Here is a 72,089-nt window from a genome sequence, read left to right on the forward strand (position 1 = left end):
TCTGACAATGCATTGAATAAGATTGCCTCTAATAAGAAGATACCTATGCTTTAGGGGAAAAAAAAAAGAAGGGATAATTTGGTATGAATAATAAGTATGAGGGGCAAAATGAATTAAAATTTTACAATTAGAACCAAACTTAACCACCGTGCATTGAAAATCCTAGACTTATCACTATCTGAATTAATATATACCGTTTATTCTTGTTTTTATTTATTGCCATCGGCGACGGCTACCAACTCGCTTTTGGGATCTCACTGTTATTGTCATATTCCCTTATCTTCCATCATATTTTAATTTTGATTGATTTATTTTATATTCTACTGATGATTCCATATGATGAATTTAATGGGAAATTTTCTTGTTTTCTTAGTTCTCATAAAATATAAAAGAACTTATTTTAAGTGTTCCCAAATCTAGCCTGAAAGAAGATAAATGTGCTTATTAAAGAAACATAAAGAATAGCATTGAAGTTAAATATATCATTCGTCTACAAAAGAAAGTTAAAGATAATTCCATATTTATGGATTTAATTACAGTTAGCATATGTATATATATACACTACCTCCAGTCTTTAATATAAGATCTTATTTGACTTTTATTTTGGTCCTAAATATAAGACTCTAATCCACTTTATCTCTCATATTTATACTTTTTTTTTTCTAAAGTAGTCATTCTAATAATAGTAGTTCTAGCCAATACACTTGATTAGTAAGAATATTTTAGGAAAGACAAAACCTATTCAGGATAAATAACTAACTCAACTTATTTTCTTAATTTTCTTAAATTAGTCAACTAGCTCTTATAATTTGGACCGGAAGTAGTATATAGTAAATGTCAAGGGTTAGCGTTTGTTGAAATTAACTTGTTCTCTTGAGCAATGTGAGGCGTTGAGCACACTGGAGGAAGTCTCTGCACATAACCACACGTTTTAACACTAATTAGTTTGGTGCCTAAAAAGCACTAATTAGTTTATTTCTTTCAATTAAAACATGAAAAGTATTATACACACATGCGCACACACACACACACACATATAAGAGGAGCTACGGCATTCCGTGACAAACTCATTTCGGATTACGTGCAAAATATGCACAATGGAATGTATTTTTAATTTTAAAATTAAATAAAATCAAGAACCAAAATCAAAATTTCAAATAAAGTATACTTTTACAACTAAAGTTATTTCATTTGATTGCTGCAAAAATTTAGTTCATCACTAGCTAATATTAAAGTGTGTGTGTGTAGGACCATTAAAAGTTAAAACCATCCATATAGAAGCCAAATCCCTCTAATACATACATGCCTAATTAATTGCTTTTCCTTTTCATATTCATAGATAACTGAATTTGTGTTTCCGTGTTTAGTAAATGAGGTGGTTCCTGTGAGAATAATATACTCAAACCAATCTGTAAAGCTAAGTAAACAATGAGATTAAAAGCACTTACTTCCATGGCAGATCCTCGGCGAGCAACCAGTCACCTTCTTTGTCCTGATAAGCTAACTCATAGCACTCTGAATTTTGATGACCTGTTTTTGCATCAGTCAATTCCCAATCAGTAATCAAATCTCTATATATCTCATCTCCTGCAAATTTCATTAATCACACAAAAACACAGCAGGCACCTACATTTTCCAAACATGGCCATCAAGGTTTCCTTCAGCTTCTGAAAAGAATGATGCAGGCTAAGATCAACCTTTCGTCCAATTCCTTCTCCCTCCATCTTCACTTTAACGTATTGACGAATTTCCGCCATGCCATCTTCTTCAACCCGAACCTTCTTCCTCTGCGACATCAATGGCGGCCACCCGACTGCTGCAGAAGATTCTCCACCATCATCCCCATCATGTCTGCAGATTAATTCACAAACACGCGCACACTTTCTTAATATATACACACACGTCTCTTTACGTATATAATAACAACCAGTATAACTTAAACCAGTCGCAGAAGAGAAGGTAGGTACTTGGTGACGATGGAGCAGCTGTTACGGAGGTCTTCGTCGTCAAGGTCAGCTTCGTGGGAAGGTGTTAAGGGAAGGAGAGGCAGAGTGGGAAGCAAGACGTCGCCGTCGCCGTCTCTGTCTCTGAGACAGTCATGGTGAAGGAGATCACTGAAACTGCGTTTCTTATGAGACACTGAGAATGAAGTGAAAAGATCATGATCGGAATCAAAGGGGGTGGAGAGAGAGAGGCCTAGTTGAAGGTCCATGCAAGAAGAAGAAAGAAAGAAAGAAGGAATGAAGATGGCTGAATTAAGAGAGTACCAAAAGAAGAAACAAGTGTGAGGAATTTAAGAGACGAAGGCTTTTAAATTTAACAGAGAAGAAGAGAGAGGGGAGAGAGGGAGGGTTCGGAGAAACAGAAGGTTGAAGTGTCATTGTCGATGTAGGGCTTTTAGCCGACCGAAGTGCCTGCATGAAGCTTCATTGTTTACTGAACAAAAGATCAACAAAAATATTAAATATGAATGAAAGATATTGATTGTTACAAATCCTGTGATCCAACCCCCCCATCACAAGCAATTGCTGGTACTCTCTTGTTTTCCCTGTAGGCAATTAATTGTTTCACAAGTAGTGGACACCTTCATATATCAGTGAGTAATTTGTTTCCTTTATAAACTTTATGTAGTAAGTACCTTTCCCATCTTACTGATCATAGAATAAAGCTAAGAATGGGTTACTTTGTAATATTACCCTCGGTTGAAATTAATAATTACAATAAAAAATATTCTCTCTTGGTCCCTGAGACCTAATTAACTGGAAAAAACATTAACTACCATATTCTTGCCATATACTGAGAATTAAGTAGGTTTTAAAACTCTATCTTATAATTAGGAGGGGAGGGAGTAATTTGAGATTAACGTAATTTTTAAAATAAAAGGTTATCAAAAAGAAAGAGCGGTGTGGAAACATTTTTTTTGTCTAAAATAAACAGTTTTATTCATCCAACAGTGAAAATAATGAGAACAAAATTGTCTTCATTAGTGCAACAAAGCATATAAAGCCATTGCTCAAATAGCAAGTTAAGTAGAAAGCCATCGTTTTGTCTCAATTGTCATTTCAAACATATAATATTAGAACGAGTCTCGTGATGAGTTCGTATAAGATTTAAGATAGGTCTTTGCATACACGCATGAATTTTTGAAATATATATTTAAAATCTATTATATATTGATCGATATTGATTTGTGACTGCCTAATAAGAAACTTTTAAAAAAATCCGCAAAACTCATTAAATATATTCGTTACAACAACTTTGCAAGCTACAAAATCCAGCTTTAGATATTTGTGGATATAAGGTCAACTTATATAAGCCCTTTAGATTAGATTCTTGGAGGAAACCCTGAGCACTAAGATCAAACTATAATGTGTGGGGGATTCTGCGAGAACTTTGATGCTAGATTATATAAGCCCTTGATAGATTATTTATATATATCTATCTGACCAACAATAGGTAATTAATAATAATGGAATAGAATAATGAGGATCTTGTATACGTGTTTGTGTCAAAATCAGACACAAAGACAGAGCAGGAACCAAAGGCGGACAAGAGAAACCGACAAAGGCAGATTCATTATCCAAACTTTGCCCCCAGAAATTAAAGTGACCATAAGAAAACGTCCAACACATTCAATAAAGTAACACAGCATATGTTCCCTATGTGATTTTTCTTGTTTTCTGGGTTCTGTTTGTTTGAATTTTATTTATGTGTTGCAAGGTCAAAAAAGAATCTTGTTTATGTGTTGCACACTTCAACTTCCACAGTTTTTAATCTAATAATTGATTGATTGATATTTTCTTTGAATTTTAGGAAACTATAGTAGCATACTGTATCTCATTTTTTACTGCAAGAAAAAAAACACGCTAAAGGATATGATCTGGGATCTTACGGATGCATTAATTAAAGTCCTTTAATGCTAAAAATACTTGCAATTTTGTAACCATACGAGAGTCTTCTTAAAGTTAGAGGTGTAGAGGTGTGGACATCTATTTGGACACTATGAAATTGTTTTTCATAATTAGTGACTGTAATTGTCCAAGTTAGTTGTTTGAACAATCTCCTTTACATGAAGTTTTTGAAACTTATTATGCTGATATTTCTTGAATTGTTATAGTTCAACTATATCCCACGGTTGATGATCCCTCTGATGGAGAACCTTTTGGCTATTTAGCAAATCTTTCTTTTGGAATTCAGCATCTTAGAAAAAGATGTATTGTCCATTTATTAAGGTGTGTTCAGTAATGATTTTTTGAGTTTTCTAGTTCTAGTATTCAAAGATAAAAAATATAATAAAATTTATGCTGCTCACTTATCATTAAAATTTTTTAATAATTATATTTTTGTAGATTTTGCAGTAATTTTTTCCCTTAAAAAAATAGATGAAGGGTGAGGAAAGAAGAAGGTAGTCATTCGGTGCTTATCACGACAATAAGCATCATATGTTTATCAATTTAACTCAATCTAGATAATCTAAAATCTAAATTTTTAATAGCAATTTTTAACAAGAAATTTATTTTTTTTAAAAAAAGGGGTCAGTTATGCGGTTATTTTTACTTTGAATTCTATATCTTTCATAATAAAAAATATTAATTAAAATATATAAAATATTTAATTGATGATTGAAAATTGATCTTATTAGTTTAAATTAAGATGAGTACTCAATACTTATCACCGTGATCAGCATGCAATGTGCTGCACAAGGCAGGGCGCGGGGCGCCACAAAGCAAGAATTGAGAAAGAGGTTGGTGTGAGAGTGTAAGGAAAGGAAAGGACGGGAGTAAAGGCACACGGATTCCACGTGACGCCAACCCCAACCCAACCCTACAAGCTCGCCACCCACCTGCAACGCCGACTTCATCATCTTCTTCGTCAAGCAGAGAGTCGCAGTTAACACAGACTTGGGCGGAAGCCCACGTGTCCCGATGGTCCAACCCCACAGAGGCAGGACCACTCTGTCTTTGAAACCCTAATAACTGTGATTTTTGGGCGGTCGGCAATGGAGGGCGAGTCGCCATCAAAGTTTGTGTGTGTGTGGTTTGGGGTTGTGTTGGCTGCCTGTGTTGAAGTTTAGGTCAAAGGAGGGCCGAATCATGGACGCTTAACAACCCACTCTATTCGTTTTGCCCCGTTTTGGATGGCATTATTTATTGATGATTGCTTGGTGGGTCCCCTCTGATTCCCAATTCCTTCCTTAACCATCTTTCATTGTTGCAGATGCAAAGTGACTTCCCTATATGTTCTTCTTTTTCTAAGTCTGGTTCTCAGTTTTCCCCCCAACACCCCCCTTTCTTTTTAAATTTTTTTCCCATAAGTGTTCAACTAACTCCATAAATTAAATAAGCTTGATCCTATCAAGTATGCTGGGTTAAAATTTTTTTTTCCCTTTCTAATTTTATACAATCAAACATATGCATGCAGACATGTTTGAGATTTCATCCAAACATAACACGCACTGCCATTTAGATGCTAAGACAAGATCAAATGCCATCTGGTTCTAGGATTTAATGCCAACATTAAAATTTAAGGATAACTTTTGTTTTGTTATAAAAAATTAAAAAAATTATAACTTTCGTCAACAACAAATCAATCAAATTTATTTTTAAAAATAGAATTGAATAGGTAACCTGGGATCACCAATATCACTCAGAAATGACTCGGAATAGGAATAATATCGTTACAGCAGCCCAGAGAGAAAATGTAGGCCAACAAAAAGGGCAAAAGAACAAAGCGGATATTTTAAAGGATATTGATGCTTAGTGAAAGATTAAGACCATTCTCCCTTAAGGCCGTGCATAAGCTTGGTCGGCTCACAAAGGAAAATGATTGGATGAAGTCAAGTATTTTCATTAATTTGATGTTACATCCGACCAAAATGCACATACAAAAACTGAAGTTTTTTTTAATTAAAAAAAAGATGTCTGATGGGAAGCGAAAGTGAAGGCGGGTTGGAACTTGGAAGCAAAGCATGGATCCAAGGCCCAAAACGAGGTCCATTCTTCATAGCCTCCATCTTCTTCATGATTGCCGCTATCCATCCCAAAGCATATTTCACAACGAGTTTTTTGCAGACATATACATGGAAAATTTGGAAAAAGCCTTTGCTAAAAATTTTATTAAGAGCCACTTGAAATGACTTATAAATAATTTTTTAATCATGATTTTATGAAATAGGAGGTAAGTATGTGAGAAGAGTTTTGTCTCGACTTATATAAAACGTGTTTATGAATGCTTTTGAATGTGATTTCAAACAGACCGAAATGTGGGCAAAATTTACAATGTATTGCAATTTATTAGGTCCTTCTCAGGAATAAAATTTTTAAATACTTCGAAATCTATGGCTCTTCAAAATTATGATAGTACTCCTCCGGTTCTAATTATAAGACCCAATTGACTTATTTGAGGAGATTAAGGAAGTAAGTTAAGTTGGTTATTTATAATAAATAAGTGTTGTCATTCTTAAAATATCCTTACTAATTATGTATATTGGCTAAAACTATCATTATTAGAAGGATTATCTTGGAAAAAAATGCATAAATATAAGAAACAAAATGGATTGGGTCTTATAATTAGGACCAAATAAAAAGTCAAATTGGGTCTTATAATAAGGACCGGAGGAGTAATACATATCAAAGAGACAGAAGAGACTCATTATGCTTTAACATTTGAAGTTTCACAGATAAGCTTCCTAAATTTTAAATTTATATAACTTGTATGGTTATATCAATGACATCTTAAATTTTAAATCATTTCGAACCAACTTCTTAAACTCGTGTCATATATTCATACACATGACGGGTGATTTACTCAAATTTAAAAAAATTCAATGTCAAATTTTTAATTTTTTTTTAAAAAATCCACACGTCCTTTGGAGTTCAATATCCCCAGACCAACTCAATTCAATAATAGACTTCTTTTTGGCTTTCTGTAACAAGCTGGGCATCTAACATTCCAATAGTAAAAACAAAGAATGAAGAACCAAAAAAAAATTGTTAAGACTGAAACATACTGATTCAAAGTGGGGTGCAAGAAGCCAAGGAGAAGGACATACAAAACCACTTTTTATGCAGAGGGTGGGGGCTCCATTGTGGAATGATTGAGGGGAGAAGGGACTACTTTCACTTTACAGAGTAAAGTTTCATGTAATTTGCGGGGGAAATAACAAAAGATGGAATATTATAACGCCCTAGATTTTTATGTGCAAATCAATTGTGAACAAATATTCAGTAATTCTGCTCAAAGGTGTGCAATTGAAAGTGAGAAAAGCGAATGGGGGAATCTCAATCTTATTAGGTCCCCCACCAAACATGCATGCATGCATGCCAGCTTAAAAGTGACTGGAAAAGTACTCTTTAAAAGCCAGCGTTCATCACAGTGCAGTACTTAGAAAAATGATCTTGCAAATCTAAACCAGTTCAAGTCATCCAAATTCTGTCTTTCCCTTTCAGATTTAGAACAGAGGACCCAGAAACCTTATATCAGCTACAGATGCCAACAGAAAAAAGGACAACGCAATACATATGCTGAATAATAATGAGGAACGAAGGGATTTGTCAGTTTCGTCCCCTCAACTATACGGAGGGAGACATAAGGTGGTGGATCAATCTTTGCCTTGAAACAGTGACTGGGCAGGCCAATATCAATAGATTACGGAGAATAACAATGGACGTGCAGTAAAATAAGGAAACGGATCACAGTTTCAACTACCAGTGAAGAATAATTCAAAATGTTTGATCTGACGTGGCAATTTTCCAGAGAGGGAAAACTTGAAGGGTAGTTGAACGGTAGCTAGCCTAGAGCATTTTGGCTGCCGTAGTGAGTTAAGAAGAAACACCTTTTGATTAGGAACTTGATACAATATGTCTAGAAAATGATTTTATGGAATGAATTGAGCACTAAAAACCCCAAAAAAAAGAAAAGCATGTTCTTATTGCATATCAAAGCAAACCACTTTTTAAGTCCATCAGAACCGGGTACACTCAAAAAAGACTAGTTTTCAAGCTCAAAATCCATCGTTTAACTATCAACACCCAGATAATGATTATGATTGCAGTATTGGACGATATCACATAAGTTTTCGTCCCCTTCAACTTGAGTGTACATTTCTGCTTCACACTAGTTCCTTGCGTTAAACAATGAGAATTTTCCAGAAGCATGATAATACAAAAGAAGCTCTTACTGATTTGCCGGCCTTCACTTTGCGCTGTAAATAGGAATTGGTTTTCTTACACAAAGGAGTTGCAAAGACCGAGAACCAGAAAGGCAAAAAGGTAGAAATTATTGGTTCATCAGATAAAGACTACGATTTGAAGAGGCCTGGGGAGCGAGTGCGACACTGTCAATTCATAACAAGAATAGAGTCATGTTATTACCACACTCATCCAAGTACTACTGGAAACGATGGAACTATATATTATCATAAGGCAAAGAAATCACCAAAATTGCCAGCCAACTCACAGCTGATCCCACAGTTCCAATGATATAAACTCAATCACGTTCACCTCAATCTCAGTGAATTGCTGATTGCCCCACTCACCAATTTCCACTCATAAAGAGAAACAAGATGATGGACTGACGTGTGATACCAGTAACATGCCAAAGATTTAATAATTGAAGGGTTGGTTCAGTATGCGTTGAGACAGCATTAGTTCTCTATTTATGCCATCGTAAGTAGCCAATTAGACAGCCAAAATAACATATTTATAACCAAAGTTATATGCTGTTTCCATTGTCACATGGGTTTTGCACGATCAGAAAAAACAAAAGGATATCATAAGGCATAGGCCATGTACTTGGGGTATGATCAGATTGGATCTCTTCAAATTATGTGATTTCAATATTATTTTTAAATTTTTTACTTACACTTAATTCTGAACTGATCTTATTGCATTTTTCTTTTGTAATCAAGGTAAAAGGGTCATAAAGTCGGAAACTTGAGCCGCTGCTGAATCAATCAAAATGTACCTAAATCATTATGCTTAGTCTTAAATCATGCAAAAGCAAAGGGTGCATAATTCCACTGTGCCCCTGCCTTATAGTGGCAGACATTCCCAGGTCACAAAAATAGAATTTCTGATCACTGTCACTTTCTCATTCCTGGCCCCAGAAGGATATTGGGCGCTCTGTACGGTTCTACAGTTATATGGAGAGGGGAAGAAAAAAAAGCTTGGTTTCACATGCACTTCAAATTCACCATTACTGGGATTTTCTTTCTTTTTCTGCGAGTATTTTGAATAAATATACTTTACATAAATATGATGATTATAGAAAAGCTAAAGTTGATAGAAAATCTGGGACCCTCATTGTGTTAACTTTTTCGCTTCATGATTCATGCACGGCGGTATATATGCACATTATTATGAGCTTCATTCCTATATAACTCCCGCTCAGAATCTCACTTGCTTTCTCACAGCTTCGGAAAATTAGTCACATAATGGAAAGCAAAGGACTGGCACTGAAGCCACAGCCCAAGAAGAATCTATGGAAGCCAGAGGAAGACTTGGTTCTGAAAACCTACATTGAAGCTCACGGTGAAGGAAACTGGGAAGCCGTTTCCAAAAAATCAGGCAAGTCCACCTTCGCCTCTGACGATCAGTCCCAATCTATGCTCACTCATGTGTTAGTTACTTCAAATATTGTTAGGTTCTTCAAACAAATCTTTACCAACACAACCATCTACCTATTCGCACCATCTGTTGTTAACAGACGAAGGGTCTTTCTCATATATCACCCCGAAACTGCAGGTCTGAAGAGAGGAGGGAAGAGTTGCAGGCTAAGATGGAAGAACTATTTGAGACCTGACATTAAACGCGGAGGAATGTCTGAAGAAGAAGAAGACCTTATCATCAGATTGCATAAGCTTCTTGGCAACCGGTGCGTCTACTTACTCGAAAACCATGTTTACTTAACAAGTATTTGTCACACAATCTTACTGTTTCATACATTTTTTAAGAGTTATACAGCATCTGCAACGTTCCTATTTACCTAACTAGTATTCAATAAAGTGACACCATTTTGACTGAATTGTCAGTGTCATGCAATCCAATAATATGAGAATATTTATATATAATAAATTGACTTGTACTCTGTAATTCCTATCTGACGCAGATGGTCACTGATAGCTGGAAGAATTCCTGGCAGAACCGATAATGAAGTGAAGAACTACTGGAATACCCGTTTGGACAAGAGATGCCCTCGAGGCAAAAGAAAAGCCATCGGTTCAAGCAAGGATCAGCAAGAAACCAGCAAGAAATCACGAATCAGCAACTCCGACATTCCGATTCCCGCAAGCAACGCAGAGACAGGGTTGCTGGATGCGAGGAAAGATGAGAACAATAACATCACACACTCGTGGGTCGACGAAACGCAGAGCTTCTACTGTGACCTAGATTTTCCGATTGTGCCTGGGAACAGTGCGGTATTTGGTTTCGACGATGAGCATTTCATGACCAATTTGGATTCCATTCTCATGCTTGAAACTGAAGCTGTAGACTATGGATGGTGGGAGTCCAGTTCACGCACGGAATGCTTCATGCCATAGTGCGAATAGCCTAACGTTACTTCAGGTGAAGAGGAAACATAAACGAAGACGACGAAAGTGCTTCCCGCTGAAGAAGTAACTTCATGGCAAGAGATGATCTATGTATGATAAGAAGAACAATGTGTTTAGCACTGAAAGTGAAAACGAGATATATGAATTATGATTGTAATTGAAAAAATTTATTAAAAAACATTTAGCATGATTACTTGTTACATGGATTATGTAAACCTATAAAGGTCGGGTTGGGAAATACTATCTCCTTCCACAGTATTCTCCAATTCTACGTATATGAGTTTATTTAATCCCATATAATAAATAATCATTTATGCCAAATAATCTTTTAATAGATTTTTTTTTAATTTTAATTTCGATTTGTACCTCTTATTTTCAATGTTTTGTACTAAACAGAATGAATATACTTACAATACATGAGTTTAACAAATTTTTAGGTACATTTTTTATATGCTTCACTAAGCGCGTCTCATTTGAGAGTGTAGAAAATGTACCTAAAAATTTCTCCTCAACTAAAACATGTCTTATCTTTTTAAGAAAATATTCTACATATATTTACATTATTATTGTTCATTGACTGAGTCTATATAAGATATATTACTTTCTGTTCTTAATATAAGACTTTATTTTATTTTTATTTTTAATCCTAAATATAAGACCTCAATCTATATTGTTTCTCATATTTATACTTTTTTTTTAAGGTAGTCTTTCTAACAATGATAATTCTAACCAACACACTTAATTAGCAAGGATAGGCAACACCTATTTATTATAAATAACTAACTTAACTTCTTTTCTTAATTTTTTTCAAATTAGTTAACTAGCTTTTATAATTAGGACAGGAGGTAGTAATAAATAATCCAATTATGTAGATAAAAAAAGTTAGTTGAATGGATAAATGGAATAAATGTATAAACCTTATTTATGGAGAGAGAGAGAGAGGGGATGTTTGTGAGATAATTAATATAGTAATATAATTTGTAATTTAATAAGGGCAAAAGTAAAATAAAAATTAATTATGCTTACACCAAAAACTATATCTTATATATAAAATTGGAAGAAGTGTCAGATAAACGGTGTTTTGAAAAAACTATATCTTGGGTTGGTCATAAACCTCACCACAGTAGAAGGAGGTTTATAATGATGTCGTTTACTCTGGTAAAAAAAAAAAAGGAAAGATGTCGTTTATTTCCCACCGTCAGAGATCATTTTATATTGGAAAGTTTCTGCACTCCCAGCTTAGTGGGGTCCCGTCCTTTTACTCTACATATCTTTACATATAACGAAGAATGAGTTGTCGTTCGTTTCTCAAGTGATTGAAGGATTGTTGGGAGATAGCGGTAAAAATTCTTTATAAACTATTCTCATATTTTATAAATCACGATTAAAAAACTATTTATGAACTGATGTTGATTCCATTCTCAGTCTACGGAATAAGCTTAATTAGAAGTATCATTTGTTGGTAACATTTCCAGAGGGACTAACTTCTATTACTGGCAGACGATATTAAGTATCTTACCTCAAAAAAGGGCTAATTTAAAATGTAGTAAATTGGCCGTATCATGCAGCAAATAGATTGTAGGTCTCGTGAATTCTAAATGAATTAGCTTATGAATAACATCGATATAGGTTGGCTTTTGCCCTTGCATGGGAGGGGGTGGGGAATATAATTGGAATTAACTAACTTAGCGCGAAAAGTGTTCTTTGATATGACCCAGTGCTTCTTATCCTCATAAAACTTAGTTTGGGTGTACCAAAGGGGTCCTTCGCTTGCAGATATGAGGTGAGGAGTGCTTTAGTTTATACTCCTCCGATCTTTACTATAGGACCCAATTGTTAAATTGATTTTAGTTCTAAATATAAGACTCATTTTTTATATTTATCAATTTTCTTTAAATTACCCCTATGGATACTCCCTCAACCATAATTAAGTAAAAGAGGAAGAGGAAGTATTAAGAAAGATGATTATGGTATTTTAAGAAAAACGTGTCACATTTCTTATAATTAACTAACTTATCTAACTTTCTTAATCTAATTAAATTAGTTAAATGGGTCTTATATTAAGGACCGGAGGGAGTAAGACCCTGTTTGACTTTTATTTTGGTCCTAAATATAAGACCCCAATCCACTTTGTCTCTCATATTTATACTTTTTTTTTTTCTAAAATGGTCCTTCTAACAATGATAGTTCTAATCAATACACTTGATTAGCAAGGATATTTTAGGAAAGACAACACTTATTTAGGACAAATAACTAACTCAACTTATTTCCTTAATCTCCTCAAATTAGTCAACTGACTCTTATAATTAGGACCGGAGGTAATATTTTAAAAGAGATGGCTGAAGCGACAGATTGGCTTTTGTTAAAACATGATTTTGGGGCGGTGTCACGTTCTCAATAGTTGCCACCAACTTAACTTTACGAGGCTGTGTCAACAGTAACACCTTCATTGAGATGATTGCTTTGTGTTTTTGACCCCGATAATCAATCACGTGAAAAATTAAAATTTTTTATCATTGTCCTTTTTTGGTTTTTTCCTTTTCACTTGATGCCAAATTACAAACCTGTGCCTTTGGTCGGGGTAGAAACAGGAAAAAACACAAAAAGGCCGGTCCCCCCCCCCCCCCCCCCCGGGAAATTCACTCACGCACCCTATGCCTCCTAACATACCGTTAACTGGTTCCCTGAACCTTAACTTAGTTCAAACTCAGATTCTCCCTTCTGAAGGTGCCCTGGTGCCTTTAGGTCAATAGGCATTGGTGGAGGCTTCGCTTCGTGCTTCCTACCAATTTATGTGGTCCTTCTCTACCCGCTTTCCATCTTTCGGAAAACGGAAATTGGTACAGAGCCGAGATAACATCGGCATTCATTTCTGTGATGTTCAGATAAGTCTTAAGCAGTCAATTTTTTTCAGTTGCATTAATACACTGGACATAACACCGCAAGGAGAAGCCTCCCATCAATCAAACAATATTATTTATTATCCGATATAACGTTGGAATTTGATCCCGTATGTACAATTACAACACGAAATACCGGAAAGCGTGTTGCGGCAGAGAGTCATAAACATAAAATGATGCCTGCCACACGCGGATGTCATTGCAAATGCAATTGATTAGCTAACATAATCTCTGGACCCAAAAAATAAACAAATAAAAACCCTCAACAAAAGAACATTATGGGAACTAATCATCTATAACACTTCATCTTCTAGTTGAGAATATAATGAGACATCATCTATAGGTAACGAAGGTGGGGTTCCAGGAGGTATTCGAGCGGCACCATCTTCCCCAGCCCATACACAAAGAGCCTCTGCATCCATGATGCTTAAATCAATGTCAATCTGACCACTCAGCTCATTTATAAACTTCAAAAGCGTGTCGAAATCCATCTTCTCCCCCATTATTTTATTGCGGTATCGTTTCAGGATTGCCACACATATATACAGGTGCAGATGCTCGCATGGATAATGTGTCCATAATACCTCCCATAAACGCATTGTACTCTCGAACTCAAGCTCCCTGAAATGTCAAGTGAAATATTGATTAGTTTATGTGTTGTTTACTAACAAATTCTCTCTGTGAGGACCAATGCAGGGCTAAATCTGTCAGACTGGTAAATTTAAAACTCCAACAGCTTCACTGACATCAAGTGCATCATCAATTGGAATCTCCATCAGAAGTGTCACAGAAATTAACTTTTTAGTTGAACCGTCTAGAAGACTTTGATCCTTTCAGGAATATGTCAAGAGGCTAAAGACACTTTTAGGAAAATATTTATAAAGTAGAATATAGAATTCATTCCAATTTTATACAAAAAAAAAAAATCTTATCATATAGCGTGTTCTGAACAGGGAGATTATTCTCCACATTGTGAAGGCTTCCAGCAAGCATAAGGTTCTCCTGAATCATCTCCAGAGATGTAAAGCATGTTTACTTGGTTATTAGCTTTGCTAGATAACATTCTTAACAACCTCTCATGAATCCATACCAATTGCACTTCTTTGGAAAAAGAGAGAGAGATTAAGTCCGAAAAAGGAGCCAGTGATTCAATTAGGACCGGCCATCCAGTTATTTTTGCAGGAAGTCTTCAGTAATATATTTTTAAAAAAAGACAGTCAAACAGACTTCTTGTTGCTGAATTTACGGATCTATGACAGTGATTCAAGGAATCTGACCTTTTAAATTGAATCAAAACCCAGCGGAAACAAAAGAAATAATTCAAGCAGTCATGCTGCTCGAAATACTTATGCAATGGACTATCCAGCAACTCTACCAACTGCAACAAAAGAAATATAATATTAATCAGAAATGGCAAAGGAAACTGACAAAAATACAACTTAATAACAAGTTTCCAACAGATATACAGAGACATATTAGTGTTGGCCCAAAACTAATGGCAGGATGATAAATGGATATACCATCAGACATAGATTCAGTCCCAGCTTCTATTGATGAAAGGTTCTTATATAATTTGATTTACCAGGTGCCTCTTTATGACATGCAAGACTTCTACTAAAAACTTATTGATAGACTACACTTCTATTCCTTTTTTCACCCAGGTAACGTCTAATTTCAAGAAATGAAGCAGAAATTGACTTTTTAGTATAGATACACAATGATCTCCCGTGAGAGAATCTAGGTGGGGGCAATGTATGCATCTGGACAGTTGTTAATAGAGAGACTGGGAAAGAGAACATTAAATTGAATGCAAGAAGATTTGCGTCAAACAAAACGTTGCTTCTATTAAAATACCCAGCATTAACAGCTATACTAGAGGGTAATTGAATAGCAATTATCTACATTGCAGATAGCAGAATCAGATATTTTTTAACAATAAGGAAGCAACAGAGACAATTGGCCTTCTTCGAAATCCAAGTTCATACACAGATTTTATGCTTTTAGTTCTTGAAAAATGGCGCACAACTAAGTTGCAGAAACATAATATCATATGTTTCAGTTATCTACTTCTCTTTCAATGCCAATGTTTGTGACACATAGTGAACGGGAGAACAACATCTTGATTAATGACATTTACATAATCATAAGAAAAGTCATATCTAGACCAGAGATGTGGCTCATATTTTCTGGAATGCATTATCAGATTCATGAGATGTTGACTGTGAAATAGTACTCATTAGTTTCTCCATTGAACCGAGATTCAAAGGTGACCATAATGACACATGGGATGTGATGATGGAATAAAATGTGCAGCGTTTTTGTTTATAAAAGGATACTGTACATGTCAGACAATGGTTACAGCAATGGTTTTGCCATTCTACCAAAAAAATCTCATTAATTTTGACAATCAGAAGAAACCTAAATTTAGAAAGGAATTCAAGGGAAAATCCTCTAGCTATGTTTTCCAATTTGTGAAATATTTGTATTTATAACATATTTTTATGTTCCTTTTCTTTTATTAAGTCCGGTAATGCATGGTTCTCTCAACAACGTATTTATGATTGTAATTGAGCCATTGGGATGCAATTGATGGGCATACAAATAAGCGCATGAAATTTTTTGTAGAGGAAAACTTCTTCCTAAATAAAAAGAAAGTTGTCACACAAAAAGCGAGTGAGTGTGCGTGAGAGAGAGAGAGAGAGAGAGAGAATAAACCTTAGATAATGCAAAAAGTTGAGAGTGCATGCCATTTTGATCACGATTAAAGTTGGGTCCAAGACGCTCCATAAGTGCTACGAAACACCAAAATGCCTCTGATTCATCACCCATTACAAAATATATTGGGGAAAGAAGATCATTCATACCCTATACAATGACAAAAGAATCAGATTGCCTAAACACATGGAATGTCAACTCTCAATTGTTGCATGGTAATGGAAAGTTGGAAAAAAACGAGGAACCCCAACTCTTGATTTGTGGTACCATAACTTCCCTTGGTAGAGAAGAATGTGAGCTGTTAACATATTCCTACTGTGGTTGCGGAGAACAATTCTATGCTTAATCAATCATTTGACATCCAGGATAGTCAAGCACAGGAATATATAAGAGAAGCAGTCATCACTTCATAGATTTCATAAAACATTTTGAAGTAAAAAACACTGCAAAATTCTGGTGTGCTATGCATCAAATTGACAAGTACCTGACAATAACCAAGGTCAAAGTTGTAGAATGAATAAGTCAACAGGATATCCCGTAGAACATTCACGTTTGGATTATCATCTCCATCATAGAAAGCAAGCAACCTATCAGTCCTCACCTTCAAAAATAAAAGACAGTTAAAGCTATATGTGCATCATCCAGCTGCTCTTATGTAGTCTTTTTGATAATTCATAAACATTTTAACTAGCTTCCAGCATACCACATCTTTGTCAATTAGGCCTTTCCTCTCTCTGAATTTTGTGAATCTTCTAGCCTGTGCTGGGAGGATACTCTACAGAGGAAAAAGCATAAATAAATTATTTTTAAGTTACAGTGAGATATTAAAAACTATGCTTATTAAAGAAAAAAGGCATGGAGAAGTGAAAACCTGCCACTGGCTCTTTATAGTCTCGTACTCTGACCTCTTGACTGACTTCAGATATTCCCTCTCAGCATATGTTGAATCATATGAATAGTACCCCAACAGAAATCCCCAAACCTGTCATTCTTACAAGGATTTGTAAGGGAAGAGTGAAACCAATTTTGAAAAATTCACTTTGCTTGGAAATCATCAGATATATTATTATACACAGACCTCTTTCCGTAACTCATGGTCAAGTCCACCATAAAATATTCTCTTTCTTAAAGCTTCTGAATCTATAACTCGCCCTTCAGAATCCAAGAAGCTAACCCACTGCAAAAATGGACCCTTTCAGAATGCTCATTATTTAGGATTGTAATACATTAGCAGAATTGCGAAAACCTGATCTAAAGTATCGTGATAAAATTTTAGAACCTATGGCTCTAAGGTGGGACAAGTCAGAAGTCAGAACCATAGGCTCCAAGACTTGACTTGCATGAAATAAGACGCATGAAAACTTGGACTAAATTCATGAATGTGGAATACCAGGTTTCAAATATCTCAGCAAGCCAGTCTATTGTGATATCTTGATAAATAATTTTCACTGCATTGCTTTTTATTACATATAATTTCATCTTTATGGGGGGGAAAAAAAAGAAGAAGAATTGTGTACACAACATTGATAATCATGATCAGAGAGCATTTCCATAAACAGTTCATTGCTTAAACCTGACACAGAAGCATTAATAGTAGAAAAACACAACAGAAAAAGTAAAATCATAACTCACCTCGTCATAACCTAAAGGCAGTTGCCGTGGTTTTCCCCATACTTGTGATAATTTATCAAACTGCACGTAGAGGAAACAAAAGAAATGACATCAATATTGCTGGGTGTAAAGGGGAAGCAGAATGAAAAAAAGTCACCTGCTGACGTATGAAAAAATGATGTGTACTAATATAATCCTGTAGGTGGCCATGCTCAGAATGCAATAATCAAAGCAATGTCCCCAAACAACCAAAATAATCATGACTAGTATCTGATCTTACGGATTGGGAGAAGCCGCAAAAGCACCAGATGAACAAGAAATTAACATACTAGAAACATTTTTCCTTAGCACCCCTGTCACCTGACATTCAGATGGAATTATTACACGCACCTTTTATACCTCCAAATGCTTAATGTGCCAATAAATTTTAATTTTAGGTGGGATGATAATACACTTTTTCTAAATTATGCACTCAGAAGCATGTCTGACAAAAAGCATAGCAGGTATTACTTGCAAGCATAAGGTAGCTCATCATCACAGGGGAAAATAAAAGCTCAATGCCAAATTCCTTCCAGACCATAAAAGATACAAACAAGGCAATCAACAGGGACAGACTATGTACCTGATAACCATTCAAGGGGAGGGGGTCTAGCACTTGATATAATAGCAATAGCATCCACAAATAGGGAGGATTACCTCCAGAGGATCTGAGGGAACAGGACTTTCATCAGGAACATTATCTCCAACACTGGAAGCCTTCTTACGATGATCAAAAGGAGTCTCATCAAAACTTCTCTCAATGGCGCTGAATCCATTACTCTGATCACCAAAGAGTTGTGAAGTTGTTTCACGGGCAAATTTGGTCACAAGAGAGAACTTCTCCAAAACTTGAATAGAAATATCTCTAGCAGGATCATTAGCTCTATGTCTTGATCTTCCTTGATATTGAGAAACAGTAGCATGTCCATCATTGGAACCACTATCAATCCTCTCTTGGTTCTCATTCAAAGTGGACTTATTAACTGATATATTTGAAGGTTCGCAAGCAATAGAAACAGCCCTGGGCATCTCCAATGAAGACAAAGTCCTCTGGAAGTCAATCCAAGCAAGAGAAAAATGAGAAAGCCAAGATAAAGGGACACAAATCATATATATATAGCAAAAGATTTTAGAGACCTAAGGAGAAATCCCAAATGTAAGACTTTATTTCTTCTAAACTTTCTGCCTATATGCTAGAAAATACATAAACGCACGTGGGCTTCCATAAACTTAAAAAATTTCAAAGTCAGACGGCAGGACGACATTTTAGGAGCCATCCATCAAACATTTTGATTGTCAAAACAAAATAGGGATGTTAACTCATAATTATGAGAGTCACCGGTTATGTGTACTTCCCAGCACATAACAGCGATATTTGTTAAGAGACAACATACATAGACAATCCAATTGCCAAAACAAATAAAACAACTCTACATGCATACCACATACCTGTAGAGGATTCTTTAAATCATTCACAACGAACACATTTGCATCTTCTGCAGATCTGGAAAATATAGCATAAAAAGAAAAAGGAAAGATTCAAAATATATCAGCCTAAAAATGGCACTCAAACTAGATCAAAGTCAAAACATTTTTTAAATATTATTTAGCCACATATTATTGATATACTTTTAGTGACAACAAAAAAGACAATGAATTTAGAACCATATAAATTGTTTTTTTTGTTTTTCCTGATTAAGAAACGTCATGCCCATATGCCACACAACTGAATACTTGAGGTTAAAATTTTTGAGATTTTAAATAACTAAATTGCCAGCTAGGCTGTAGGAATGAGTCATCATAAAATGCAAACACAGGAGGAAACTATCATAGAAAAGAAAAGGCAGCAGGAAAAAGCTCACCAACTTAGAGAGAAAATTTAAGCTTACTAGAGTCTTTGTAAGGGATTTAAAAAATCTTTTAAATCAATCTTTAAGAATCATAGATGTCAATCAAAAGAAAGAAAATATGTCATTTAACACACACACAAGAACCTTTCACATTGTTTAGCATTGAAATAATCATGTAACCACATCTTTCCATTTACTAGCCCATTGAATAACAAAATTGCCAGCTAGGCTGTAGGAATGAGTTCTCTACACATATTAGGCATATCTGCCCTTTTAATCATGAAACCAAGATAAACAACTCTACAAACCATTAGCTGAGAAAAATGATACCCAAACTCCCAAAGGCATAAAATGACTACAAATTCAGTGACTAGATAAGAACAGGTAATGGGCTACAAATAACAGTATCTGAAAAGCCCTGAGGCCAAACCTCATAGAGATCATCCTTTTTTAATTCAAGGTACATTTTAAAATTTTCAAATATATCATGAAGAGACCAGCAATTGGTATCATCTATAAGCGAGTTAGAAGAAAACAAAATGTAAGACACAAATCCAGAAACTAACCTCACAAGAAGAACATGTTGCTTTATTGTAGCAAGAAATTCTCTGACTCCTCCATTGTAAAAGTACAGAGGTGGATATGCAAGTCCTGCAAAGACAAACCCCCCACCCCCCCAAAAAAAAAGCGCAAAAAACAATATAGACTGAGTCATACAAACTACATAATGAGTAATTCTTTCTTTTAAAAAAGTGGTGCATAGTTGAAGTTAAATGCAAATAGTAAACAGGAAAATTTGAAAAGAAAACTTAATATTTTTGGTCAATAACATTTTATCATAAGATCATTAATGGAAAAAGGGAACATGAATGCCTAGTGCGAGAACAGCATTTGGCTGAAGATTTTCTGATCTTGGCAAAATAAAAACGCATTACTAATTTATAATGAAGTAATTATAGATCCATGAAGGACAGCTGTGGCAAACTTTTTTCCCCCCTAAATTTATTAATATGAATATAAGAATAAAAAAAAGTTTCATATCATTTTATAAAAAAGTGCCGTGCCTTTTATCTTGGATTTTTTTTTTTCCTTAGAAAGAAAAGCACTTCATTACACCCATGCCATTGATTTTATAAAATACCCACAGTCGATGAACAGGCATTCCTTGGATCCATTTATTTAGGGATTGGTCGCTTTTCTAGCTTCTGTTTACTTGCACATTGAATACGAGAAATTGTAACCTGCCATGTTAGTTGCCTTCACCAACAAAGTGAATGCACCTACTACAGAATTAAGAAAACGGAAAGAAAAGATAAATCCATATATTTTCTCCTCATGATGCCTGGAATAAGGAAATTAACTCCACATCTTTGTAATAAAACATTAATGTACTATCAGAGTGTTGAAATCCAAAATGGATGGATAACTATGCCACGGTACCCCGTCCCCGATTTATCAACAAAGAATGATACGCCTAAGAAAGAGACAGAACAGAAAACTCTAATAATGAAGAATGAAACAGTGATCTCGGGGAAAGGATACGAAAAAAACCATGATATAATCTGTAAAGTTCATATGCTCTACTTCACCTGATGACAAAACAGCAATGATATATTGCCACCCAAGTGGAGGAGTATGCCTTCGAATGGACCTGATGTCAGTAAAGGGCACCGCCCTTATGGTGTAAAGATTTCTGTCTACATAAGAAAGGAATAAATTTCAGAATATATAGAACGCTTAGCTATATAAGTAAAATATCAAAGTCCAAATCCGAACTACCTTTCTCAGACAGCATGGCATTCGAATTATTCGCTGTATAAGGTATCCATGACTACAACGAAGAGAAGATGGATATTTCCATAAAACAAACTGCACTCACTCAAAAGGAAAACAAAAAATAAAAATAAAACAATCAATGGATACCATAAACAGAGCAGAGCCTTGCTTAATCAACTTCAGTCTTCCACTAATCCTTTCGGAAGCAAACTGAGTCGGATGAATTGCGACATTTTCCTTCGTAAAAACTATCTGAGCGCTGTCCGGCTCACTCGATGAGCTCTGTTTAGTGCTATCGCTCCGTAGCAATACGCTGGATGATGCCTAATCCAAAGCAATAAAACAGCCAAAATTCCTTGCCTCGGTTAAATTTGTGATTAGCCGTAAACAATGAACGTAGATTCGAACAAATTCAACCGAATCACCTAAATCTAACGAAATGCAATTCCATGGAAGAAAGCGATACATTCGGAACTACAATGGCATCGGTATTACCTGCTGCTGCGACGCAGCATAATCGGCGTCGTCGGACAAATCGTGGAGCTCGGTTTCTTGCATCGGCGGTATCACAGATTGGGAAAACAATCAAGATTCAAGAGAAGGGGGGGTAAGAGAGAGAGTGGACTTCGCGACGAAGGAAAATCCGATTTGCGGGAAGAATAACAGAAAGAGGAAGGAAGCCCCGCACGCTGGTTGTTTCGTCGCGGGAAGCAAAGCAATTTCGTGAAAGGGTCACCGTTGGATTTCAAGAAATGGCCAAAATAAACGGTCAAGATTGACGCATTCGTTATTTTACGGATCTGAGCTCCTCCACTGTCCGCCCTGTGGAAATGTCCCAGAGAATAGCGACACGGCGTCTCAGTCACGAGAACGAGGTTTCCCTTTTCCAAAATAAAAAGGACAAATGTAAATATTTTTTTCCTTTTTTTTTTTTTTTTTCCATTTCTATAGCGTTTTAAGGTGATGCGTATGCGTGATCCTTACTTTACGTATGCAAGAAATCCTATCTTGATTTTTATTAAAGCAAATACTATCTTAATAAATGATATCATTATTAAGATAAATTCTTCATTAATATATCTAATTTATATATAAATAGTTTTTTTTAATTATTCAGCAACTTACATGTAGATCACAGCCAGGATGTGAAACCGCATTTAACAGCACCGTAATTGGGAATACAATACTACATTAACAAAACACTGCAAAGGATAAGGAAGGCTAGATGATTTCACAAGGTCTTCGCTAATGGAATCAATATAATGCCAATTGGCAGCATCCTGAGCCGATGAAATTGAGTGTTTGATCTGACTACTAACGAAAACTTTTCTTTTCCCTCTAAAAATATACACCCCTCCTATCTTTAATATTAGACATAATTATTAAATTGATCTTGGTCTTAAATGTAACATGTGCTTACCATATTTATCAGTTTTTCTTAAATTATTCTTATTGATATTTCCTCAACCATAATTAAGAAATATGATTGTGGTATTTTAAGAAAAAAATATGCCAAATTTTTTATAATTAACTAATTTATCTAACTTTTTTAATCTAATAAAATTAATTAAATAGGTCCTATATTAAGAGGATGAGGACTATATGCATATTCTACACAAATGAGATACGTTTGCCTTCTAAAGATGATGCCCCACCTACCAAAATGTCAAGTTGATGAATTTTCCTGGGGTTTGTCGTTCATTCCTTTTCATATACTACTTCCGATCCTAAATATAAGAGCTAGTTGATTAATTTGAATAGATTAAGCAAATATGTTAAGCTAGTTATTTATAATAAATAAGTATTACCTTTCCTAAAATATCTTTACTAATCAAGTTCATTGACTAAAACTAATATTATTAGAAGAACTATCTTGGAAAAAAATTAGAGAAATATGAGAGACAAAATGAATTAGAATCTTATATTTAGGATCAAAATAAAAAGTCAAACAAGATCTTATATTAAAAATAGGAGGTAGCATATGATTAATCTTTACGAATGGAAGTTTATTGAAATGTCAAGCACATTGAAGAGGCTGCTAAATGCAACCATCTTGGAGAAGGAAAATTGATCTCTTCCCCGTACGTGCAATGGATTTTGTATCACTTGAGATAAAATGTTGAGGGGCAAAGAAAGAGAACAGTAGGGTAGGATCTCAAAGAAGTTGGTGGCCTTGCTATTCTCTTTCTATATATCTATCAACACTTCACCTAAATAAGGCACTCGAAGAGATTGGTTCTCTACTGTCTTAAAAAAGAGATGTAAGATCCAATGGGCCACACTAGTGTAGATCTCACTTTTCTCTTATTCTTCTCTTCTCTCATATATGAGAATATCCAAATCACTCTTTTGAGTTTTGTAATGTGACTGCTGTGTGTGTGTGTGTGTATTTCTGTCATATTTGTTTTGGGCTTTCCGATCATGGTCCTTCTCTTGTGTTTTTTGAGTCCATCACTTCCGCTTTAATCTGTTCAGGGATTAGGCTAATGTTCATTATTTAGCCTCACTCTTAAACAACGAATTCCCAACCTCTAAAAGTTGCAAGTGTCCTTTTACAGACCATTCTCAAATATGTTTAGCCACTTTTTCTTAATAATTGTGTTTTTGGTCGCAGTTCCATCCATCACTGATGATTGGTTTCCTTCAACACATATTTTAATGTGGGGTGTGGGTCATCACTTCAGAACACAGAGGAAATTAAAATGTCTCTCATAAATTGCATTCTGCTGATCAATGTGTAGCGATTGAACGAGACATTACGTGAATCGTAGCCACTTTTTGTTCACTGGATCAATGTTCCTTTGTCCTATTGCGTTACTCTTTCCCACTACAAAATAATCAACTAATCGCCAGCCCTTTCTCCATCCACCGACCAAACACTTATCATTTTTCTTTCAACGCAAAACTTTTCACCCACACTTGAACTCAACAGTTTTTTTTTTTTTTTGGGAAAAAAAGCTAGCCAGTACGTGGTTATGGAATTCTAGACATTAACTTAGAGACATTCTTAGTACAAACAGAGAGTTCCATACGCATGTGGAAGTGTGAAGTACTGAGATCTTCAGCGTATAAAGATTGTGCTTAGTATAAAGAGAGGGTGTCTTTCTTTGTCCTCACAAGAAGACAAGTGAGCTTGACCTGATTGTCATGCATGACTGAAACACACACATGTACAGAGTCAAAGTCTTCATATTTAGTATTTTTGTCAACCTTTTCCTCCTAATTCCTTGTTTCATGGCTGAATATTAGACGAAACCTCCCAAGTGTTGCACTTTCTACAAGGCCTGGATTTTCACCTCACAAAGTAACGTAGTTGTTACTATAAAATTATAATTATTAATGTTTCCGAACTACCACACCCAGGAACACAAAAAAAGGTGCAACAAAGTAGAGAGAGAGAGGAGAGATTCAAATATTCTCTTGAACAGTGATATATTCATAGGAACGCATGTGTTGGCTTTTGTTCATTAGAGGAGGGGCCAGTATGCCCCCTAGCTTTTAGAGATATTAGTTATAAGTTGAAACACACGCTTGCAGTCATAAAGACCAGCTTGCATATTTTGATTATAGCTGCTATAGAGCTGAGCATTCTCACAGGCTTTTATGTTTGCCCCGAGAGGCTAGGGTTTTATAGTACATTTAAGAAATGAATATAGCAAAAAGCCCCACAAGGGAATCATGCTGTGCTAGGAGGATTATTTGAGTTTCTCTATTTTCATCTTTCTTTCTCATCAAGTTTGGAAAAAGATGAATACAAAATATTTTCATCTTTCAAGTTGCTCCTATATTTAATATCGGAGCAGGAAAGTAGGAAGTATATTTTTTCTAACTTGGGGCCATGTCTCGCACCAGTGACCCTCTCCTTGTGCTACAGTTTTGCATGAGAGAGAAAACCAATAAAAATGAAATATACCTTAATCTTTTTCAGTTGAACTGAAGGTATGTCAGAGAATGGTAGGAAATGTTTGTTGAGGGTAATATAATGGTATAGTAGCTTTTGACCGAGGGGGGTAGTGTGAAAAGAAAGAGAGGAAGGTATAGGGGAAAAGGGGAGGGTCCTAGGATCTGGTGACGAAAAAAAGAAAGTGGGGAAACGAGAACGGAGGGATGGCTGAAGGCGTGAGGGAATCTGTTTTTGGGTTCTGGCACGCCAACTTATCGCCTCAAATCATGACCACCAGACCCATCTCTAACTTCTCACCCCTCTTTTTTTAATTATTATTATGATCAAAACCTCTTTTCTCTCTGCATATTTCCCAACATCTTCAACGCTATGTATCAAACTCAATATCAAATACTGTACAGGCTTCAATATCCACATGACATTTTCATGGCTATATATCAAACCTTCTTATAAGAAAGCTACCTCATTTAATTAGAATCTGAAATTAATCGTAGTTCAGCATGCGTGATTTCAGATACAGGGTGATTTGTTACTCTAAAAAACTAATGGGGTGTTCATGTGATCTCTTAAAATAATCATTCTTCTTACACATTCATCTTGCACAGTGCGAAATTGCTTTTTTTTTAAGCTAATCCAAATGGGCACTAAATGTATAAGTAGTTAATTAGTTATCTAATGTCACACACCCCATTTTAGAATAGAAGCAAATTTTTAAAGAACAAAATGTGAAAAGGAGCTTTGAGGCGTAATGACTGAAAAATCAATTGACTAAACCAAAAAAAAAAAAAGAAAGGGTGGGGAAAAGGCAAGAGGAAGCAGAAACCAAGAAGGGTGTCTGCTAGGGGAGGTCCAAGGCAGGGCTGCTTTAGCGCCGGTGTCCCCGCTTTTGTTGTTTCCCATTTTCCCTTATTCGCTGTGTGTTTGTGTTCCTAACATCTCTAACTCTGTACCTTCCTAGACAATATCCCCTTCGCTGACATTCTGCATTCCTGCTCCCCCATCTACCCGGATCCGGATCCGAATCCCTCCCCCATCTTATTTTTGGATCCTCTATTGACCAAAACTATAATCTTTCTAAAGCCAAGTATATATTTTGTTTTCCCTCTGACTAAAAGTCTAATGATAGAATGGAAGCATGATGGTTAAAGACAATAATTAATGCTAGAAAGAAAATGGGAAGGAGTCATTTGGGGTATGTGTTTCTTTTTTTCCTTTTTCTGTGTGTCTTGGAGAATATTTCAGGTGCATGCGCAGGCAAGCTTGATTTTTATTGAGTACAAACTAAGCATGACAAACCCTAAAGCACTCGTTGCTCCCTCTTGCTATCATTCCACTCACCTTCTTCACCTTCTCATCCCGAGGCAAACCCACCCGTATAGCTTCTTATACATACTCTCCATCTCTTCCTCTTCCACCATTAAACCTCAAGCCTTTCTTCCTCTTCTTCGTCTTCTTCTTATCAGATATGCACACCCATCTGCAATTCATATGTGTGATATTTCACTGCCCTGCCTTTTTCTTCTTTGTGGTTTTGATCTGATATGAAAAACCCTGTGCTCTTCATCGGTGTTTTTTGTTTGGTCCATTTCGCCCGTCTCAGAATGTGGAGATCCCACTTTGAGGGGTTTGCCTGAAATATAAATCTATTTGTGGCTTTTGTGCTTTCCACTTAATCAGTGTTTGTTCATATTGCCTTTTTGTAGCTTCCATAAATATATTTAGTTGCACTGTGTCGTCATGCATTGATTTCGAAAGCCACTCAAGAAATTTAAATTGTGATTAGCTGTGTGCATACATATATAGTGATTCTCCAAACGTACACCACCAAGACCATATATATCGTCGTCTTCCTCCTCCAACTCCACCATATACATATCTTATTCATGCTTTAGTTGAGCATGGCCACCTAAATTTTTGTCATTAATGGGTCCATTTTGCATTATTTATTCTTTATAAGAAACACTTTTCATTCTTTCTTACTTTTGCTTTTCAATATCTATAATTTATATGAGCATCTTGAAGTGAGTCGATTATGAGGTATTATTCATGGAGGAATATATATGATTGAGATATATCATCAACCTTATTTGGGCGAAATGATATGACGATGTTTGGGATGTGGGAAGCAGAGAAAGCGATATTGGTGAGGTTCAATCTGAAGACGGATTTACATGTTGCATCAGTAATACGATCTCAGATTGAGCCGCGCCAATATCACTTTTTTACTTTAAATGGAGATTTTTCCCATCTCATCTGAGACATATATTCTCTATTTTGGGAATACATATATCAAACACATATATCATCCCTCCCTTGTAGGTGCAACAACAAGGATTCTTATCCAGGTGACATATAACTGCAGTTACTTCACTTTCTTTCTCATGATGGCATGCAGGTATATATGTATATATATAGATATATAAACGTGCTCGTGTTTTTGGTGTTCTTCCTTCTCAAGGTTCAATTTCTCTCATTGCTCTCGAGATCGTTTGCTTCCAAGGGACAGAGAGGTAGGGAAATGAATTTAATTTAATTTCAGTTTGGGATGAATCAGCTCTTCTGCAAGTTTGTGGCTTTGTTTATGATTGATTCCTGCAGATATCTCATTGATCAAATGTTACTCCTCTGGTCCTTAATATATGACCTAATTGTTAAGTTAATTTTGATTCTAAATATAAGAGATACTTCTCATATTTATCAATTTTTTCTAAATTGTCCCCATGAATACTCTCTCAACCATAATCAAGTAAGTAAGGGAAGAAAGATATTCAAGAAGATGATTATGGTGTTTTAGGAAAAAACATATTATATTTCTTATAATTAACTAACTTACCTAACTTTCTTAATCTAATTAAATTAGTTAAATATGTCTTATATTAGGGACCGGAGGAGTATATCACAAAGGCGACTTGATAAAGATGCAATCAATCTGTGATTTGCCAAATCATCAATTTGTAACTTGATTTTACTACCGATCATATGAAAGTTCATCATAGTACATCTCTACTGTGTTTCTTCATTAATTCGGATGTTGTTATATGGGCTTAAAAGCTAGCTAGCCTAGGTTCACTGAGAATATATATAGGTTATTATAATATATACATATATATATATATGTATATATTATAATAACCTATATATATATGTATGTATATATTATCCTGAATTTCTCATGATTATTTTTCCTCTTATTGAGATGAATAATTGAAGGGATGGGCAGATGTAATAAGCGTGGAAGATATTGTTGTTGCAAGCCTAGATATATGGCATCATCTTGTAGTTGTGTGTAGGGAACAAAAATGAGGAAACATGGGAAAAGTTCAATTTACTGTTGTAGGTACTGATATGTGTACATATACATCATATATATATATATATATATATATATATATCCACACACACTTCTCTTTTATTTTCTTCTTCTTCTTTTTTTTCCTGTTTTACCCTTCTTTTTTCTTATTCAACTTGTTTAATGTTAGTTTGAATAGGCAATTAGCGAGTCTGTAATTGTAATGATATATATATGGCATCATAATCAAGTGATTAATTTGAGCGGAAAGAGATTTGTGTTGGGGTAGATGTTGATCAATTATTTTTGGCAATAATACCTTTAGTTTGCAATTTTTATATTGACACGAATTGCAGCCTTCTTATTAAAAAACAAATTACAAATGACCTCTATTTTTCCATTATAAAGGACCTGTATTGAAGGTTATAGTTAATTAATAAATATATCATATTTTGCTAATTGAATTAGTTAGTAGCATCAAATATAACATATCTAATTAGTGTGTATATATATATATAACATATCTGAAATTGTTTTAAAAAAGTGAATATACTGAATTGTGAAGATCAATTATTTTTGGCAATAATACCTTTAGTTTGCAATTTTTATATTGACACGAATTGCAGCCTTCTTATTAAAAAAATTACAAATGACCTCTATTTTTCCATTATAAAGGATCTGTATTGAAGTTTATAGTTAATTAATAAATATATCATATTTTGCTAATTGAATTAGTTAGTAGCATCAAATATAACATATCTAATTAATATATATACATAACATATCTAAAATTGTTTTAAAAAAGTGAATATACTGAATTGTGAAGATCATATTTTTATTATGTAATTATAATATGAATATTAATAGTAAAAATACAATGAAGTTCATATATATACTTTTTGTTTAACAAAAACAAGTTGGAACCTTTTTTTCCCCTTATACTCAGCCCGTAATGATGATTTAATTTGTTTAGGAGATGAAGCGACGTTGCCGCTCATTGTTTTCACGTAGCCCATTAACATGTATTTACTCAATTTCTAAGGAACAAAAAACAGGAGATTTAAAATTAAAAGTCTTATGAGTCTGGTCATAGATGCAGTGGGTCGATTCCTGAGGGTTAAAGCGCTTGGGAAGGTATATTCGCAATTTAATGAAATTGAAAGATTTCTACTTATTCGGCTAGAAAAAAAGAATTTACTTGTTATGCTCCCGTATTTATAGGGACTAGTCCCAGTGGATCATGAGTTAGTTTTTCTGCCCTTGAATCATAGGTGAGTCCAACTCTTTTTCTAAAATTTTCTTACCAAAAAAAAAGAAGTCTTATGAGTCTCATTTTATGTCTATTTATTTCATTAGTTAAATAATTAAACAATTAAGAAAATCCAAATCCGATTAACCATTATTCCAATCTTTGCAGTCTACCCTCCCTATGATTGACATAAATTTATCTGAACTTGACCCTTAATTCATAACAGTATAATCCTATATATATTTAGACATTCTTGACCCATTTTCTTTTCTTTTTTTTTCCTTTAAAATTTTTTGAGATAATGCCGTAATTGAACAGTTAGAATGCATTGGAGGAAAGATTAAGTCTCCTCCTAATAAATTATACTCGTGATAATATTTTTTTAAAAAAAATAACAAATGACCTACTCAGTGACATGCATAGAACTGTAAGTACTTTTCTCAAGAAAAACACGTCAAAGAGATGGAGGGATATATATATATATAATGAGTTACCTCACATTCCATGCAAAACATATGGCCATATTCAACTCTTATTAATATAAGAAATCGTATTAAATAGAAAAATGGCACATAACATACCAATAAAACTAGTATCACAGTCCAAAACAAGGGGACATTTAAAAGGCAAGTAATACTATATGGATTTTATAAATGGATCTGATAGGAAAGAAACTACTTTTTGGTTTTATGTGGGGAAAAAAAACAGTGGAAGTGACATGTAACATTGTCAAAAAGAGCATAGTCAGAAGGCAATAATAATCTTCCAGGCCAAAAAAAAAAAACAAGAAGAAGACAATAATCTTAGTTTTAAGAGTGGAAGATCCAAGTGAGAGTCAAAATGAAGATAATATAATTTTGAGGTCAGATTTAACATGTTATTGTGAAACAATGTGTTCTCCTCCTCCCTGGTTTGGTCCACTCACAGATATTAATAAATTTTGCCCACTGAATCTTGTTGCTTTCATCTGCTTCAGTCTTCACCCCCACATGCTCATATAATAAGGCTTTTTTGACAATTGCGTCGCACCGAATTTTGGCCAATTATGAGATTGCATTCTTTCCATTGTCATTGTCTACCACCCTGCTTAATTGAGCATGCTTTCATTAACTAAATCTCCCTTATATCTAATAATTATACCCATACTTTTAGGAAAAACTACCAATTAAGGACCTAATGGCAATTGGCAAATATATCTGAGGAAAAGGACTTTGAAATTAAACCGAAGAAGAAGAAGAAAAAATCTACAACTGGTATTTCATGTTCTGCAATTTTTTGATGTTGTTATCCGGTTGGGTTATATTCGAACATTGTCGAACCCACTTAGAAATAGATTTTTGAAAAGCGTTTTCTGCATTCATACTTGCTCAAGCTCAAAACCACATGTTTAAGTGGGCAAAACTCCTTTCATTAGAATCAATTCCATATTCTGTAATTTAGCTTGTGATTTCCATACTTCTTTCGAGATTTTTAGCTAGAGAATTATAACTTTTCAAAATATCTTTACTATGAGCCTCTTACTTCCAAATTATGACACCAAAGTTTGGTCCAATGAGCTTCTTTTGACTAAATTTAATAAAAAAATAGACCGGTCAAGATATTCTGAGACTTTGCGTAATCCCTCAGCCTCAGGCCAGGAAACTTAAAAGCTAAGGACCGGCTGGGATTGAGGAAAGAGTGATCGAACAAAAGAGAGAAAAAAGCATCAAGCATGATTGGTACTAAAAGGGGCATGTGTCTCCATAACTGACCGCAAGCATATTCTATAAATAATTGTTTACTTTGATGTAAAACACGCAACTTTATGGGGCTACCTTTCACTGAAATTACGAATAAGTTTAAAGGTCAGGTTCTGCTTTCCAATTCAAATTCTCACCCAACACCTGCATTAACAAAATGCAGTCCACACACATAATTATGCTCCCCATAAAGAACATTATATGCCTTGTTAGTTGGATTCAAAAGCATATATGCTTATTTCGGTGGATTTCTCTCCAACACTACCCCTTGCAGATAGATGCCTTTTCTGGGTTTCACAGGTAAACAAGTGTCACTGAAAAACTTGGATGATTCCTTCTACGGCTAAACCGTAATAAAAATATACATCACTTTATATTACTGATCAGGGTGTTAATAGCATGCACAGATCTCTTTTCAACAATAAAGTATTAAACATAGCTTTGAATGAAACTGGAGATGCAAGGTAGTTCATTTGTATGCAAGAAGAGGGATTCTATAGAATTAGAGAAAGCATAAAAACCAGACCACTAAAGTAGAATAACGGTATTCCCACAGCTCAAAGCAATTGATTAAGGTTGCTGCCGCAAATGATGTTCTCAAATGTAAGGCCTTTCATGTACTTTTACCAGACTACATCAATTACAGCATAGGCAAATGGCAATGAAGGCATGTTCCACATTGATGGTCAGCTAGCTCTAATAAAAAGGGCTTAAAGAAGATCAGTATAACATACTCTTAAATGGTTCTTTTGGCCCTGATGTATCTTAAACTCCCAAAAATTACCGAAGGCTGAACTACCCATCTCCACACAACATAAATAACAAAGAAGGCATCCCGGCCTTTGTTTCAATCAATGATTGAGCCAGCAAAACAGAGAAGCAAATCACTTCTCATCATAATCATCATCATCGATGATGCTTGCTGGTGTTCAAGGGAGAGGTACCCTTGATGCTCTTGGATTGAGTGTAGGCAAACTGTGAATGTGGAGTTCCATCTGCTTTCTTTTTTCTTCTCCCTTGTTGAGATGATGAACGGGAGTGGTAAGATAAGATTGCAAGATCATTGAGATCCTGCAATGGAGTCAGAGCCTTCACAACCTCATCCATGTTAGGACGGCATTTGGGGTCCCTACTGAGGCAATTATAAGCTAACTGAGAAATTTTCTGCACCCCTTTGAGAGAATAGTTTAGTTCCAAGCGAGGATCCACAAGTTGGTATAGCTTTCGCTTGTCAGCTAAATATGGCCGAGCCCATGACACCAGATTTTGTTCCCCACTAGGGCGCTTCTTGTCCATAGATCTCCTCCCTGTTAAAATCTCAAGTAACACGACTCCAAAGCTATAAACATCACTTTTAGCTGTCAAGTGTCCTGGTAAAAAAGAAACAGAAATCAAATGAATAGTTGAATCTCAAAGGTCTCAGAAAGGCCTCTACACTTAAAGTGAAACATTTGCATACGATATATAAGCTTTTTTGATGGGTCATATGATCAAACTGATCTTACATTACATTCTAGGACCAATTTCTTTGTTTTTGGTAGTATTGAAGTGAGCAGCAGCAGTAGTAAAACAATTTTTATCCCAATGCATAGTGCCAAAAAAGCCTACTTGAATTATTTGCATCTGCTGCTTAGAGAAAGGTTTTAGCAGTAATTATGACACGCTATGACTTGTTGCACAATATAAGAAGAAGCCTTTGTGGTGTGTCAGATTCCAAGAGTTTTCTTATCACACATTAAGCTATCTACAGATATCTTCCTACCTGTCATGACGTATTCAGGAGCAGCATAACCATAAGTTCCAACAACTCTGGTAGAAACATGTGTCTTGTCTCCTTGAGGCCCTGCTTTAGCTAGACCAAAATCTGAGAGCTTGGCATTATACTCCTGTAAAAAACTTCAAATTAATAATCAATGAAACACACTTAAAGGTCTCAGGCATTGATCTAGTCAGTAACCACATACCGAATCAAGCAAAATGTTTGATGTTTTAAAATCTCTATAAATGACTGGTTCTGGACCACTATGGAGGAAGGCCAGCCCTTTAGCTGCACCAAGGGCTATCTTTACCCTATTGGACCATGGAAGAGGCACAGTTCCTTCAAAATGCACAAACCATCAGTTCGTTTCGTAAGAAACAAGTAGAGGATCAGAAGAGATCAGACAGTCATGAAGTATTCCCGATTCATCCACTTCAAACAGTTCACAGGTCCCTGCTTATGTTGTACTTCATTATGGTCTACTGTGAAAAAGGTCTTGCGTGATATAATAATCTGTAAGCCAGCATTCCTTTTTTCTAGGAAGAGGCGGAAAAACCATTTCTGAATTCAAGAAACCATATTTAATTACCACAATGAAACAATTCACACACAAAAATTCCAAGGCTTATGCTCTTCAAGAAACTGCAGGAAATTATTTGCAGTAAAAATCTAGAAACCATTGACAAACAGCAACCGCTCAAAAAAAGTCACTTATATCTCATCAGTAAGGCCACGTATGCCACGTATTATATGAATATCCATGTAATTAGTTCACGTCAAGGCAAAATATCAGCTGTGCTCACTTCTGAAAAGATGATTTTCCAGGCTTCCACGGGTCATAAACTCATAAACAAGAAGTCGCTGATCATCTTCAATACAGTAACCAATAAGTTTCACAAGGTTAGGATGGTGAAGCTGTCCGAGGAAGTCAACTTCAGCCTGCATCAACGAACCATGATGTTAAAATATATCTGCAGTATCTCTTACGCAATTCTCTTGTAGTATCAATCTACTAACCCAAACAAAGCAGATATTTTACTAACCACCCATTCTCTATGGCCCTGAAGACCATCTGGCTTCAAGCTTTTCACAGCCACTGTAACCCCTGAACCTGGTTTGGCCGGGGCTGTCCCATTTTCTTCTATCCATCCCTTGAACACAAACCCGAACCCGCCTTCCCCAAGAATGCTATCAGGTCTGAAATTTCCGGTCGCAGCTCTTAGTTCCTGAAAAGAAAATTGAAGGAGCTGACAAGGAGCCCTGTTTTCCTCAGGTTGGGATATGGTATTATCATAAGATAGTTGAGCATCATTGGGAGGACATAATTCTCGATTACTAGCATTCAGGTAACGCGTCTCAGTCGCTGCATCAAGATAAAGAATGTGTTTAAGATTAGGCATCAGAAAATGTAATTGGCACTAACACATAAAACCGATGACAAACTTTTCGACAATTCCAACAGTACTAGATTTCGCAATTCAATTGGGCTTAAGTCGAAAACAGGGAAAATCATAAAATCCAAGAATCGATCACAAAATTTCGTTCACGCCTGTAACGGAATGAACTCCTTGATTTCACAAGAGGGGCTAGTTACCTTTAGGTGCTCAGTGGTTTTTCTTTCAGAGAAATTAAGCAGTTTGCGAAATTTGAAGTGATAAGAACAGAAATGTTCGCCATGATTCTTGGAAAGCAGAAAAAATTAATCCTTTTACGCACCATCACATAATTGAACGAAAAAATGCTCACCAAAAGACTCTTTGCTTGAAAATTTCTAGAGTATGGGCAAACCCGGATCCAAATCAAATTTCCGTAAAACTCTACAAAATTATAGCGGATTCTCTGGGAGTATGGAGTACCAAACATGAAGAGCACCAGAAACTAGCAGTACTATGATCAGAGGAGACTCATAAGCGGGCAAAAATGGGAGCATTTTCGAGATGTGCCCATTACTCCTTCAGATTCAGAAGAATATATATATCTTACACGATTCAAATATAGATAATAATCGTAGATACCTGCATCATAAACGAGACTAGTACGAGGAATAGTGCAAGCAGAGTCTCTAGGAGCTGAGGGTTTGCACGCACCTCTAACGCCGCGTTTTAGAACATCCCAGCACCCACACTTCTTCTCCATGGCCCTTGTTGGTCACAACTCTCATGGGATTGCCATGAAATTACATACCAGAGAGACACGCGAGAAGAAGAAGAAGAGATCAAACATGGGGTGGGTCGAAGGAAAGGATGAAGAGAGAAAGAATCGAAAGAGAAGAAGGGGCAGAGAGAGAGGAAGGGAGAGGAGGTAGCGTTGGTGTTTGTGTTGGTGAAGGTTGCTACTAGTGTTGGAGATTGCAGGCATCATCATCGCCATCATCGCAGAGTGTACAAAAAGAACTTTTTCCCACCACCTTTTGTGTGGGGATAGGAACGAGACACTCCCTCTCCAGCTCTGTTTTACCCCCCTCTTTTACCTCCCTCCCATATTTTCTCATTCCAAAATTAATTAAGTAAAATAAAATAATATATTTTACTCTTTATTGTTTCAAAAAAATTATACTATTATATACTAATTCCTTCCTTTATAGGTATATAAACAGTTATACTACTTCCGATTCTTGATATAAGAGTTAGTTGACTAATTTAATTAGATTAAGAAAATTAGTTAAATTAGTTATTTGTAATAAATTATGTTATCTTTCTTAAAGTATCATTCCTAATCAAATGTCGTTGTTAGAACTACTATTATTATAAGGACTATCTTTAAAAAATAGATAAATATAAGAGATAAAATAGATTGGGGTCTTATATCTAGAATCAAAATAAAAATTAAATGAGTTCTCGTATTAAGAATTGGAGGGAGTATTATCAAATAAGAAATATTTAAAAAATTTTAAAAACTTTAAAAAATTCTAATATTGAGGAAAAAATACTTGACATACACGCAAACAGGTCAATATTCATAAACCTCGTCTAAACGTGATATGCGACATTATTGCCATGAAATTAATAAGATTATCAGTTGTGCATGAAAGTGTAAAATTACATATTATATGTTACTGAGATCATATAAGTAATATAAAAGTTGATCATAAATATTTTTGTGAGTCCTAGATTGTTTTAATCCAAATAGGGAGTGGTGAAAAATGTGCTTGAATAGTATTATTTTTATATTAATATTGAAAAGGAAAAAAAATCAATCATGTCTGGTAAAGTTTTGGCATTTTGAGGGGGCATCATCAATCAACCCCATGATCCCACTCTTGCGGTTAATTTGAAACAGTTGCAAATAAGCTTAGTCTCTATTTAATCATTCGGATTCTCCCCTGCTTTAACGATATTGTCGTCACAAATTAACTTTGCATCTTCTTAATTATCTTCCATTAAATAATTAATAATCTCTCAGTACAAAACTTGGAATTATATGTAATCAACTCGCTGCTACTATGGCAAGTATTCCCATAAAGTTATATGTCTGTCGCGTACAATTGTCGGGTTTCTTTTTATTTCTTTTTTGCCTTTAAGCATTATACAGTACGATAAAGGAATTAAATAGTTCAGAAATTAGATAATGAATACAGAGAGATAATGCATCCCCCACCAAATTAAAAAAAGGGAGGAATAAAATTGAAATTTAAGCCATTATCCACAGAAATGACATATTATTCACTAGATTACAAAAGAATACATATATATTTATATATATAAATAATATCTTGTCGATCGCACGCAGAGTATTCATGCAACGGCTGGTAAATTAATAGTGATTATTGTTATTTTTTATCCATATTATGTCAGCCTCCGAAAATAATTGAAGATTTACGTGCTGAAATGTAAAATTCTTTAAACAAGTGTTTTAGAAAAATTTATACTATTTCAACTCCCCAGTGTAAAACTTAATTAACTAATTTGAAGAAATTAAAGAAATTTAATAAATTACTTTAAAATATTGATATTTATTATTTTTTTCAAATGAATTTATCTGACTGATAAAATGATATATAATCTAATACTGTAATTAAATAATTTATGAGTATTTAAGAGAGATCAGGTAACTCATGCAATAATTAAATAATTTATTTAGTTTTTTTTAGCCTCTTCAAAGTAGTTAACTAAATCTTATATTAGAAAAAAAAGAATTGTACGAAGTGCATGAAGATATAGGGTCAGGTTCATTATTTTTATTATTATTACATATAGGGTCATGTTCTTTCCGCCTAAGAGTACAAACACTTCTGTTCAGTCTTTCTTATTAAGCATGATGTTTTGAGTTTAACCCCTTTATGAGTATGATTAGCATGTGAGTTCATTCTATCTATCAGGTGAATAATATTTATAGAAAAAAAGAAAAGAAACCAGAGACATTATATTACTGTTTAAATCTAGGTAGATATTGCATCTTGCATATGAAATTTATAAAATAAACTACGTTATTCATAAATTATGAGTAAAATTTATTATCAATTTTATAATCTAGGCTGATGTTAGTACGAATTTATTTACATGACAATATAATGCTTCATACTTATGCACAAGGAAAAAATCTCAGAGAGAAAGCAGACAATTCAAAGACTTATTATTAGTTGGTCAAAACTAATAGAAAAAGGTGAAGAGCATAATTTGAGTGGCAATCACAAGTCTTTCACCGGCCAAGGAAGCTATATATATATATATATATATATATATATATATGAGTCCATTTGAATTAACAATAGAAAAAAAATACTCCTCCGGTCCTAAATGTAAGACCCTTATACTAGTGTGTATAAGGGTCTTACATTTAGGACCGGAAGAGTAACTTATTTACAATTTGATTTTTAAAAAAGTTAGACTAGATAAAGTTTAAATTAAATAATGTGAACCGTGTTCCGATTAAATTTTGTAGAAGTTAGTTTGTAAAAGTTAACTTGGGTAAAAAATTATTTAGATTATGAGAGAATAATGGGAGGAGTGAGAGAAAAATAATGATAGAATAATTTGACAAATATAATTATAAGCACGACTGGTGCTTCAAAAACCTACCTCCCTCATCTTAACATTAATCACGCATTTCCATCGTTTTCAACTTCTAAGTGTGATGATCCAAAAACTCTCCCAAACAGGCTCCAAATAAGCTACTTATGACTTACCAATAGATACCATGTTATACACACTCTCTCCCTTTCGAGTTAGACAAATGCAAGATAAGAGGGATACATTTAACTATATACATGATACTCTTCCGGTCTTTAATATATGACCCAATTGTTGAGTTAGTTTTGGTCCTAAATATAAGACCCATTTCTCATATTTATCAATTTTCTCTAAATTACCCTTATAAATATTTCCTCAACCATAATCAAGTAGAAGAGGGAGAGAGGTATTAAGATAGATGATTATGGTGTTTTGGGAAAAACATGTCACATTTCTTATAATTAACTAACTTACCTAATTTCCTTAATCTAATCAAATTAATTAAATGGGTTTTATATTAAGGACCGGAGGAGTATCATTTTTTGTGACAAAGCATTTTTTTTTACTCCTGAATTTATTTTTCATTATTTATTTATTGGATGCAGTAGAGAGAATAAGAGCAGGGAGGGGGTGGTGCTTGGTGAGAGGTCATTTCAAAGGATCAATCAAAACCAGAAACAAAATTGTAATATTCTAATGGGAATGATGCTTGTTGAGGGGATGAAAAGCAAATGAAAATCCTATTCTTTTTTCCACAATGTCTTTGCAACTTGACGTGGCCCCCCCTGTTGCAAAATTAAGTGATGCCCATTGCCGGTTGCCCCCACTACTCCCTGTGGGTCCCCCTATTCATTTTTCTTTTTCTGCATTCACCGCCCTACACACACTCTAATGTTATCTTTACAAAAATAACGTATTCCTTCTCAACCAAGGGGGTGTTTGTCGCCTACGTGCTTCTTAAAAATATTTTTCATAAATCAAAATAAATTTTTTTGCATATTTATTTTGTATATTGTAAAATTTTTCTAAGGTTATGATTTGGTTTCTATCTAAACACCCTTTAAATCATAGTAACCCAATTCATTTTATACAGTATAAAATCAACTCAACTATCGACAATTCATATATTCTTAATGTAAAAGTTAACTTAGAATTTGATTTGATTTTAAATCTAAGACTTCGTTTCACTTTATCTTCCAAATTTAATAATTTATAATTGGTTTTTTAAAATAGCCCTGTTGATTACATATGTTAAGGGGTTTGCATCCTAGTCGTGATTAAAATGATGTTTTAAGAAAATCAATATATATTTATTAACTAGTTTTTTTAATTTATTCAAATTATTTAAGTAGCTTTTATATTAAGGATTAGATGTAATACGAGTAACTTGCTATAAAAAAAAAAATTTGCAGGGCTGAGCAAATTTTCACAAGGATCGGATGGCACACCATGCAGCTGGTTCCATGATCACCCCTATGAATAATATGACTTGTATCAAATTTTAAATATAGGCTTATGATTTAATATAAAGAAGTTAGTGAGGAGGAATATATGGGCAAATCAAGATTATTATGTTATATTTTTATCTATGTAGTTTAGGACAAGTCACTTGACTGGAAAGGAGAAAGAGGAGGGAGGGTAGATTTTTCTGAGGGTATATGATATAATAGGCGTTGGAGCACAATGTTACGTGACGCATCTTTGAAATTGGATAGCCACCCAGATTATTTTTTGGACTCCATTTTCTTTATTAAGAAAAATGTGACAGTGATGTGCTGTCAATAGTTAAAATTTTAAAACCGAAAATTCATGAAATTTTGGTTCCCCATGGCTTCAATTTTTTTGGGACTCCATTTTCTTTATATTTAAATAGACTTTTACTTTTAAAAAAAGTCAGACGATGTATTAAAGAGTCTATTTCAGTATTTTCAGATATTAAAAAAAGTCAAAAATCAAAAACTAATTTTTTTTAAAAAAAGTTCATTCAAATCTAAAGTAATTTTTGAGCAGAAATTAATGTATTAAGCATTGTCTTTTTCATTAAATTGTCCTTTTTAATCTTAATTAAAGCTTCCTAACACAATCACGAACAAACATTCCATCGTCATTCACTTTAGAGATGCCATTGCTAGAAAAAGTCAGAGGGATAATATTTGCTTCTAGAATCAGCCATTCTTCCCCCATCAGTAGGGTCCTCAGATGCATGAATTTAGATCGTTCAAGTTGGGAAATGAATCTCTTAAAGACCCTAGAGATGTTGCTTCCCTATATGCTCTACTCCCTCCTTCTCCTATTGTTTTTTTTTTTTTTACTATTTTCAAATGTTCCCTCCTTTAAAAAAACTAAAGTAATTCACTTGTTTCATATTTTCCTAAGAGAAAATCAGTATACCAAAAAAAAAATCATATGAGAAATATGTTTTATACTTAGGACCAAAATCAACTCAATAATTACGTTCTATATTAAAGGTAAGAGGGGTATAATTTATTAGATACTGAAATTAGTTAATATTTTTTATTACATGGCCAATAGTTAAAAACTAATTGAAAAGAATCTTATTCTTAGTTTGTATCTGCTCATAAGAAAACTATGACTTCGTCCAACTTCTTCTTTTTTTCCTCCAATTTTTTCTTCTAAATTATTCGTCTGGATTAATCACTTCCTCCCGTCCTAAATATAAGAGCTAGTTGATTAATTTAAGTAAATTTAAAAAGTTAGTTATGTTAGTTATTTATAATAAATAAATATTGTTTTTCCCAAAATATCCTTGTTAATCAAGTGTATTAGTTAGAACTATCATTATTACAATAACTATATTAAAAACATGAATAAATATGAAAAACAAAACCAATTAGAATCTTATATTTAAAATAAATATAAAAGTCAAACGAGTTTTAATATTAATAACTAGTGGTAGTATATTGTTGGGGGTATTGACCCCAGCCCAGACTTTATGTTGGCCCTTTCATAGATTTTTGGTAAACAGTTCAGTAAATTTGACCCAAAAAAAGGCCCATCTTATCAATTCAACTCTTACTAACTCAATTTCTTTTTGAATGTAGCTCACTTTCAGATTTCCTTTATTATTCTCGTTGTTAATCGCCAAGAATGTGTGGATCACAAACACTCTGCATCTAATCAAATTATTAAAAACATGAAATTTATAATTTTACACCATATCTAATGAAGAAGAAAAAATCATATTCTGTTTTTATATAAATAATAACTCATTCTGTTTCATACCCATAGTGATTAAATTGATTGAATGAACTAATATATGGAAGGTCGGAATAGTTTTTTTTTTTTTTGGTAATCTAAGGCAACAGGGCCTTTGGCCCCCCGCGATTCCCCCGATATTCGCCGCTTTTTCTGGGCCCTGACTTTCCACTGGGTTAGGTAAACCCGGGCAACCGACTAATCCGGAGTCGAGGTTTAGTTAGAGCGCATCCTATAGTACTTTGTGTCAAGATGGGTATCTTCCTCTACCGACAAGTGCGCTCTCAAGGTTCGAATACAGGTTCTCACCTTGGAGTCGTCAGCCGCTAACCACTGCGACCAATACTTGTTGGTGAAGGTCGGAATAGTTGGAGAAAAGGAAATATGGAGGGTAAGAATTGGGCCCAGAATATTCTTTTTATTCTCGAGCTTTAGGATTGGGCCTGGGCTTGATGGCTAGGCCCATGAAACCGACTTGATGAAAGAACCACAATGAATAATATATAAATGAATAAATAATTAAGACCGACTTCGCAGGAACGAGCTGAAGGGCAAAGAAAGACAATCGATTACATGGCATTATGTAAGAGGTCGTTCTCGGAACCGCTACGTTACCTGATCAATCATGGATCATGGATTGTGTCTAAATCAATGGTTGGTGTTACTAGTTGCGCAGCCATGAAAGAGGAGCAAGGAATCTTGAAGGATTGAGGAGGTATACGGCCAATCAGACAGTACGGTTCGTTGTACGTCTTCGTTTTTTTACCCCCGAGAAAGCGAGGGAAAAGGGCAACCCAATTCTTGTTGATCTCTCTGCGGCTAATTCATTAATTTCTTGGAAGCTCTGAATCGAAATTGCATGAGCAATTCGGTGGGGGTTGGAGTCGGAGGATCGGACGCAAATTGAGCAGACGAGTGCTCCGAAACATGTCTGCCATAGTGTGTGGGAAGAGATCAAACATATTCGAAGACCTACCTGCATCGTCTCCACCTATTTCTAAGAGGATTCGTTGTTCGTCTTCCTCCCCTGTTCGATTCTCTCCCCCGAGGACTTCACCTAATCTTCCTTCTTCTCAATCGCTTCTCATCGACCACCTCAGTGCTTTATTTCCTGATATGGACAAGCAGGTACTTTTTGCGTTTGGTTTTGATACTCTTTGTTATGACTTCCCTTCCTGTTGAATTTCTTCTATAAATTTTCGATCACGTGTCCCTCTTAGTTTAGGTATTTACGGGATGTTTGATTTGGATGGATTACCCTTTTCCATCGTCGACCTTTCCGATCACACATTCATATTCATTTGTGATGGAATAAGGAGTGGTTGTTTGCATCTCTGAGTGTTATTATCACTCCAGGAAACATAAGCGCTAAGGTCATGCTTTGGATAGCACAAAGTAAATTTTAGGTATTAATGGATTTGCAAGAGCAGAGTTATAGGTTTCAGGAAACATTTAGCTCTGGCAAATTCATGAAATAGTTGAATCCTTTATGGAGTGGCCCTTGCCGCCTATAGGAATATAAATACCAGTATGTGAGTATTTTTCTTTTGTTGGATGAAGTTAATATTTGATTTTAGACGACGATAAATATGTATTTTTATCATGAATTTGGTTAGATGCAGGATGTCATGATTCCTGCCTGTTTGGGTGGGTAGGTTGGTGCTAACATGATATATAAACATATATATATTTTCAACTTATGGGAAGGAACTGTTTATTTACTTACTCGAACGTTGCCTATTACTCATATATATGCCTTGGTAATATTCCTAGTTCTAACCCTTTCGCCAATGTTCTTGCCAGCTTCTTGAGAAAGCACTTGAAGAGTGTGGCGATGATTTGGATTCTGCTATCAGAAGTTTAAATGAGCTTAGGTTAGGATCTGCCGACAAGTCTGTAGACTCTACTGGGGGCATATCTAATGGAATAGTGCCCAATGGTCAACTTCAATCAGAAGGTATGCATCAAAAGTAGTTTATATATGTTGAGCTCACGTGCTAGATTGTGGGAGTTTGTAGTATTCTAATGCGCTGGACGCTTGCATTTCACTTTTCTTGCTGTTATTTTCTTCCCGGCATTATCATCTCTTGATTAATGTGTGGATTCTAACTCTTGATTATCTCTCTAAGTACTGCATCAAATCCTAAGTCATTCTCTTTGTTTGCTGTGAAATTTATGTTTGTTATCCTACCTTCAAAGACCATTAGTTTTAGTTCTGTCTCTGCGTGTATGAGAATTAGGTGAATAGATAGTGAGGGCCGAGTTTGATAGGAAACCCGTCTCTTTATACTGCAGATATCTTGTGAACTTTGAAAATGGTACTGACGATCAATTATAACCTGGAAGAAATTTCTTATTTTAGTAGGCTTAGCTGCTCCACCTTTATATATGTTAAGTACCTTTAAATTTGAAATTTTAATGTCTTAATCCCAGGTCCTGTTAACTTGTGGATAAGAATGTTAAAGTATATGGGTTTGTATCAGTTTATAAATATGATGGAGAAACAATAGTCTTAAAAGGAGAATAGGAACTAATGCTTATAGTGGCACAATTGCTTTGTCCTTGCTCTAACCGAAAGTGCTTTTGCTTTGAAGGGCAAGTTGAAGGTGTCAATGAAAATCATTCAAGAACGTTTTCTTGATACCATAAACTTTAACGATTAAATGATCTCTGACACGTGATCATACATAATTTCAGTTACTGATCTGATGTGGGGGCTAATTTGTTGTTGATGTAGAAATTGCAGCACCTGAGGACGCTGCAGCTAAACAAAATTATCCTATGGATGGCGCTGAATGGGTGGAGCTTTTTGTTAAAGAGATGATGAGTGCCTCAAACATTGATGATGCTAAAGCTCGAGCTTCAAGAGCGCTTGAAGTTTTGGAGAAGGCCATCTGTACAAGAGTTAGTGCGGAGACAGCACAGATCCAGCAGGTCCGTAATTCACTTCCTGATTTGTTTCTCATATGATCAATGTCGTTTCAATACGAAGACGCTCTTACTCATCTCATCATTTTCCGTTGTCATTCATGTCTTCCCATTTGCGTTTACCGTTGAAATCGAATTGCACTTATCGGCCTGTTTGGTCTGCTTCAGGAAAATATGTTGCTAAAGGAACAAGTCGAAGCCCTTATCCAAGAAAATATAGTTCTGAAGCGGGCAGTGGCGATACAGCATGAACGGCAGAAAGAGTACGATGATAGGAACCAAGAGTTACAGCAGTTGAAGCAGCTAGTGTCTCAATATCAGGAACAAGTTAGGACTTTAGAGGTGAACAACTATGCCTTGACGATGCACCTAAAGCAGGCACAACAAAGCAATTCCATCCCCGGGCGTTATCATCCAGATGTTTTCTAATCACCTTGGATGCGTGTTTCTTGGTTCTTCCCAGAGTCTGAATAATCACGAAGAAGCAACAGAGCAATGATTTTTGGGAATTCTTTGTGAAATGCATGGATCTTGTCCCCGCCCTTTTTTGACATTCCACCCCATGTTTACCAATGGAGATTTACATTACCCTTTGCTTGTTCTAAATTTAATATTTTCTTATTGGAATTTGAAATATACAAGTCCATTGTGGTTGTATAGTGCTATTATGTTTGTGCCAGCATCCTTGTTATACAATATTCTTCCCTATCATCCCATTTTCCATGAGAAGCATCGGTAACTTCTCTTGCAAATTTTCCTTCCCCCTCGTTTAATGGAGAAAAAGTTAAAAAGGAATATTGACATGATTATATTTGATTGAATTGTTTTTAGAAATATGGATATCCTCTTATGAGATGTAATTCTGTTTGAGGCGTGCTAATGTACTTTTTCATTCAAATTCTAACTCCCAGAGAGGTGAATTTTTCATATTATACTAAATTTGTGCACGCTTATGTTGAGGTGTTGTAAAGCCCGGCCCATTTACCTGAATTAGAACTGATGGATCAGATGTGATCCGCGATAAGTGAGTGCCACCCTCTTCGTGGAATCTGATTGGGCTGGGCCCTTTCCTCTTTTTGCATTATGTTGTACCCGGAATCATCCCATTGCCTCCGCTCTCCTTCGCCACTAATGAACATGATTTGTTCGGAAACAGGATTAACGTATGTTGCTTGCACAGCATATAAGCATGTTTAAAAATATAAAATCAAAATATCAATATATGTAAGACGTCCCAGCCTCTAATTTCTGGTCACATTGCTTTCGTTTACACCAGCAGAAGACAGCAGGGGATTCAACCAAAAGTCCCCAACGATAGGCCGTCAAAATATCTCTCTTTCGGTAACAAATCAGGCATCACAGCGAATAAAACATACGAATTTTCAAGTACTGATGAAATTATTTGAGTTATGCACGTGTGCGTGCCTTTTGAAGGCTTTATGTATGCATTTGAAATAGAATAATCACACACCCATCCACGCAAATGAACAATCCTCCGCTCGAAAGAATTCTGTGTGTCCCAAGCATTATAATTACCAAAATTCCAGTGGAACGATAAAATATCTGTCAAAAAGACTGAAGAAGATTTGATTGTGGAAATAATCAAAATATATGTACATATTTGCTGCATATGTACATTGTGCACCTGGTCTCACTGCTTTCCCAGAAACTGTACCTCTTATTTCTGAACTCATGTTCACTCTATGGAGGGCCATCTTCTTCATCTGCATAGTCACTTTCATAACAGTTCATTCTGTGACTGTGACTGTGTTCATCAAACCCCGTCACATTCATTTCCCAGTACCACTTGTCCCTACTCTCTTTAATCCCTTTCTTCCCACTTCCCTGATCGTGACACTAACATTTCCACTTTTGACACCTTCTCTCTCTCTCTCTCCCCCCTAATTACCACAATAAGCATCGTTCTTATATACAGACGCTAAGCTTAATGAAGAAAGGATGGCTTTGGGTTTAGAAAGGGATCTAGGGAGCTGGCTTAGCTAGTAGGGTTATGCAATACGAACCACAGCAGATTCTGAATTCTGCAAACATATCTTTGAGCACGTGGGGCGGCATCTACGTGAAGATCACCGAAAACTGATAAGAACCAAACAAGGTATGTGTCTGTCAGTAATATGTATAAGTGTGTGTGAGGTGACGAAAGGGAATTAGAGGAACAGTGGAACAAAAGGGACTTGGCGATGGCATACATATAAAATGGAGGACCCTCATCAATTATGTTCTTTTCTGTTGTCTCTGACGACGTCCCTTTAATTTGGAGCCCTCAAGAATTCAAAAGACATAGCATCTTTCCAATGCACACACATATAACGAAGAAGCTTGTGAGGTTGAGACAGCACATATATTATATATAGCTAGCCTAGCTGGCTGTGAATTTGATTAATAGACATCAAATCATTCACAAAATAATTATATATATAAGGTGTTTTCAGAGAGAGGGCATATAGTACCATATAGCTAGCTGAGTAGGCCTCACAAAGGCCACTCACCTACCTTGTCTCTCAGTTCCATGTGCTTGCTTCATGTCCCACTTATCATCAAATCACACAATAACAAAGCCAATTATATGTGGTAATGACCCGCTAAACAACGTTAATTGTTGTCAGCTATCCAGATTTTGTAAAGCTCTTTAGGGGCTGGAGTTATATATGAAGAGATTGTAAGTGTCACTTCGCCATGAGGTCATCTTTTTTCTGTGTGTGTGTGTGTGTTTTGCCAAAACTCGCAGGCTCTACCATCTACGCTTTTTTTGGGTGTTGAGAAAGGATGCAAAAGAACAAATTTCACAGATTGTGGGATTGTGAGATCAGACATAGCCTCAAGTGCAGATGACATGCAAGGATATTGGATAAGTTGGGGAATCTGGCTGGATATTGTGCGAGAGAAAAGATGAAATTATTTACTCTATGAACGATTTCACTTTTTCAAATTCGTTCTTGACTCTGAACGAATTTTTTAAAAGAGCAAATCCATTCTTGATTTGAATGATTAAAATACTTCTCAACATATAAGATTCAGTTTTTTTTTTCCCACTCTTTATCGTGTTCTGCAAAATACTTTCCACCATATTTTCTTATGGAAGTAACACAATGTTTGCGTAATAATAACAATAAATGATCAACTTAATCAATTTTTTTGTCTTTGAAGTATTATGTAAGTGGGTTTTATATTTAGGATTAGAGGGAGTTTTTTTATTACAGAGATTTTTTCTTTACAGGGGATGGAGAGTTGAAAAACAGAAAATTTTAAAAAGAACACTGGGTTGCAAAGGGAGAGACGGGTATGCATGTGATCGACCATATCTGAACATTTCCTTATTTTGGGGCCCTAATAATAGGCCTCTTTTTGGGCTGGGCCCCCCTCTCCTCTCTCTTGTCCTCAAACTTTCATTTCAATTTTTTTTTAATGAAGTTACATTTTGTTATTTTCAGATGAATATTTGCCTCCCTCATGCTACAATTTTACGTTATTACTAATAGAAGTTAGGTTTAACAGAATATCTATCGGGAGAAATGCCTACGTTTTGTACTTGACAATATTTTGAACAAGATCGTTTCTAATAGAAAAATACATATTGATAGAAAAAGACAAAAATCCTACATTATTTACCCCTCCATTCACTATTTCCTCTTTCCTTTAAAGTTTTTTTTATATACATAAATTTTAGGAAAAGGGTTGGACTCACCTACGATCAAAAGACAGGGCACCTAATACTTAATCTGTTGGGGCCTGTCCCTACGGGCATGGGAGCATGACAAGTAACCTTTTTTTTTTAGCCTAATAGGTAGAAATCTCCCAACTTTACTACGCTATGATGATGCTCTCTCAGCGCTATGACTGGAGTTACAAAAAAGTGACACTCCCCAAGATCAAACTCCTTCTTTTTGGTGAGAGAGTCCGACTCCTTTGACAGCTGAACCCACGAATGAATGGTCTTTAAAGTCTAATTAACTTCTATTTTTTATTATAGAATAATAGAGATAATCATGGAGACAATTGATAAAAGGATATTAAAAAATTAATAAAATGTTATATTAATTACATTTTTAGTAATGTGTATAAATGAATGCACAAATAAAAGGATGAGAGAGGCCAGATAACCTTGTAGCTTATCTTGACCCAAAAAAATAACCTTATAGCTCAGTAACAATGTAACATAAAAGTTTTTTGTCCATAAAAAGGAGACTATAAATTCCATCTTACTTACTCTTCTGGTCCTTAATATAGGACTTAATTCTTGAGTTAGTTTTGGTCCTAAATATAAGACCTATTTATCATTTTTATCAATTTTCTCTAAATTACCCCTATAGATGTTCCTTCAACTATAATCAAGTAGAAGAGGGAGAGGGGTATTAAGAAAGATGATTATGGTATTTTAGGAAAAATGTGTCCCTTTTTTTATAATTAACTAACTTATCTAACTTTTTTAATCTAATCAAATTAGTTAAATAGGTCTTATATTAAAGACTGAAGGAGTATAATCTTAAACTGGACGCCTCTAAACAAGAGGGAGTTTGGAGGGAGAGAGACGGTGGGTGATGCATGAGGGCGACAGGAGAAGGGGAGATATAGACAATGGCTCCCTATCAAGGGCCCGTCGGGGATGAGAGCCAACAGCTTTAAGGGGTTGGAGCCTGAGGGGAGGATCACGTGGTGCTAGATGCAAGGGCGTTAGCATGGTCCCTATCCCGGTCATTGTGGACCCCACTCATTCACAGCATCCGCGTGATCGCCACCGTCCCCATTGTGTACACTTCATCATCCTTCCTCATTCCTTCGCCCTCCCTACCTCTGCCACCTCCGGCTCTAGTCCTCCGCTCTTCCTTTCCCCCGGCCGCCCTTTACAAACGCATGTAGAAGCTTTTATCTATTTCATTTCAGAGATTTTTTTTTTTTTTTGCGATCAATATGTAGAGAGAATTTGTTTTTCCGAAACATTCCTTCCATTTAATTCGATTGTTAGCTTTTTAATTATTTAAATTTTACAAATTATACATTCAATAGAAGTGACACTTTTAAAAAAATGTCACAGAAGATAAAGATGAATATGATCTTATTTTTAATTTACTCAAATTAATTAATTAAGTTTTCCAATGAAAATCAGAGAGCATATTGCAAACAAAATAAAGTCTATCTCAATTTTAGAATTTCTTAGGCTTTTTACTGTAATTAAATGGGTGTCTCGGGACTCAAGTGTAGTTATTATTGATAAATAATGTCATTCCTTATAATTTTAGGACAACATTACATGATAGACAAAAGTATATCTAAATTATAATAGAATAGAATAAAATAGAATAGTTCTTAATGTGCGATGAAGAATAGAAGAAATCTTCATGTGGGTGAGACGAGGTTAAGTACCAGACAAGTACGGGAAAATCTTGAATTAAATAGATTGAACTTCAAAAAAAATTTTGCCAACTTATTTTTCTTTAGTTGAAATTTGCCAACTAGACTTCAAAATTTAGCTTTTGAATTGAATATAAAATATGATTTAAATTGATTTTAAAACCTTTTTTTTTTAAAAAAAAGAAGGATTTTGCGGAGGAGAGGGAAGGTCCGTACGAGAGCGTATGATTAGATTTAGAAATTTAGAATAAAAATGAAGGAAGCAGCTCGTGCGCCTGAATCGTCAACATCATTCATATGGTAAAATGCCTCTCCCGTGGGACCTTCCTTTTCAATCTCTCTCTCACCACAATCACATTCCAGGGCCTCTTTTTGACACTTAATTACATCTATGCACTTCCTAAATTTGAATCTAATTAAATTAGTCTTAGAAAATGAAAAAAGGTTTGGTGACAAGAATTCGATTATAATACCAGTATTCATGTGTGTACGAAGCTATTGATATTGCCAGATGCAACACAGCTGAAGCTCAATTTGAAACAACTCTTAAAAAAAGTACTTCTATATTTCAACAGACAGAACTCTTTTTATATATTTATTTTATACTGTATATAATCAATTTTTTAAAATTTTATTGGTGAAAATAATCACTAGCAAACTCTAATAACAAGTGAGAATTTTCATTTTATATTCTAAAATTGGTCATTCTATGCTGTTTTGTTGCCACTAGAACTTTTTAGTAATTATGTTCTTAAAATTTCATAGCAATTCTCCCAAAAGCGCACACACATATATCATAATGACAAATGAATTTACCGCTCATGAGGATTAAATAAGATTGTTAACCATTGACGTAACTTCTGAGTGAGGGTCTTCATTTAGTTAAATACATATTTTAGCTCGCTGATTTTATTTAATTAAAGTAAATAAAAACAACTACTCAGTATTCTTAATGTAAGGTGATGTTAATGCACCAAAAATTTGTTTAAAATACTGAGTATTATTAGAAAGAATATTTTAATATATTGGCCATCCGCCATTGGGTACATTTTACTGTTAGTATTATTACTATATAGTGATGGTAAATAGAAAAAAAGAAAAAGCAAGAAAGAGGGGGAAAATAAGATGCGATGAGGTGGGTGGGTGGGCATCTAGAATGATGCAGTTACTGTCTGCTGTCCTTCCTGTCTTTCTTTCACTTCACTGTCTCTGCCGCTGCCACACGCTTGCTTGGCTCCACTCTCTCTCTCTCTCTCTCTCTCTCTCTCACTCAGAGAATGCATGCATGCATGCACTATAAACAGTACTCCTTCCCCTCCTTTCCTTTGTCTTTTCCTCCTTTCCTTTCTTTTCCCCGCTCCTATATTGTCATTTTCACCCCTCTCTCTCTCTCACTGCTTCAGAGCATGTATATATACATGAACGAAGGAGAGAAAATTAATGACCCTAGAGGGGCATCTCCTATACAAACATGTCCTCTTTTTTATCTGTCTTTCTTGATATAAGTCAGAGCATTTTTAATTATCTTGAACTTGAGATTAATCTTTACTAGATCGGAAGTGTTAAGATGACAACCTTCTCAATAAATATTTTCTTACAGAAGTGAAACCGCTTGCCTTGTTATTAGTGATTGTTCTTTTACTGATTTAACTACTACCCCATAATAATATCAAAAACACTTGCATAACATTCTCATATATCCCCAGGCACACTACTCTTCACTACATTTTGCTCAATAGTTTCTGCACCATCATCTGATTGTGATCCTAACACTATCCCTCGTTTCAAAGAAACATCCTCACTAGTGAATGATAATGTACTTTCATTTGTACTTTCATATTGCTGATTTATTTCTTAAAACACAATCTAGTTAAGGGATTCAATATTCTGCTGATAAAACTATATACAATATAATGACCTTACACACAAATGATGCAAAGTCTAAACAACGTACACTGCAAAGTGACTGATTCTTCAATCCAAGTTGAAAGATTTAATTCTAAAGGCCTCGAACACTTGGGATGGATATTATAACTCATGGTAAAGTCCTTATTGGGGTAACAAAATTATCTCAAAATGTGATTGTCTGAATTTCAGACAATCTTCAAGATGTAGGTTCTATTTGGATTAGCATTTAAAATTATTTATAAGTATATTTCACGTAAGTTAAGATAAAATTTTTCTCACATACTTATCTCGCATTCTGTAAATCATAACTAAAAATATATCTATAAATCATTCCAAACAAGGCAGTAGTTAGGTTGTACCATAGGCTGCTTCTTCTCCACTAGCTAATCTTCATGCACTATGCAATGACCAAGAAAATGCAGTGAAAAAAATGGACCAACCCACTAGCCATTTCAAGAGATCAGTAGGTAGGGTTTAGTATTTAGAATAGGATCTAGCTAGACTAGGGTTATGCTATAAAATCTGAATCTTACAGCACAGTCACTCTGAGTGAGATTTATAGACACTTCACAGATCATCAATGAGATTGAAGCAATTATATATGTGCATAATAGAATACGCATATGGTCCTTTTTCACATGCTATATATAGCTGGACTCAAACGATAGCTAGATAGATACATATACGAGTTGTACTGCTTAATGACGACATAGAGAAGTAATGGGTAAGTACAAGGCAACTTATTTATACAATTCAGAAGGCTGATATAGATAAGATCAGTGACACTGTATATTACGCTCTTATGTATAAATCTTCTGTAATTTGAGCCTCAAAATTGTTATCTTCGTGTCCTACACGCACACACACACATGCGCACAGATCAGAGAGGCCATATCATCAGTACCATGTGATCATAAATAATGCTGATAGCAGCAGAATAGACTCTACAAGCCACGAGGCCTGCCTTCTGACTTGCATGTGCCTGCCACATATAAATTGATCCAACTTTGATTTAGGCTCTGTTTGGGTGCTCCAAAACCGTGGTTTCAGAAGCACTTTTCTGCAAAATGAGATAACCTCCTCCACATATTTATTTCGTAATCCGTAAAAGCACTTCTGAAACCATGGTTTGGTTTTTATCCAAACACTCCCTTAAATTCTCAAACCTCTGAAACTTTTTGGGTTATATATACTCATATATATATATATAGCTTAATTAATTGTCTATAAACTTGAGACTAATTGGCAAGAGACTAATTGGAAGTAAGCAGAAATTATGGAAAAAGGGAGATTTCAGAATGGAGAACTGCTGTGATGACTGATGACGAGACAGAGAGTGGGGGAGTGTTGAGACTGCGTATGACCTATACTCATATATATATATATATATCAATTCAAACCCGTATACATATATACATATAGAGAGAGAAAGAGACCCCAGTCTGAAGTTCTCAGAGCAAACGCTAGTCAAAAAGCCTAAGAACTCTCCCTAACTTTTGGTTCTTGCTCTCACTTCACTCCAACAAGTCGTCCCCACCAATATATTTGCTTAAAGAGAATTTTGGTCCGCTTTTATATATGTTGGATTGTTAGTTTAATATTTGTGTTGCAGTGATGTTAATGTAGATATCATAGTTTATATGATCCTGCAATAATCTCTCTCTCTATATATATACATATATATATACGATCCCAAATCACTTAAATTGTCTCTGATGTGTCTTTTTCGCTTTCTTTTAGCCCTGAGCTTTGTCAATGTATTTAGATATATTAATTCTGAATATAGTACTTTGGCGCCACTCTGTCATGTTACTATTATTTAATTTCGCAATCAAGAGATTTCGTTGTGGTCTTGAGGAAGGTATATGACTACCAAAACGCTTTAATGATAGTGAGCAGTCGAAACCTATTACTCTTCTGGTTCTAAATATAAGATCTATTTTGTAGTGTAAATGGGTCTTATATTTAAGACCGAAGGAGTATTATTTTTTGTGTGAAAACTTATAATTATAAACTGGTTAGTTATTATAGGACTTTTCAGTGAACATATTTTTTCCTTGAAATCTTATAGTAACTGTGGGACATACTTCCTTTTTCTCTATTAACTTGTCCCAATATGAATTTTCATTTTGTATTAACAGTAAATGAATTTATTAGACATAGACTCGATTCCATATACGATGAATCACATTAGTTAACAATTTGTAAATACAGAATATGATTTACTTAGATTATATTATTAGTAATCAAATAATTGATTATCACAATCACACGCACAACAAACAGATTAATAATATATGTGAAAGAAAACACACAAGCTTTTCTAGGCAAAAAATTGTTAATTGTAGTAATTAGTTGGGAGTTATGATAATGGACATTGGTTGGCAATATGATATGGCCTTGCTTGTGACACATAAAGCCCATCGTCCAAGTGGGCTTCATAATAAATAATTTGGCTTATTATATCAGTCGCCGCCCTCATTTTTTTTCAAAATACAAAGCTTTTTGTTTTTGGCTAAATAGAGGTATTCTCCTATTAGAAAAAATCCTATTTGAGATATTGTCAAGTACTACGTATGGATACCTCTTCCCGTAGGAATTCAAATTTGGTTCACAGAGCATTGAATTTTAAATGATCGATTGTGATGAATTATATATTCTTTTGAAGTTCAATATTAAATAGTATCGACTATACATGGCCATGCTCAGTTAGAAAAACATAATTGAAATGATATATATTAAATGACAGTTTTAATGATGCTAATTTAAGATGGTTATCAGATTGAACATTGTTAAAAAAGTGACAGTGACATCTTCGCAATTATATGAACGTATATTTTACTTTTCACGTTATTTAGAAAACCACCGTTAAGAGTATTTTTTATGATAGTTTTTTTAAAAAATATCTTAAAAAGTCTATCAGAATTTTAAAACCCTTTCCATCAAGTGATAGTTTTTTTACTTTTGACAATCAAAGTTCATGGTCCCCTACTATCACCCCCACTCAATTTTCTCCCTCCTCCCACCTTTGCTGGCATTTTCCCTTGCTCATATCATCTCCATCATGTTCTTCTGTCACCGTCGCCTTACCTTCTTCATCCTTATCTATAAGTTTTTTGCCCTTTCTCCTTCATTCTTTTCGTGGATTTCATAGTTTTCACAGTTTGATTGTTTGAAAAGATGTGAGTAGTGTTCTCTTTGATTAAAAACATGATATTTGTTGAGTTTGAATAGATTTTTTTTTATCAGTCTCCTTGCTTAAACATATTTTAATACATGGAAGCTTGAATAGATCTAATTTTTCTTGTCCTTTTGTGGATATGAATTTGACAACCAGAAATTCATGAGTTTTATCAGATCTAGGTCCTCAATTTTACTTTCATCAAATCTTAGTAGCTTCAATGGTTGAAAGCTTTGATATTTTACTAGTAACAAAGGGCTTTAGGTTTCGAGCAAAGCGAGAAAAGAATTTAACAAATAGTAAATAAACTTTCCACAGCGGTTATTTATACAACTATTATGAAAGTCATATACCATGATGGTTATTAAACTGTTGTGTAATCCTTTATATTTTTACATTGATGGATAGACGTTGCACTCAAAACACTGTGAAAAGCTTATTTTAACCACCGTAAAATGCTTCTTTTGTAGTAGTGTGAAACTGCAAGACTAAGATAAAATTCACAAAACTTTAAAACCTCTAGCTTGTTTAAAAAGCCAAAAAGATCAAGTTTATTTTACTGAACTAATTAAATATTAAGGGAAATGGTTATAATTAGTTAGAAAATTACCGATACGGTGACAAGAATATATACAAATGAAGGTAGGGGCGGCAGGCAGGGGATAGAAAGCTGAGGAGTGAAAGTTAAAGTGCGAAGCTGAAGCCAGCCCACTTGCTCCGTACACTACAAATGAAAACAAACTGAATATCAAACTGATATAACTGGTGACACTTCCTGTGGACCTCCCTCACTTTCATTCATTCAATAGGGTTAGTATCATTATTATTATTTGTTCTTATGGTTTGATCAAATTTTGATTTTGATCCCTATAATTTTAAATTGTTGATTTTATTCCTATGGCTAAACTCAGATCAAGTTTCTACAAAACTACAGGGATCAAAACGGAAATTAAATGAAATTGTAAGGATTAACAATGATATTAACCCAAAAATATATCTATTTGTTAATATATGTGATCAGTTTGAAATGAAAAAATAAATATAATTGAAAATAGGCTATATAAATGACATAAGAAAGGATGATATGGAAATGATGGGGTAGGGGGACCCAAAAGGCACAACCCACCAGCAGCAGCAGGTAGTGTTGATAGGTCCACAGGAGTGACATATATATACTTCCGAAGTTTGCACATGCTCTTTATATATTTTAATTTTTATTAATATTTTTTTGGTGGAAATTTTTATTAATATTTATTTATCAATAATATTGTGCGTGTGTGTCTCTGTGTGATGATATAATATCTTTTGCTATCCATCCAACTAATCCTTTGTTGCCTACAAAGTTGCGTGGATATATATAGATACATATATGCTGTATCCCATCATCAGATCTCCCCCATTCATTTTATTATTCTTTTTATGATGCGGCTTCAAAAAAAAAAAAAGATGGATACTGTTGAGCATCCATGCATAGAAGAGAAGTAATTGGTGTAACGAGAAACTTAAATTTTGGGTTGTCTCAGATCTATTGGCGAGATTTGAGGACTAAAATCAGATTCCAAGCCTACTTTAGTTTTTGCAATGTTGCTTCTTCTTTTTTTTTTTTGTGTTCTCATCATGTTAGCTCTTTCCATTATTATTATTTTTTTGCTAAAGCATAGGTATCCCTTATTAGAGGCAATCATATTCGATTGTTATTATTGTTGATATGTTTTGCTGTTTTATATCTATTTTGTTGGGCTTTCCTCTTTAGTTTATTTGAACTTTGCTCAAATTGATCGAATATGACTGGATGGCTTTTTAATTTTATGCAATTCTTTTATTTGGATCTGAATAAATTTGATGTTTTATAAAAAGAAAATTCATTTATGTCCTATGTCAGGTCGTTAAATTTCACATAAAACTTAACTGTATATAATAGATTTATAGGAAAATGAAAAAAATGTTGAAAAGAACATGGTTATAAGATGTTATTATGATCAACTCCATCTCCATGCGCAATTATATTTTCTTCTTTCAGTTTTTATACCAGAAGGTGGGTAGTACTACTTAGGGGCTAATGTGCCCATAATACATGTTTGATTAAGCCCAGAAAATTCTTGCAATTTCCAGGAAGCTTATCCGAACCATAATCAAATTATTACTCTGTTCTTACTATAAGGTACCCTCCAACTGTTTCACCACAACTAAAAACAAATGGTTAAGTCATTAAGGCCCTTGTGTATACCTATAATTATATATTGTAACATAGTGGGAAATATGTTTTCGATGTGGAAATCCTGCTTCAATTCATCCAAATATCACATTCCAACAGTAATTTTTGTTTTGTACGAAGTCTTTCTCTATAACTTACAAATTAATAATCAGCTCCATATCCACATAGCTTCCTTTGAGAAAATACTGCCGTGTTCATTAATTATGGTTGCTTTAAGAGAGCCTCTCACCTTTTTACAGCTTGCCTTCATATTTACTAGTAACTACTTAAAAAACCCATCACCCAAAATACTTAACTGTTAATTCGACATCTAATCGAAATTTTAATCCTACTAGTTAAAAACTACCATATTCGATTTCATATATAAGTTACAATTATTACCTACCTCACACGTGTCATAAAAAGTAGTCAAAATTTATTTTTTCTCGTACACTCTGTTCTAAATTATATTTAATTTTTTTTCAACCTTTTTCTTGGTAACTAATTAATCTAATTTTAATTATTGTTTATTACACTTCACCCTCTTTATGTGTTGACTCCAATATTTTAAATTTTGACTTAGAGATATTATGTGAAAAATAAGTATTTAATGACGGAGAGGTGAACTTATTTTTTGGATCCTTAGACCTTCAATGAAATTACTTATATTTGAGATTAGGTGGAGCGAATCACTTCTTTTGTTTTCTTTACGCGTGACTTGACTTTGTAGTTTATCTTTAACCAAGACAATTGAATAATTAATAGTCTTGGTTACCATTGATAAAAATCGGTCAGATCCAGTTGAAAAATAAGTTTGGTTTATGGATCATCAAAGCAATTTTTATTTATGATAGATTTCGATATTCACTATATATACATATATATAATCAAACAGCGTCAAAGTTTATTAATTGGGATATTTTTATGCAGGTAGCTAAAGGAGGAAAAGGGGCAGATAAAGGTGGGCACATTTTCTTTTTAATTTTGAGCAAACATCTGGCATTAATACCTCAACCACTTCATTGAGCAGTACAATGTTGATTTCTGTAAGTAGCCAGTTACAGATGTGAAGCACACATAGCTGGAAAAGGCCCTCAAGCATACATATATACTAATAGAAGTGGAAATTTAGAAAGTCACTTTATATATACATATCTGCCCACCTTCTTCATCATATTTCTTCTGTTTCTTTTTTATCCCTTCTTCTCTAATGAGAGGGTAAACCACGTGTGCACATACATTAGTGTCTACCTGTCTATGTATTACTCCCTCCAATCCTTAATATAAGAACCGGTTGAGAGTAATAAATTTGATATTAAATATAAAATTTCAATGTATTTTGTTTTTTATATTCATCATTTTTTAAAATTAATTTATTTAATTTATAAACTGATATATAAATTAATGTTAATGTTAATTAGAATACTAGTTATTGAGTAGAGTTAATTAGTTATTTCTTACTCACCTGCTGCGAGGCTGTAATCTATATAAAGAGCCATTCACTTCATGTATAAGGAGTTATGGGATGGGGAGTCCCCACCATGCTGAATGAGGTTAACTTGGGCCTCTCTCGGGAGTCTTTAATAGTTTTAGGGCTAATCACTCTTGAAAGGGTTTATTATTGCTGTTTCTCCTGCAAACATATTGAATCTTTCTTAATGAGATTTTATTGGGTTTATTATCATCGTTTTAACCCAGTCATTTAGTCAACACTTATGTACATAGATATTTTAATAAGAAGATCATATTCTATTTATTATAATTAATTAATTTATCTAATTTTTATAATATACTCATATTAGTTAAGTATAAAGTACAGGAGGTGTATAGTAATTTATAAGGCTCTTCACTGTTTAACTGGTCCTGAAAATTACAGCAAAATGATTGATGATAACTTAGAATTATAGTTTAACTTCATCCATGCATTAATTAATAATATGTGTGTAGATACAAGGATTGGGGACCATAAAACAACCCATACCTTTATTTCTTGGGAAAATTCCAGAAAAGGTCCCTCGAATATATGAAATCCCAGATTTGGTCTTGGAATTTCGAAAATAACAGAAAGGGTCAGTGATCCAATCTGTCATTTGTGAAATTAAAACCAGTTGACAATTTTGCCCCTGACTAAGTGAGTAGTTATTCTCTACACAAATCTAGGTAACGCTTACACTGTTCTAGTGATTACAAGATTAGTTGTAGTTAATGATTACAAGATTAGTTGTAGTTAATAATAAGGTGCATGACTATGAAAAAGTGAGTAGTTATTCTCTACACGAATCTAGGTAATACTTACATTGTTCTAGTGATTACAAAATTAGTTGTAATTAATAACAAGACACCTGAATATGAAAAAACGAGTAGTTATTCGCTACATGAATCTAGGTAATGCTTAAACCCTTATAGTGATTTCTTAAATCATTGTAGTGAATGAATACAAATGAGGGCAAAATTGTCAATTCCTCTTGATTTGCCAAATGACAGATTGGGTCACTGACCCTTTCTGTCATTTTCAAAATTTCAGGACCCAATCTGAGATTTCATATCTTCGAGGGACCTTTTCTGGAATTTTCCCTTATTTCTTTCCTTTTTTTTTTAATAAAATAAAAAGGAGGTGAGGGGTGGCTGCTCACATGGCTGCATGTGATGGGAACGGGGAAGGTTTTATTTTTTTCGACATGAAAATTTAGCTCTTTATGTTTATCTTTTTCCTCTAGCTGCCTGCCCCAAGCCAGCTTTGAAGAATTTCCTCTTTTTTTAAAAAAAAAAATTCAAATTCATGAGATCCTTTTATTTTGGAGAGAAGATGATGATGACTCGAATATTACAGAGCGGCTGAATTTCATTGGTTCCTTTGATTTGTCTTTTTATAGGAAGATTATTGTTGTTTACGCATATGACATGTTTGTGAGTGTTGTGTGTGTTATGAATATGTGACCCACTGCGCACTCACCGGGAAAGTAAGCCAATTTGTCGGTAAATTTTTAAACTCTTTCTGGGCAAAATTAAATGAATTTACACCTTCATTTCCCTTACTTTACTCCCACTTTGGATTCAAGCTTTTAGTAATAATACTGAGAATTTTGCCCCCTCTTACAATTCTAACTGCAAAAAAAAAAAAAAAAAAACAGCGAATTAACAATAGAATTCTCTTGTTAAGTGAATGAATTCCATTTGCTAATTTGCTGTTTTTTTAATATAATGAATCTAACCGGCTTGATATGGATTAGTTCAATGAGAGAACTTTGCTGCTCTTGTGTGGTTCTAAGTTGTTAGCCGGCTTGACATGGATTAGTTTAAACCTAATATGGCTTTGGGGTGGTTAAATAAAAGGGGGGAAAAAGAATTAAGATTAGTATTATACTCTCTTTCTTTCACAGCCTTCTCTCTCTATAAAGCTGGTAGATCGATTTATAAATGGTAGGGTGGTCCATGTGAGCTCGATAGAGAGCTAGCTAGCTTTGTGTAGCTAGGGGCAATTGGGCATGGCCTTATAATCTCTCGCCCTCTCTTCTTTGCTATGTTCTCTGTTCTTCTTTCTGCATTTCCTCTCTTCTTGTTTCTCCTTCTCAGCATGTCATGAGACAGATCTGAGGGTCAATTCTCTGTTCGAGTCCTGGTCATGCTCTTCCACAGCTTTCTTGAACTTCTTGAGCGTCTTGGTTGGTTAATTGGAAGCCCTAGAAGCTCAAGAAAGCTGTGGGATAACATGGCGATTCAGGCTTGTTTAGTTTTCCTTTGTTTAGGATCTATTGTACCGTGTGAGAAGATCTAGAAAGTTGCAGAATTTCCCGACGAAGAACCACGACGACGGCGTATGGTGAATTCCCAAGTTGCTCTTTTTGTTATCCTTATCCTTTCGTCGACTCAGATTAATTATTCTCTCATATGCGGTAATTAATTCTCTTAACCCATCTACTGTGAATTTTGCGTCTTAATTAATTTCTCTCTGGTTAGATCGATCTAAACCCAATCGTTTTCTTTCTCTTTCTCTCTCTCTCTCCTCTGTCTCTTTCTCTCTTTCAGGAAAGAGCAGGAAAAAAGGGATCCGGTGTACCGGAAAAATTCATTTCAAATCTTTCGTTTTCCACGGGAAGGAGAAAACCGAAGGTATGGTTGTTAATTTGTACAGATTTAACACATTTCTGTTTGGACCCTGAAAGCTCAAAGCCAATAGTTTTGTGTTAATTAGTACAACTGAGGATGAAGAATAAGAAACACGTTAATTTGAGCCATGCAGGGTATAGAATTTTGGTGGGGTAAAAAGTTAACGAGAGAAACTGAAAGATTTGATGAAGCGGTGAAAAAGAAAAAGTTACAGAGATTTGGTGTTTGAATGAATTAATAATAATGGTGCAGAGAGAAAGAAGAAAGAAGATTCCCAAAGGGCATTTATGAACGATGATAAATTTCTTAGTGTTGGGCCTTTTAGTGAAGAGCGAATCCATATATCTCTCTTCCTACATTTCTGTGAAAAAGGTTAGCCTTTGTCACCATGTGACATCATTTTTTTAAAACCACTCCCTCTTCTTCCCCACCTGACATCATTTTCCCATCTCACATTTTCACCCTTCTCCCTCCCCCCCCCCCTCTGCGCCCTGCCTGTCTCTTTCTCTCTACACAGCCAAGTTGGTGCTGAAATCACTGTAATTTATGATACTTTGCTGTCATTGTAGGTAGGTTTTCAATCTTCTTCTCAATTTTTACACCATATTGATAATTCCCTTTGCTCCTAACTACACATATTGTTTGACAACTTTTTTTCTGCTTAATTTAGATCTTTCAATTTTTCTGCATAGGCCATTTCCTGATTATTAATTCTTTATCCCCATGAATAATTAGGTTAAATCGCTTAATTATCATGCTATATTAGTCTAACATATTGATATCATTATTAACAGATTCATTTGCCTCTTATATTCAAATGTACATACATGGATTTTTATGTGTGTGTAGTGTGTGTGTGTGTGTGTGTGTATAGGATTCATCAGGGACTGGTATTGCCGTGGAAGTCAAAAGAAGGCCTGCAATGTGGTAGAGTTATAACTATTATAGATGAAGAAAGAGACACATAGAGAAAATAAGATTAACTCAAAATAGCAGCTTTACCAAATGATAAAGCATAAAGTTTTTACAATTTGAAGGGATTAGCCAAAGGGAACACAACAACTTGTGCAGAGAGGGGGGTAGGTCCACCAAAAATCAGTTTAAAAATCAGACACTCGACAGAGAGGCATGGCCACGTTTCTGAGCTTCCTAAAAGATATGATTATTATTATAATAGTACCCTGCGTGTGTGTTCTTATTTGCATTATGCAGTAACAGTGAAGCATGCCATATGTTAGGCTAACTTTTTAGAGGTTGTTCTTTTCTTTTTGAGCAGATGGGAAATAGTGGGAAAGTTTGAACACAGACACACGAAACCTCAATTCTGAATCACATGAATCTCAGTTCGTGAACTGTGACACAACATTGTATGAATAATGTTGCAGCAGAAGAAGTGAGGCCCCCAAAAAAAAAAGGAAGCTGAATTCTGAGCCAAGTTTCGTAGTACGGAATTATTCTTTGGTTGCTTTTTGAGACCATAGAGTTTGAATCCCAGCTTTTGTTTTTGGGAAAGAAGAAATGCAGTTTACTACTTGTGATTAACTCTTGTGTATATATCTGCTTCTCAGTTTCTCATGCAATGTAGTTAAAGTTGTCACTCATTATATATATCTCTGTACTTCTTTACTGCAGGAAACCTAATAAGGGTAGATTTATAAGGTCGTATAGGGTTTATATGCACAGAAAAAAATGGACTTTAATTTCATATATCATCAATTGAGTCGAATCAGCAAGGAAAGTATTTAAGAAAGAGATAGATATCTTGAATGATGATTTTTATAAGGAACATGTCATTTGAGGTGAGTTAATAATAAGCTATGCAGTTAGAATCAATCAGATAGATATCTTATTTAAATCGCATTTAAAAGGTTTAGGTTTTTACTACGTAGGACTCAATTATAATACTACCTCCGAACCTAATTATAAGAGCTAGTTGACTAATTTGAGGAGATTAAGGAAAGAAGTTAAGTTAGTTATTTATAATAAATATTTATTATCTTTCCTAAAATATCCTTACTAATCAAGTATATTGATTAGAATTATTATTGTTAGAAGGACTACTTCAGGAAAAAAAAAACATAAATATGAAAAACAAAGTGGATTGGGGTATAATATTTAGGACCAAAATAAAAATCAAACAAGGTCTTATATTAAGGACCGGAGGTAGTACCTTCTTGGCTTCTTTAACTTTTTGTTGTATGTTCGTTTAATGGCATATTTTATGTTATACAGCTAATAACAACCAAGCATACGTATGCATACACAAATATATATACATATAAGGTTAAATAAAAACTTAATTATGATCCCAAACAATATATACCTGTGTGTGTGGGTGTGTGGATTCTACTATTCCGAGCATGAGCGGACGACCCCACTTCCTTTTTCTTCAAGTCCTGATCAGTGTCAAAATGGCTCATTTACATATGGATATATACATACATATATATGTATATATATAAATCCCTTCTAGCCATAGATCATATATATATATATAACATTTAAACTTCACAGCTCAGTACCAATTAATCTGCAGTAACCAAGGACACTGCAGTGAACGACCTTCACATTCATCAGGTCATGTACTGATATATACACTCACCAGAGAAACCCCCAGATGAAAACATCATGACTCAGATATATGAGTGTTTGTATGTATGTATGTATGTAATGTATGGATGGACGAAGGGCAGGGCAGTTGAATGAAAGAGAAGGGACAGGAAGGGCAGCATGAAGTGTAGGGCATGGTATTGACGTAAGAAAACTGATGAACAAAGAGGACGCCATATGAAAATAGTAACCCTTATCCCTTTCTGATGTGAAAGTGCCTCAACAAACAACAAAACCAAAACCATACATCGCTTGACCCGTCATCTCACCAAATGTATAGCCAACACTTAAATTATATATACGAATTCTTTTTTTTTTTTTTAAAAGGGAACCAATCCAAATATCCATTGGATCTAGCTAGCCTATCATATTATTCCTTACCTTACCGGTATATATATGTTTCTGATTCTCTTTCTTTCTTTTTCTTTTGTTTTTTTTTTAATATGCAGAGGTATCTTTCTTTTTGAAATAATCCTATTCGAAGTATTGTCGAGTACTAAATATGAACACCTCTGATAGCAAGAATTGGAATTCGGAATGTGGTTTACTGCATTATGGAAAACTAATTCATTTCGCTGGATTCAACTCCTATTGGTTCTTTCTTTTCCTTTCTAGAATAATATATATCAAATTATAGATGAATGATCAATTATAATTAGAGTAAACTAAAGCCCCCACGCAAACACAATATTTCAACCAAAACAATAGTCCCTCTTATAATTTGTAAGAATTATTAAAGAAATTAGTTTAATTATTCGTAAAAAATGAATGTTATTTTTCATAAAATACCTTCTATAATTATTTGCATTGAAACTGCCTCTTGATGGAAACCCACTTAATTTATGTGTAATTGATATGAGTAGTTTCAAAAATAATTGTAAATATCAAAGATAAAGTTAATTGAAAACTTATATTAAAAACTCAATCTAACCTCCTATCTAGCTCCAATATTAGCAATAAGAAGAGTGCTTTAAAAAAAACAAAGAAAAGAAATGAATCCTTATATTGAAACCATCATCATGTTATAAAATTCAATCATGTTTGTTATATATTTGATTAAATTAATGCTGGAAACATGTGTGTGTTTGTGGGGAGAGAGAGGGAGGGAGGGAGAGGAATGTATGGTTGAATTTAGTACATCTCGTGGAATTACTATCTTGACCAGAGACGAATGTGTTCATCACTGTCATAATATAGCATAGATTAGAGAGCTCGTGGCTGTCTAGGTTGATCAGAATTATGAGCCAATCGATGCCGAACTTTCTGTTCTACATAAAACCAATGAAGCTCAACGTACGCATCAATGTAAAGATCGAGAGGATTGTCTATTAATCAACCCAATAAATTAATTTATCTTCTGTTCAACTCTTTTCACCGATCTCCCACCCTCCCCACATCACAAAGCACAAGAAAATCTAACTTTAGCAGTTTTCATCTTTCTCCAAGGAAAATAGAAAGTTATTAATTACTATATATATTCATATTTACTATTGACTAAGAATCAGACAAAAGAACATCTTTTGACTACAAAACAGGTATTCATCCCTTACCCCGCATTATCAGTTCATCAATCCCTTAAATATTTAACTAAGAGAAATAAATGCAGATACCAAGCAGAGGAAGAGAAGAAGATAAGAAAGGCGGAAACATCATAATCAATAAGTTGAAAAGTATTTGTCAGAAACAGAGAAATAACAAAGCCATTAAATCAGGAACAAATCAGCCTGTATGTTAGATTAGTGGGTTACATTAGGATATTGATCCTTGCAATTAAAGTGACATTGGTCACACACGACTTTTGCCTCGCATTATCTTTTCAAAAAGAAAAAGAGAGTTTTTTTTTTGGTTTATTTATTGGTTCCCTCCCTTTTTTATTCAACACGAAAACGATTGTTTACTGTTCCTAATGACCCTCACCAGAAGAAAACAAGCTGTCTAATTCAAATTCATGATTCATGATTTTAAATTATTCATTATTAATTTCATATATATGGACAAAATAGACATGAGTATATTGCTTCTTTTCTCATATATCCATCAATTCAATCTTTTTTCTTCATAGCTTTAATTCATATACTTGTCATTAGCTTGAGAGCCAACTGGGGACTCAAATTTGAATCTTATAAATTAGTTTAAATGAAAATAAATAAATAGTAGCAATAATTGATAACGAAAAGAAACAGTACTCGCAGGTGGATCATCATATCATCTAGCCAAATTCTCGAATCTGACAAAAACTATATAACTTAGAATGGAAAAGATAGAAAACCCTAGTTTTCATCTAGAAGCTGAGATGCTGCTGATCTATGCATTGTTTTCTGGGGTGTGTATGTGTGTGTGTGTGCAGATATAGGTTTCTTTAATGGAGACGGAAAAAAGAGCATAGTACAGTTTGCTGAGTAAATTGTTAGGGGCTTTCCTTATGGTTATTCTTTTCCATAAAAGCTTTCACCTAACACTCTAGCCGTCACTAACCAATTGGCTTAAAGGGCTTTCATTTTAAGCTGTTATTGGACGAAGCTTCAAACAAGAGAGATAAAAGTCACAGTATGGTCACACCCCTGTGGTCCATCGTCTAAAATTGAAATTAAAAACCGATGTCACTTCACAAAAAGAGAAAAAATTTAGAAACTCTTTGTTGTGGCTTGCAGATATTTTATGAACATACGGTATCTTCATATTTATATACAGATCAGCTCTTTGCTGGGATAAATCTGCAGAAGAAAATGCCTCTTTCTTACTGTAAATTATAGGAATAAGTTTATAGAAGCAGTGAATTAATGTGACTAGTGAGAATATGGAAGATGAATGATTGATTAATTAATAGGAACAAAGCTACAATAATGTGAGCTGAATCTGGGCAGGCTGGAATGAATATTTAATTACTGAACCCCCTGTGAGTTTGTCTAGTGAAATTAACAGCAAGAGAGAAGAAGAACAGATAGATCGAGGGGGGGTTTTTAAAAAAGAATTAAGCGAGACATGTTCGTGTTTACAAGACTCAAATGAAGACATTTGATCCAGCTATTAATTCCAACTCTTGCCTGCAATGGAGGCTACACATGGGGGGGGGGGGACGCTTTAAAACAAAAAGAAAAGGTTAGAGTATGAGGGAAAGAAAGGTTTTGAATCAAACAGCTAGCTAGCTAGCAACAAGCACAGCAATATAATGATAAAACTTGATGCAACACAGACCACAATTTCAAAAAGAAAGAGATAAGAAATTAAATAAACAAATCTATATATCACATCATACATCTATACAACGCATAGCAAAACATGTTTGTCATGTGCATTCAAAACAAAATACGCATCCCTCCAACATTTCCCACATAAAAGAGGAAAAAGAATGAAGACGAATTAGACACAAACAAAACCATTATTCAAATTTTTGCCCCTTCGTATCTGTATCACCACCTGTTCATCAGTGAAATGGAGATTAGTGCAGAAGAAGATGAAGAGACCAGTATGTATGTATAAATATACAAGTATAAATGGTCAGTTCATGGCCATGAATCTGAGAAATAATAAAGGTGCATATATCGTATAATTCTGACAGAAAAGTCAATGCTTTGTGACATCAAATCTGAGAACGATCTAAACCGAGATGCGAGGATTACAGGCAAAGCTTGAAGAATCTACAGCAGGATCTAATAATTATCCAAACTTGGAAAGTTGGTCGTTGACCCTATCTGTATCTTCCCACAGCTTTATTGAACCGCCAGAAGACGATTTGGCATGCATGTATATATAACACAAGAGCTTGCTCTTCGATGCAGTTCAAGAAAGCTGTGGAAGAATACAGAGAGAGCCATAATAATATAATGGATCGAAAGTCATATATATTAAGAGATTGGCTTGGAGGGTTCATGGCAGAGTAAAAACCCTAATTCAAGGGGAGGAGGGGGAAGAAGAAGGTAGGGGAAAGATAATGAAGGAAAGCGAGGGAAGGAGCACTGAGCACTGGACAGAGACAGGGAAAGAGAAAGAGAAAGAGAGAGGCTTAGGTGTAGGGGAAGAGAGGAAGAAGGGTGGGAATTTATAGCAGAATTTAGGGGTTTTTTTCTAATAATTAAGTTTTTGTCTGAGAAAAAAGAAATTTAATTCTGGTCTCACCAATCCCTAGAAGAATATTGGGCCTCAGATTACAGATTACTGAACCCTGCCTTTCTGGAACCCTAATTAAAAAGCTGACTACGTTTGATCCCATTAGACCCCCTAAATTAATGGCGCTATAATTAATAAACATAGCATCAATATTTGTGCGGCCATGATACACCCTGCCGGATCTGACGGTGCCGGTTGCCTCTTGCCTCTTGTTGGGGCACACCATTGGTCCCATCATTTTTTGGATCTTTTTTTAATCCAATTTCGACACGTCGTTACTTGGGGGATGTCTCCTACTTTCAATATTTTTTACACAGATAAAAAAATTTAAACTTTATTAACTCTCATTTAAAATTTAATAATTTTTTGATTTTATTTTTATTTAATATATATTATACCTCATGTAAATAAAATTGACACAATAATAAACAAAGAATAAAATTATGCATCCATATAAAATTTTTCTCTCACTATCCTGTAAATTAAAAAAAAATGTCTTTTCTTCTTACCTTACGAGGAGTAGCTTTTATCTCTTTTTATCATATCTTGGATTATGATGCACGAATAACTCAAATCATTACTTAACTCACTGATAAAATTACCAATCTGTACATATAATAAAATTTTTAACATCGCGTTATTTAAATTTCAAACCCAGCGTAACGCAATTTATTTTTTCAATTATATGCAACTTAAAAACGTGTCTGATTTAATGATACATATTGTGATGCGTGATTGTCTCAGACTCAATATCCTTAAGCACTCGATGATTTGATTTATTGCCAATTAGAACTCTTGTAATTAATACTCCTCCAGCCCTTAGTATAAGACTCATTTAACTAATTTGATTAGATTAAAGAAGTTAGGTAAGTTATTTAATTATAAGAAATATGACGCGTTTTTCCTAAAATACCATAATCATCTTTCTTAATACCCCTCTTCCTCTTCTACTTGATTATAGTTGAGAGCGTATCCATAGAGGTAATTTAGAGAAAATTAATAAATATAAGAAATGAGTCTTATATTTAGAACCAAAACCAACTCAATAATTGAGTTCTATATTAAAAGGGAGAGAAGTATATATATATATTCATATACCAACAGATGATGAGAGCCGGCACAAATCCTACAAACACACATATACATATGCTTAGGTGAATAGTAGAGATTGATTACAGTGAAATAGGCCATTGAGAATTTTCTTAATGACTCAGTAGAATGATGCCAAAGGACAACCTAGAAAACGAATATATGCAAGGCCAGATTCATTCGAGCTCAATTTTTTAATACCGGATATTTTAGAAAAATTGATGTGAGTTGGATCTACATAGCTGACAAAGGTTAGCATGGAATATTTAAGGTTTAAAGTACTTCTTTCAGTTCTTAATATGAAATTCAGTTGACTAATTTAGAGATACTAACTAAGCTAAATAAATTATTTTAAATATTTATATTTATCTTTTTCCTCCAAACTAATTTGCCTGACTTATAAACTAATATATCTAATTATGCCCATAAGTATTTCAAAAAGATCATGTAACATATGCCATAACTAAGTCATTATTTGGTTTTTTTTTAATCTTTTCAAATCAATCAATTAGTTTTTATATTAAGAAGCAAAGATAATAACACTTAACAAGTATGTTTATGAATGACTCTAAACAAGATCTTATAATTAGAACTAGAGGTAATACTTGCTAATAATTCCTTCTTATTAAAACTAAGGTTAATTTAAGTATTAATACAATATTTGATTCTCACAGTCTGTTCTCATTTTGATGTTGATTTCTATAATTTAAAACCATATGTTTCTTTGTGGTCCATCAAGTTTTTTTTTTCAATTTAAAACATTAGTTCTGATATTTTAATAAGAATTTTGATCATTTTATTCGTTAAAGGGCAAAAAATTATGATTTAAAACTATATGGAGTAAAACTAAAATGAGCAATTATAAGAACCAAACATTACATTAAGTCTTAATTTAAACTAACATACCGCGAACTATGCCCCAAGTCCTTATCGCTTAAACCAGCTTGTGATGGGCATATTTAGATAGCATATAACTAAAGTCATTCTTCTCTCTTAATGTCATACTCCTATCATTTTCATTGAATTTTTTTTCATAGTTTTACAATATAGAGTATTTCTTGTGAAGTGTCCACAATAAACTTGCATATAGTGTGAATGCATGTAATGTTAAAAGAATCACACTAAATTAATCTCTTAGAGAATATGTTCCAGCTTACACAAGACTAATATTAAGGTATTCCATTGGAAAATAATTTTATTTCCAGCCTGGCAATAAAAATTTTAAGTAGCCGTATTTTCCACATATATTGTTCGTGATTTTTTTTAAAAAATTTTGTCGCAACCAGCCAGGCTGCCCCTGCGAGACCGAGATCCGCCATTCTGCCCATTGGCAATTTATACTCCACGCGCTTCGTTGCCCGTTAAGCACACCGCTCAGCAGACGGCGCAATTAATGATCACAAGAATTATTGCCTCTGTATTTTTTTTTTCCTGCCCTTTATTATTACACTGAAAAAAGAGACAAAGTCAGAGGAGGAACGGGACATGCCTTGATTAATTTCTCTTTTGAGAAAATCATATCTTCAATATCACACTTGCTGTGGTTTAATATCACATTTCATGTGATATCCATAAGAGACTTATACTAATTTTAATCCTTTCAAAAAATCTAAGGGTGGTGTTATGTTACTATAGGCTGAGTGAGAGGCATTAAAATTTTAAGTAAATAATATATGATAGTTGTGTAAATAATTAAATTTTTAATAAAAATTATAAAATAAACTGCATCATTGAACAAAATAGAAAAACGCAGTGACTGCAATACCTAGAATTTATCTAATACTACTAGTACCTTGTGTCTTTAATATAAGAATAAGTTTGATATTCAATTTGAGTCTAAATATAAGATCTAATCAAATTTAACTCTCATATTTATTCTTTTTTTTAAGATAGTACTTGTAATAATTGTACATATTAAATGTGTCATCAAATAGTAGTTATTGCTAATACACATTATTTGTAAGGGTATTTTAGGAAAGGTAACATAATTTTCTTAATTTACTCAAATTAGTTAACTAGCTCTTATATTATGAATCGGAGGTAGTATCAAGTAATTATATTAAAAACTACACAATATACAAACTTATAGTAGTTATAATGTATTGAATGTTGTACTCTTCCGGTCTTTAATGTAGAACCTAACTGGGAAGTTGATGTTAATTCCATATGTAAGACATATTTCACGTGTTTATTAATTTTTTTCTCAAATTAATCCTGTTGATATTCTCCTAATAATAACTAGGTAAGAGGAACAGGAAGGGAATTAAGGAAGATACTTAAAATATTTTTAAAAGAGCATGTCATATTAACTAATTTAATTGGTATTCTTAATCTATTTAAATTAGTTAATTAAATCATACATTAAATACCAAAAAGTAATATTCATATATAGTCATGGACAATAGAATTTTTAATTGGTTGGGGACTCTTGTCTGCTATTTGAGCCAGGGTGGATTATATTGACCAAATATATTATTTTTATTACTACTATTATTTTATTATGATTAAAAAAGAGTGATAAAATATACTATTATTATTACTACCATTACATTACTATGATTAAAAAAACAGAAAATAAAGTACAAGTTTTTTTTTTGTTTTTGGCCAGGAAGTGCCAGGTAAGCTTCCCAAAGAACTCACAAATTCTCAACATGCTCTGTCTCTCCCTATCCTTTTTGTTTTTTTTTTTTTTAAAGAACTATCTCTTTCTCTATCCATACATTGCATTGGAGAAGGGGCACACTTTTTTTTTGGGGGGGGGGGGGGAGTGGGACGCGCGGCAGGGGGTTGAGTGTGGAGAGGGGAGGAGGGCCAAGGCGAAACCGTCCGAGAACAAAAATAAAGGAGCGGGGGAGGGAGACGACGAAGACAAAATTGAGGCTCACATGGCAGCATGTGGGGGGGCCCACGGGAGCTGGCTGCGTCGTGCGCTTATACATAGCACCATGGAATTGGGAATGCCTTGCTTCGGGGTATAATCGTCATTTGATCTTCTTTGTGCACCTTCCCGCATTTTCCGGGGGATGAGGTCGCTTTGTCGGCCAGCT

At 34.5% G+C, this 72,089-nt stretch overlaps 5 protein-coding genes and 1 long non-coding RNA gene across 8 annotated transcripts; 3 read left to right on the plus strand and 3 right to left on the minus strand.

Annotated features, from left to right (window-relative positions):
- Positions 1–784: 784 nt before the first annotated feature.
- Positions 785–2,261, minus strand: LOC114713433 (auxin-responsive protein IAA5-like). The gene is made up of 4 exons (XM_028898076.1): positions 1,968–2,261; positions 1,631–1,851; positions 1,449–1,530; positions 785–912 (listed from the first exon to the last, which is right to left on the minus strand). The coding sequence occupies exons 1-4, from the start codon at positions 2,210–2,212 to the stop codon at positions 861–863; spliced, it is 600 nt and encodes a 199-aa protein (XP_028753909.1). The 5' UTR covers positions 2,213–2,261; the 3' UTR covers positions 785–860.
- Positions 2,262–9,420: 7,159 nt separating this feature from the next.
- On the plus strand, positions 9,421–10,694 carry LOC114713462 (transcription factor MYB82-like). The gene is made up of 3 exons (XM_028898116.1): positions 9,421–9,566; positions 9,744–9,873; positions 10,108–10,694. The coding sequence occupies exons 1-3, from the start codon at positions 9,434–9,436 to the stop codon at positions 10,538–10,540; spliced, it is 696 nt and encodes a 231-aa protein (XP_028753949.1). The 5' UTR covers positions 9,421–9,433; the 3' UTR covers positions 10,541–10,694.
- Positions 10,695–13,500: 2,806 nt separating this feature from the next.
- On the minus strand, positions 13,501–22,260 carry LOC114713454 (TBC1 domain family member 15-like). Its single transcript, XM_028898105.1, has 15 exons — positions 21,939–22,260; positions 21,591–21,767; positions 21,447–21,498; positions 21,257–21,364; positions 20,234–20,318; positions 19,267–19,321; positions 18,475–18,867; positions 17,800–17,859; positions 17,246–17,344; positions 17,039–17,149; positions 16,871–16,942; positions 16,652–16,768; positions 16,168–16,317; positions 14,730–14,830; positions 13,501–14,073 (listed from the first exon to the last, which is right to left on the minus strand). The coding sequence occupies exons 1-15, from the start codon at positions 21,999–22,001 to the stop codon at positions 13,746–13,748; spliced, it is 1,971 nt and encodes a 656-aa protein (XP_028753938.1). The 5' UTR covers positions 22,002–22,260; the 3' UTR covers positions 13,501–13,745.
- A 9,893-nt stretch (positions 22,261–32,153) lies between these two features.
- Positions 32,154–35,726, minus strand: LOC114713450 (probable serine/threonine-protein kinase PIX7). 2 transcript variants are annotated; one of them, XM_028898103.1, is made up of 6 exons: positions 35,471–35,726; positions 34,427–34,746; positions 34,187–34,322; positions 33,589–33,722; positions 33,387–33,510; positions 32,154–32,994 (listed from the first exon to the last, which is right to left on the minus strand). In XM_028898103.1, exons 1-6 carry the CDS (start codon positions 35,517–35,519, stop codon positions 32,531–32,533), a joined length of 1,227 nt encoding a protein of 408 aa, XP_028753936.1. In that variant the 5' UTR covers positions 35,520–35,726; the 3' UTR covers positions 32,154–32,530. The 2 variants fall into 2 exon arrangements, with proteins under 2 accessions (XP_028753936.1, XP_028753935.1); XM_028898102.1 differs by having other exon boundaries at positions 35,399–35,726.
- Positions 35,727–42,184: 6,458 nt separating this feature from the next.
- LOC114713464 (uncharacterized) lies at positions 42,185–45,192 on the plus strand. 2 transcript variants are annotated; one of them, XM_028898119.1, is made up of 4 exons: positions 42,185–42,676; positions 43,352–43,505; positions 44,295–44,482; positions 44,645–45,192. In XM_028898119.1, exons 1-4 carry the CDS (start codon positions 42,476–42,478, stop codon positions 44,903–44,905), a joined length of 804 nt encoding a protein of 267 aa, XP_028753952.1. In that variant the 5' UTR covers positions 42,185–42,475; the 3' UTR covers positions 44,906–45,192. The 2 variants fall into 2 exon arrangements, with proteins under 2 accessions (XP_028753952.1, XP_028753951.1); XM_028898118.1 differs by having other exon boundaries at positions 42,190–42,676; positions 44,286–44,482.
- A 15,307-nt stretch (positions 45,193–60,499) lies between these two features.
- On the plus strand, positions 60,500–62,842 carry LOC114713443 (uncharacterized). Its single transcript, XR_003737341.1, has 3 exons — positions 60,500–61,022; positions 61,156–61,239; positions 62,513–62,842. It is a non-coding gene; the product is annotated as an uncharacterized LOC114713443 (long non-coding RNA).
- Positions 62,843–72,089: the final 9,247 nt, after the last annotated feature.

The sequence above is a fragment of the Neltuma alba genome, unplaced genomic scaffold, assembly GCF_004799145.2.
Source record: "Neltuma alba isolate B1F8T4 unplaced genomic scaffold, ASM479914v2 tig00011426_pilon, whole genome shotgun sequence".
Taxonomy (NCBI): Eukaryota; Viridiplantae; Streptophyta; class Magnoliopsida; order Fabales; family Fabaceae; genus Neltuma; species Neltuma alba.

Bases quoted from the DNA above. Each gene is read 5' to 3' on its own strand.
- LOC114713433 (XM_028898076.1), bottom strand. From the start codon at position 2,212: ATGGACCTTCAACTAGGCCTCTCTCTCTCCACCCCCTTTGATTCCGAT. The intron at 1,531-1,630 runs GTAGGTGCCTGC...ATGCAAAAACAG, and splicing joins GATGGCCATGTTTGGAAAAT to GTCATCAAAATTCAGAGTGC. The intron at 913-1,448 runs GTAAGTGCTTTT...GGTTATGTGCAG, and splicing joins GCCGAGGATCTGCCATGGAA to AGACTTCCTCCAGTGTGCTC.
- LOC114713462 (XM_028898116.1), top strand. From the start codon at position 9,434: ATGGAAAGCAAAGGACTGGCACTGAAGCCACAGCCCAAGAAGAATCTA. The intron at 9,567-9,743 runs GCAAGTCCACCT...CCGAAACTGCAG, and splicing joins AGCCGTTTCCAAAAAATCAG to GTCTGAAGAGAGGAGGGAAG. The intron at 9,874-10,107 runs GTGCGTCTACTT...TATCTGACGCAG, and splicing joins CATAAGCTTCTTGGCAACCG to ATGGTCACTGATAGCTGGAA.
- LOC114713454 (XM_028898105.1), bottom strand. From the start codon at position 22,001: ATGCAAGAAACCGAGCTCCACGATTTGTCCGACGACGCCGATTATGCT. The intron at 21,768-21,938 runs GTAATACCGATG...GCTTTGGATTAG, and splicing joins ATGCTGCGTCGCAGCAGCAG to GCATCATCCAGCGTATTGCT. The intron at 21,365-21,446 runs GTAGTTCGGATT...TTTCTTATGTAG, and splicing joins TGCCATGCTGTCTGAGAAAG to ACAGAAATCTTTACACCATA.
- LOC114713450 (XM_028898102.1), bottom strand. From the start codon at position 35,519: ATGGAGAAGAAGTGTGGGTGCTGGGATGTTCTAAAACGCGGCGTTAGA. The intron at 34,323-34,426 runs GTTAGTAAAATA...TCGTTGATGCAG, and splicing joins AGGGCCATAGAGAATGGGTG to GCTGAAGTTGACTTCCTCGG. The intron at 33,723-34,186 runs GTGAGCACAGCT...TGCATTTTGAAG, and splicing joins GGAAAATCATCTTTTCAGAA to GAACTGTGCCTCTTCCATGG.
- LOC114713464 (XM_028898118.1), top strand. From the start codon at position 42,476: ATGTCTGCCATAGTGTGTGGGAAGAGATCAAACATATTCGAAGACCTA. The intron at 42,677-43,351 runs GTACTTTTTGCG...TGTTCTTGCCAG, and splicing joins TTCCTGATATGGACAAGCAG to CTTCTTGAGAAAGCACTTGA. The intron at 44,483-44,644 runs GTCCGTAATTCA...GGTCTGCTTCAG, and splicing joins AGACAGCACAGATCCAGCAG to GAAAATATGTTGCTAAAGGA.